The sequence below is a fragment of the Nannobrachium achirus genome, assembly GCF_963921795.1.
Source record: "Nannobrachium achirus genome assembly, chromosome: 2".
NCBI lineage: Eukaryota > Metazoa > Chordata > Actinopteri > Myctophiformes > Myctophidae > Nannobrachium > Nannobrachium achirus.
The window spans coordinates 11,132,971-11,205,059 of record NC_137811.1 but is presented as its reverse complement, the minus strand read 5'-3'; the positions used below and the strand labels follow the sequence as shown (position 1 = coordinate 11,205,059).

The following is a 72,089-nucleotide window of genomic DNA, read 5'->3' as shown; positions in this document are numbered from 1 at the left end:
CATATCACGCGAGATGAGTAAAAGCCTGGCTACGCGAGGCTACATATCACGTGACGTTGATCGCCGTTGCGATTTGCTCATACTAGGACATGACGTTTTTGTATGCGGAAGTATTCCAACGTTCTGTAGTTCTGAAGCGCTCTGTATGCGGAAACATTCCGACGAGGAAACGCGAGTCTCAGAGAAGTTTTAGTAAACATTAATTTATTAGAAACATATGGACTAACACATGCCAACGAGTGGGCTCATCGGTAGATATAAAGCTGTTTCGACGATGAGGTGAGCAACTTCATGATTTAAACATGTTTTGAGGCGATTAGGGACATGGAGGCTCAACCAGCGAGAGCTATTTTACTCTGCGTTATAACTCCAGGAGAGACGTAACCTCCGCATATTAGCACCCTCTACTGGAAGTTATAATTTATGGCTATATTATTGTAATGGATCAGTAGGTAGTAGGTACTTTGCACTTGAGCGAGCAGCACTAACGTTCATGGGCACATTCATACTTAAGATTATCGAGAGGAGGCGGGTCTTAAGTCAATCCTGGTGGGTTTAGGAATCACGCGTGCAGTACTACTCCTAAACAACAGGAGGCGTCGGCATGCCCCGAGGCAATAAAAAGCAGAGAAGAAGATTTAAAATCCCTTGAAGAGAAGACGACAACTCGCACACAACACACACACACAGATACACACCAACCATCCAAAAGTGAGTGTCACTCACTCACTGCATACCTGATTCCCTGCTCTCAGTTGGGGCATAATTTACCTAAAGCGAGTGGGTGGGTTTATGAGCAACAACAGGAAGTTAACTGGGACCACTGCAGACTGCAACATGTTTGTGTGTTGTTAAGAGAGAGGGGCTTTTCATCAATCTTTTTCCAAAAACTGGGACAAATGGATAAACAGGATAAAATATGCTACTCTGCTGTTGATTGTTGTCAACTAGTTTTGGAATCTAATTCTTCTGGATGGTGAGGACACTTGACTGCTGCTGCAGCTTGCCTATGCCTAACTCTTTTCTTGATGTCAAAAGTTGTCCGCTGAGACAAATGTTACTTAAATCATCAGTTGTTTTGCTTAACCTAAGGGGTGGGTGGGGACTGGGAGACTGCTGGTGAATAGGGCAAAATGACTGCAAAACTTAAAAAATAAATTAATAAAACTGCGGTCGCGCGCGCAAATTTCGTGCACGCGCGGCCGCGAAGCTCCCCCTGCTGCTCAGGGCAAGATCCACGCATGGTTTAGGCATAGTTTTACTGAGGTTAGGGTTACCAATCTAGTGCCTTTTTGTTCAAGTCTTGTGAACAGCTGTTCCAATAATTGTAAACAAATTACTTTTTCCACAGTTAATTCAACACCTATGTATATAGTATCATTTTAATTACCCTGCATTACAATAAATAAATACAATAAAATAAAAAATAAAGACAGGTAATAAAGCTTCATCACCATCGCTCATTTCTCTGTTGTCTACTTGTCCTTTTATAGTCTGTGGTTGAAAGTATAACACATTTTTATTGATTGTGATTATTTCCCTCAATTTCCCATTGACTGCCATTAAACATGAAAATGTAGGCCTGTTTTCTTGTCTAAAGTCCACACAACATGTTCAGTGCTGTCCACAATCAACCAGAAATTGTTGGATGCAGAGCCACACTAACCATCTACGCAGTGATGGGCAGTAGCTAGCTACAAGTAGCTTAGCTACATAGCTTAACTACATTTCTAAGTAGCGTAACGGAAACTAGCTACATTTCTCTGGGGATAGCTTGTAGTGTAGTTGAGCTATTTTTAATCAAGAGTAACTAGTAATGTAGCTTAGCTTACTACATTTTCCAAGTAGCTGGACCATCACGGTCGGGATGAATACATAAATTAATAGAACAGTCATTACAGTCAAGCCAGACAGAAGGTTTCCAGTTTCAGTCTGTTTTATAATAATAACAATAAAAAAATTGCCAGCATTCTTTGCCTGCGTGCCCATTTGTTTGGTGGAAAAAAGAAGAAAGAAAAAGTAGTGTTGATGTAGCTAGCTATTTTTGTCCCGTAGCTTGTAGTGTAACTTGCTACATTTCTCTGGGGATAGCTTGTAGTGTAGTTGAGCTATATTTAATCAAGAGTAACTTGTAGTGTAGCTCACTATATTTTCCAAGTAGCTTGCCCATCACTGCATCTAGGCAGGGACATGCTGGCCATTGGGAAAAAAAATAAAATAAAATGTCGGCCTTCGTTCCATTTTGGGGGCTGGGCGGCCAACAAAGTAAATCGTCTCTGTCGGGCAGAAACCTTGTATCTCCAAGTTTCAAATTGATACATTTTTTCGCAAAGCAAAGCCCTGCTTCATCATACAAGGCCATTGCAAAAAAGTAGTGAAAACAGCAGATCTACAAGCACACAACGCCTCGCACCGCGAGGCGTTGTGTGCTTGTAGATTGGCTGTTTTCACTAGTTTAAATCATTTTTAAAATGATAAATACAAAACAAACGGTTTTGGACATACAAGGTTTTCACCCGACAACGACGAAATATAACTCATGTACAGTAATTGGCCTGTCACTTCTCGTGATCTGAAATGGCAAATCTTTGAGTTTGAGTAGTAGCAGCAGCGCTATAGAGAGAGCTCTCTCTTGACCAAGCATAGGCCTACAGTATAACAAAACTTAGGATCATACATGAGAAGAGAGGAATTGAGCTTTTTTCCCCAGCGCAATGAGTTTTAAAATAACCCGATTGGGTAAAACAATAAAATAATAATAATAATAATCTCGCAACGCTGTTTTGGCCACGCAGCGTGAGGTGTCGCTTATTTTAATTTCTTGGGGAGTTGGCAACATTGCGCATGCACGCACGCACGCGCGCGCGCACACACACACACACACACACACACACACACACACACACACACACACACACACACACACACACACACACACACACACACACACACAGAGAGAGAGAGAGAAAATGAACCCTAAGCAATATAGTCACATAAATACAGCACAAAGGAAAGAAAACTAGCAAACTGAAACCATAGAGAGAGAGAGACAGACAGACAGACAGACAGACAGACAGACAGACAGACAGACAGACAGACAGACAGACAGACAACTATTTTATCTAGCAACATCAAGTTATTTATTTGCTTAGGAACGAATGTGACAAAAAATACCCATGAATTCAAGGCTTTGTGGGGTGTGTATAGAAAATACATAATTTTGGGTGAACTACTCCTATATGCCACACGTTTTATTCAACATAATCTAAAAGGTAAGTGGTCTCTGATAGTATCTTACCTGCTTCTGTATTGAAATCCTGATGTAGGTCTGGAGAGACAGAGAAAGTAGCCTATATTTTCCACCACTGGGACTTTCAGCAAACTGTGTGGGAAACTGTCCCCTCTGCCTGTAGCTGGCTAAGCCAGCTTGGTCAGATCCCCCCACAGTAAGGATTTACAAGAAATGGTCTGACTTCTTGTAATATCATCCGACTCCCCCTAGTAACTCTCCGACTCCCCCTAGTGGAGGAACTGCAGAGAGCAGACTGTAACCTACTATATTCAATTCAATTGCCAAAGCAAGTGTCACAAGTAAAATAAAAAATCACACCCGTGTGAACTGAGCGGTGGTCGTGGAGGCTGCGCAACAGCAAAACAAATATATATATATTGTGTGTGTGTGTGTGTGTGTGTGTGTGTGTGTGTGTGTGTGGGTGGGTGGGTGGGTGGGTGTCTGGCCTGGCCTGGCCTGAACAACAGCACCCCTCCCTTAACATGTGTGGTCACAAAAGGTAATCTGCAAATTTCACGATTTTTGGATTTCACTTGAAATGATGACAACAGGCTATGCTGCACATGGTCAGTCTGCAAGATCGTTCTGTCCCTCATTTTGCAAAAAGTGTCATGTGACTAGAAATAGTAGATAGGTTTTAATGTTGAACACACATTTACTTTTTCATTTTCCCAACAAAGTGATTTTTTCAGATAGGAGGTTTTGCGTTTTGGCCATCGATATACAGTTGGAGGGGGTACAGCATTGTGTAAACAGAGCTATGTCACATTTTATAGGCTTGATAAAGCTTTTGGAACAAAGCAGCATTATTTTTTCTCAAAATGCAATTAAAGGTAGCAGCTCTGTTTCACACTGTATAAAAGGACAAGTAGACAGACAAAATAGCTAAGAAGCACACCACGGTTTGTGAAGCGACACATTGTGAGCTTGCAGTTCTATTTTCAAACTTTTTTTAATACATTTTGGAAATATGATTGGAAATGGGGTGGGGGGAACCAGGTCCCAAGTCACCAGATGTAGGACAAAGACGTATGTTTGTGGGGGACAACAAATGGCCAAAATTTGGGGCGGCTTTTGGGGGGTCAAACCCCTTGAAACGCATCTACACATGCATGGAAAATCCATTTTGGCACAGCTTGCTATCTGGTTAATTCAGTAACACCTAGGCCCATCTTAATAGTCACAGTCATGTAGGCTATACTCTCTCTAGGACCATCTTATAGGCTCAAGGCTACATGTAGACCAAAGCAGCATTCTCCTAACAAAGCCAACAGCAAATTGTAATCTAAACTAATCAGGACTGGAAGTAACAACAGCTTAATAATAATACCAGTAAGACTCCCTAATCGGGAGATAAGCGACCGTCAGGTCGCAGCGTGATTTTAGGCCAAAATGTGTTGGAGCAGTGTCCAAAAATGTGTTTGAAAAAAATCGGCTGATGGTGACGCTATATGGGACAGATCCATGTTGATGAGATGAGTGTAGACATACTGTGTACCGATTTGCGTGATTTTAGGGCAAGAATTGTAGGAACAGTGTCCAAAAATTTGTTTTGCAAGAATCGGCCTCATGGTGGCGCTAGAAGAGGGCCATGTGAGAATTGATGGTGGAGGTTGTGGTTTGACAGGCAAGGAGTGTGTGTGCAACATTCGGCATGGATCGGGGTAACGGTTGCGGAGATATGAGCAGGGCGTTGACGTCAGGGGCGCAAATGGGGGGGTGACAAGGTGTTTTGGTCACCTTCCAGGTTCAATTTCGTCCCCTCCATTCACTTCCAGAAGTCCCCCCCGTCCCCCCCAGTCAGGGACCCCCAAGCCAAACTTTTAGGGGTCTGAATTCTGAAAATCACGCACTAAACGCGAGCGATTATTTTTAAGCCCCCCCCATCTAAAATCCCCAAATGGTTTGGTCCAGACCGTCCTGTGCGGCAGTGCCTTTCTAGCCATAGAAGAATAGCTTTCAGTTGACTCAGTGATGACGTCATAATATGGCGACTTGTTATGGCTGTGTGTCCTTATTATAACTCTCTGGGTGTCTGTGACTAGAGTCTAGAGAAGAGCACTGACTGGTGCACTGGTTTCAATTAAATTACTTTCTGGATCTGGACAATGACATTTGACGCTTGTACGTTTATTGGAATTAAATGGATACCAACCTCACGACCTGGCTGTCCCAAGTTGCTACAGAACTAGAAGTTAGAACTATGTACATTTCGGAAGGACCAAGTTGACCACAACAAGCAACAATGGTAAGTTTCTGATGAAGTGTGTGTTTTCGTGTAAGCTTTTGTTGTGTTGGTTATTGCAGTACTAGTGATAACTTCATAAGTAAATAAATAATACATCATAAAACCGTTAATGCCCGTATCTGAATGAAAATGAGGGGGGAAAACCGCCCGAAAAGCGATCTTTGCACGCAAAAAAAACCAAATCGGTCGCGCGCGCGCGCGCGCACGCAGGTCCCCCGCGCGCAGGTCCCCTCCTATGCATTTACTGGATCTGCGCGCCTGGTTGACGTGTGACAGACTGACGGACTGACTGACGGACTGACTGACGGACTGACAGACGGACAGCTGGTCGAGGTTTTGACAGTAACTGCGACCTGACGGTCGCAACTAATAGAACAGTGAAGTCATGACGTGACTCGCTCATCCCCCGGTTCCACGGAAGTAATTCTCTATGGAGAATAACATTGGGTCATCTTAAATCGTCTCATATAAGCAATGTGGTCCAAAAATAAACAAACGGTCTTTGAGATAATGTCGGCGAGGTGGCTCTGTATGGTTTATGATAGTCAGTCACTCATAAGTGATAAAGCCTGTTTCTAGCGAAAATGTAACTAATTCGGCGACAGTAACATTAGCGTTTTTTCACCATCAGTTGATTATCCGTATGAGTCAAACCGCTGAGATCATTTGTTTATAATTGGAACACAGTTCTTATATGACGCGATATGAAAAAGGTCTATGGGAATTCAGAATGGGAGAAGAAAACCGTAAACCAGGTAGGATGTGTAAATTACGTCACACTTCACTTCTCTATAATTCATTAAAATAAACTTGTCCACCAGCACTTCCAGTACCAAGGAAAGCACCTGTCCTATGATTTTAGTTTTTGTCCATCTCAACATTAAGTCTTTCAGTTCTCTTCTCTCCGTCACAACAACTGGTCTGGCCCACACAGGCAATGCACAGTCATTCATCAACACCATAGCATCCAGCAGTGAGTGAAACACAAGAATAGCAGCACATGATTAAAATCTAGGACCATACTGGCCAGACCCACCCAGAGTCCACAATAAACTATTCTATTTAAACAATGTTTATCTTACCTTCTATGTTCGTCTCGGGCAAATTATTTTAAGCAAAACTTAAATGTAAAACTATAACTTCGCTTGTAACTTGAGCCAAGGACATGCTGGCCATTGGGAAAAGCGGGACAACTCCCCAACGGCCGGTTCATTCCCAGACGGTCGAGGCCGGCCATTAGGAAAATAAATAAATAAATGTCTTCGTTCCATTTTGGTGGCTGGGCGGCCAACAAAGTAAATCGTCACTGTCGGGCAGAAACCTCGCATCTCCAAGTTTCAAATGTGTACATTTTTTCGCAAAGCAAAGCCCTGCTTCATCATACAAGGCTGTGGCACAAAAGTAGTGAAAACAGCAGATCTACAAGCACACAACACCTCGCGGTGCAAGGCGTTGTGTGCTTGTAGATCGGCTGTTTTCACAAGTTTAAATCATTTTTAAAATGATAAATACAAAACAAATGTTTTGGACATACAAGGTTTCCACCCGACAACGACGAAATATAACTAACTCATATACAGTAATTGGCCCACTGGCTTGTCACCTGTCATGATCTGAGATGGCAAATCTTTGAGTAGCAGCAGCGCTATAGAGAGATCTCTCTCTGTATAGCGCGCAATGAGGGCCTCTACAACTCTTTTTCCCGGGCTGAATCAGGGGCCCAGCACGTCCATGACTTGAGCCAAAAATGACCCAAAAAGTATCTTAGTTACTTGATGAGTTACAGAAATATGAATGTAACTCAGTTACCAGCAAGTTACAGCAAAATGTAACTTAGTTACTTACGAAACTCAGTAAGTTACAGCAAAATGTAACTTAGTTACGAAACTCAGTTACACTTTAACTTCCCCAACACTGAATATAGGGTGTGCCCATTGTAGTCCTATAGAGCAGCCATATTTTGTGTCAAACACAGGTGTTCTGATTGGAGTAGATCATTAGTTTGACCCAAAATATGTCCACTCTAGTACTACAATTGCGTCACCATTGGCAAACCCTGTGGTACTGCCGGTAACGTTCAGCTGCTGTTACCTCTGTTTTGGGAATCTTGTTTTTGGTTTTAGTAGGAACGTATCCATATCGTGAAGCCACGTTATTGTTTTTTGTGAGTCTCGCATTGTCTGTGTCGTTTCTCATTTCACATTGTCGTAGGCTATTCACCTCTGAGTAAAACTGAACAATGATATTTTCCCATGGGCTCGCTGTGTTTTGTGTTTTTTGTTGATTTTGGTGGGCGTGCCATTAAACTTCAGTGCCACTCCCGTGTGTGCCACACACACACACACACACACACACACACACACACACACACACACACACACACAGGGATGTAGTGGGGGGGAACGCGGTGGTACCCACACTTCTCTCAAGTCAAGTCAGTTGATATTATATTTTCAGGTCGTTCTGACCCAGCAATTGGTTGAAATAGGCTCGCCAGCCGTGCTGAAATGAACAGCAGATGGTAATATAAGATTTGAAGACCGTTTTAAGCCAGCAAAAACGTTGTGTGCACGCGCACGGACGCACGTGCATGTGCGTGTGCACGCGCGGGGAGTGCCCACACTTCCAAATTTAGCACTACAACACTGCACACAGGCCACTGCCCTCGTCACACAGCCATTTGATAACCCAGATTTTAGACGCACATTTGAAAACTGGTGCCTGTTGATCAAAATGTGGGACAGCGAGTCAATTTGCGGGAGACGCATGAAAAGTCATTGAAAAATGGGACATGATATGATATGGTCACCCTAAAATGGGGCCATGTCCCATTTCCAAACACATTTCCAGTTCTACAAGAGTTTCCTATTTGAAAGTATGCCAATGCTTTTGTTGACATAATACACACAGCTAAGTGTTTACATTGTCCAATATCCACCACTCCCTGGCATAACACTGTTCTTATTATAGCAGGCACGCCTAAGGCTTCCTACAAACAGTAACGTCATATATCGTTTGAGAATGAGGGGAGGAGGGTGGGTCCAATTCATTCTCTATGGAAATCACATGGTTTCATGTCTCTTCCAAGCCTCTTGGTCAAGAGACAAGAAGATTCAAGCCAAGAGACCATGGAAGACACACACACACACACACACACACAAAAATACAAAATATAAATACAGGCCAGAGAAATGTATTTGAGATTCTGATACATATTTTGTATTTTGAAAATTCATGAAAATACATTTTATAGAAATGTATGCAATTGATTGATTGATTACCAAGTATTACATTAATTGCCTGCCAGAATTTCTAAGAATAAATTGACCATGGTGTTTGTCTTTTGGAGCAGGCATCCTAAATGTTTACCATGTGTCCAATGTGCCAGTGTGTGAGAGTGCAGACGCTCTGCCAGCCTAATACTAATACAGTAACTAAAACTGCACTCTGTCGAGGTGCCAACCTGCGCCTTGTGCACACAGCAAAAAGTCTGGTGTTGAATTGATTCCCTCAGAGTCAATTTCAATACTTTTCCAGGTTTTAGGTCCACTCTTTCTAGAGTTAATGTAACACTTTGGAAATAGTTCAACATTTAACACTAGTTAAACCAGTAAGACTCCCTAATCGGGAGATAAGCGACCGTTGGTCGCTTATCTCCACAAATAGGCCAAAAGTTTGTTTTACCAATTATCAAGACATACGGGCAGTTGACAGTTTGCCATGGTTACTCATTGAAGTTGAATCTCCATATATGGAGATAACCTACGCATCACACTAAGTCTGACCTCACCAGCCCATATTTGGGCATGAGCAACTTATGTCTCCATATATGGAGATATGATGACATCACACAGTCTTCAGCCGATGATGTGGCGTGATGTCATACAATACACAAACGAGCCCTACAGTATAAAGGGGCAATTCTTGCCAGGAAAGAAGCATTTCTTCGACTCAGACCTTATCGCCAGGGTTGGCTTATAGCAGCTGTCGGTAGGACCATATATGGATTCTGTTAGTGTGGATCTCCTAACAGGGCATCATCTGGGATACAATCCCTTTTATGCCCATATATGGAGATCCCTAACAGAATCCCTTTCATGCCCATATATGGAGATCCCTAACAGAATCCCTTTTATGCCCATATATGGAGATCCCTAACAGCATCCCTTTTATGCCCATATATGGAGATCACTAACAGCTAACAGAATCCCTTTTATGCCCATATATAGAGATCCCTAACAGAATCCCTTTTATGCCCATATATGGAGATCCCTAACAGAATCCCTTTTATGCCCATATATGGAGATCCCTAACAGAATCCCTTTTATGCCCATATATGGAGATCCCTAACAGAATCCCTTGTATGCCCATATATGGAGATCCCTAACAGAATCCCTTTTATGCCCATATATGGAGATCCCTAACAGAATCCCTTTTATGCCCATATATTATGGAGAAATCCCTGCTCTGAGTATCTGACATCAGGGTGGGTGACGTGACGTAACGTTTTCGCTGTCATCGGTGTCAAACATGTATAAATAAAAAATATATTTGTCAAAAACCTTCTGAATATTGTGCAGGACATTAAGCTTTATGTGAACTTACTCAAGATTAAAACATTTCATTCCTCATTTCTTCAGAATTTTCAACCAAACATGGCAAAACTCATATGGTGTGACTGTCCTGACCTTGTTTCTCAAAGTGGGAACTTGAATAAAACTAAAGAAGAAGAAAAAATCATTTGAAAATGAATTTAGGCTAAAAAAATGTCTATTTGTGAGCCTATATCTTTTCAAAGTCAAAGCATAATGTTTTCAGTCATTTCTGATCAAAAACATTTTGTCCCCCAAACCAAAATCATTTGGTGTGACACTAGTTTGGACAAATTAAACAGGCAATTATTTGGACACCTATTGGCTAGAGAGGTCCTTCTTCTGTAAGGCTATTCAGCACTCCCAGCACAACTGCAAGACAGGTGTCTGAGGTGAGTTATGATTTTAACATTTTCATGAAATGCCATCTTGTTGAAACTTTGACAAACTCACCACTTTGGATGTCTGTTGGTGTGACACCTTTTCATTAAAAAAAGCTTAAGTTATTTGAAGTTTTGGTCATATTTCCATGTAGATCTAGGTTGCTTTGTTATAGCTAGCATGCTGTTAGCATACTAATGTGTACATAGTAGCCTCAAGGTAAACCTAAATGCAGAAAACGTAATATGGTGTGACACTTAATCATAATGGTGTGACATGTCTGCTTGTCACGCCATATGACTTGATTGTCACACCATATGATTTATACTGTATTTAACTACAGATATAACAATAAATAACAAAGTTCCATGTTTCTTTTGTACATTTAAACATTTGTTTTAAACATTTTTACATAAAATGTAATTTAGCTTCATTCAGTGATACTTCAAATTCATCAGACAGAGCAGAAACCCCTTCACAGAAACCTTAACATATTGTTTCAATCTAAACAATATTTTCTCTTTGTCTTAAACTATACATTCCATTTTCTTTTGTCAGCTGGAAAATGACAAGTGCTGAGAGAACGAGAAAGTACAGGGAGAAACTAAACAATGACCCAGCAAGGAGAGAGGAGCCAAAGGGGCGAGACTGCATTTTCTACGAAGAGCAGGAGGTTGTCTGTGGCATAGCAGAACCGCAACAAGGCAGCCGGTTTGCTACCCTCACCAAATACGACTGGCTGATGTACAATACAGTCTAAATGTATAATCTAATCTGATCTAATACTTTTGTACTTTCACTCACTGGACTGGACAGTGGACAGTGTTAAGGTAGGACCCGAGACAAAACTAGCGAAAATAGCTGATCTACAAGCTCTCAACACGTTGTGCTGCGAGAGCTTGTAGATCAGCTATTTTCGGAGTTGCGCAACCCAGCACTCTTTAGCTAGTGGAGATGTGGTGTAATGTCATGATTCCTAATTACATTTGTTCAACACAAAATGCTGTGTTCAAGTTCAGGAGACTTCGGAAAAAAGCAATTTACCTGAATGCTGAGTTCTGTTTCCACTAATTGGTGTTAATAAAATGTTGCCTTGGCTCCAAGTGTGGCTATGCGCCTTATTGTCTCTTTAGGATCCTTCTGCCGTGGGCCGGCAGAAGACTTAGGTGTGCGTAGCATTCCTGTGCACATCCTCATCATCCATCTACTACTACAATTCTTTCTTATCCCATGTTAAAGCCCTACAATAATATCCTGTTCAGAAATATTAAGGCCATGTTATCCTGGGTAATTGTTTAATCAATCAGTAAAGTTCAGTACTCACTAATAGGTAGGTTAAAACACAGTTTGCTTTGACACATGAAGATATGATCATACGGTGTGACACTAAATCATTTGGTGTGACATTCCAAATAGTGAAAAATCATACCTTTATTAATGATTAAACCAAAAAAATGTTTATGGATTACATAGAGAATATTATCAGGAAGAGTCACAAATATTTGTGTAATTTTAGAGAAAGTTTTGACAGAATACATTTAAAATATGTTGTAAGATCATGAACATGGGCCTCACACAGAGTGTCGATTATGAAAAAAATATACAGATATAATTAATTTTCAAAAAACTATGGTGGATCACTGGTTAGTTATGATAAAGGACTTTGATAAAGTGAGTAACTTAAGAAAGATGTACTCCATTTTCATTTTATGAACAATTATTTTCATGTCACACCATATGACGATTTTAGGCACAAGTAAAACAAACTGCTGAATAAAGTCTGATTCCAATAAAATATCTAAAAACAAAATGTATTTCCATAAGGTTGAGAGTGAGTAGAACAAAAGTAAATAACTTTTATGCCTGCAATTTAAAGTTTTTTTAAAAACACATTTTTTGGGGCGTCACGTCACTGACCCATCAGCGTGATGTCACCTGTTTATGCCCATATATGGAGATCCCTGCTCTGCGTATCTGGTTGCTATGGTATACAGTTGGTTGCTAGGGTAAAAAAACATGGTTGCTATGGTAAACAGTTGGTTGCTAGGGTAAACAGTTGGTTGCTAGGGTAAAACCATGGTTGCTAAGGTGGTTGCTAACGTACACTAACAGACCAGCAACAACAGACTGTTGCCACAGCAACGTACACAAAGGTTTGTGTACACATGTGGTGTGATGTCATACTGATGCTGGGATATGAGCAGGGCAAAGGTGTGACGTGTGACCAACGGACGGACGGACGGACGGACGGACGGACGGACGGACGGACGGCCGGTGGAGGTTTTCATAGTAAACTGCTCCCTGACGGTCGCAATAAATCCATGTTTTACTCTTTACCAGAGTTATATAAATACATGTAGGCGGGTGCATATATGAAAAAATAGCACCTTACCCAAAACAAATTGCAATAAAACATGTTTTGTGTAGTATTAGGTGCGAGACTTTATAAGCACTTTGTGAAATCTGAATGTTGGTGTAGTTGTAGGGGGCTAATTAAGTCGCTCTGCCCGAACCCATGGAAACACGGGAACATGACGGTCGGGGCTTGGTCTCTAAGACCATGTGTGAGCTACGATGGGCTAAAATCGCTTTGGGAAACTTGGGCCATTATTGAGAGTTGATAGATAGTATACTGGTCCCAAGTGGCCCTTGTGGGGGTCATGATAGCTCCTACTGTATGCCCAAGATAGACCCTTGCGGGTATAGATAATGAGAAAGGCCGGTTCCCAGTGCTGGTGAATTGTGAAAAAAAAAAACATCATGTGTTGCATGTCTGTGTGTCAGGCAGATGGGAGTGTCCTTATCAGCACTTGCAAAGAAGCTGTCCAATCTGCCTTCTACATCATACATGGGCAACTGGCGGCCCGGGGGCCACATGCGGCCTCCACCTTCACTTAATGCGGCCCGCAGGTTAATACTGGAATACTGATATATTATTGATTTCAGCTGTTACAATTCCAAACATGACCTGCTTTAATTCCGTCAGTCTATATTAGTAGCTTAATGACTATTATAGTAGTATAGTATAGTAGGGGTGGGCAATTTCTTTTTCTTCAAATGTATGTACATGATCTTATGTTACTTCTTACTTTATGAACTTAAATATATATGCATTGGATGTTAAAAAAGAGGCTAGTAGTAGGCTACTAGTCATTAAGCTACTAATATACAATAGACTGAAATAATTAAAGCTGGTCATGTTAGCACGTTTGGAATTATAACAGCTGAAACCAATAATATATCAGTATTCCTGTGTGCTGCACTAAGTGAAGATGGCATGTATGTCCTAGTATAATAATAATACCTGATGATCATGTTTAGGGGGGAAACATCATGGCACCCCATCTTTAACTGCATTAAACCATTGAATTGTAGTGTACAAACATCATCTCAATGAATACAGTCAGTTATTCGGTAATCCTATAACATAATGCCTTATACTGAAATATGGGGAGAGAAAGAAAGCACATAACACACTGTATATGCACAAAACATGTTAATGCTTATGTCTGATGTTTACAAGTAATCATAAAATGTAATTGTACTGGAGTTGCCATAATTGTGGAAGTAGCTCGAAGCTGACAGACACTTGTCACCCAGGCATGGGCACATATCAACTACAAATTCAAAATAATGCAACCCTAATCCATCTTCCATCTCGCTAGATGACTGAGCTGCAAATGTGCAGTGACATACCTACAGGGAAACGGCAAATGTTTTAAGACTTATTTATTTATTTTCTGCTACAAAAGGAACCAAAATATACATTTGAACGAAAAAGTATTGTTTATTTGCAAACATAACAAAGTAACTGATTACTTGAACTGAAAATCCAAAACTTTGTTCATGTAAAAGTAACTTTAACAAAGTAACGCTTTACCACCAACACTGGTAGTAAAATACAGGAGTAACATTTATCCATAGGCTAGAGATGTGAAGTACTTACATGAGAATAATGTTGACAAATCAATACAAATACAAATAACCCATTTGTCATAGCTACCAGGCTTCTAATACATCTTGATTATCTCATTACTTGAATAATTCACAATAAACCGTAACATATATGAAACATTTACCATAATGTCCCTGAACCAGAATTCATAATCAGAGTCGTAAGGCAAGTATAATTTGGTTTAAAGACCCAGTGAAATGGCTATTTTGGGTATTTTATTTTTAAGTTTCAGTCTGAAAAGGAAGTCTGTGTGTTTCTGAACCAATCAGAAGGGACCAGCCCTTCAGGCAATGGGACGTAAAATCTGAGTCTTGTGATGCGTAAAGGCCCAGTTCACCTCTGGGACAACTGATCTTATTTTATTGTTGTTTGGGACGAGATCAACACAATCCTGAGTTATCTTTTGTGTTCAATCTGTGTTTTGAGATATTTTGGTATTTCAGCATGAATGATGATGCATTTTGCATCATATGATGCAGCATGATGCATCATATAAAATCCACTAAAATATCTTTCTGAAACCTGCAGTGTTGCAGTTCAGTATTGACATCACTTGAACCAACTGAATGGTTACCACCATTTAAAAGTGAAAAACTTTGTGACAGCATCCACAGCGCTTTCAAACCATGTTTTATTATTCTCTTTCTCAAACTGCCTCTGTGTATTCACAGCACGCTGCTGGTCTTCCAACCGCTGTTGCTCCTGTTTATCGGCTCTTTCCTTTTGCTCCTGAATCTCCTAAAAGAACACATTAGCAGACACATTACATTATAAGGCACGCACTATTCATTTCGGATCAATTTATATAATGTGTCGGACCCGACATGCAGAGCACAGTATTACACACACACACACACACACACACACACACACACACACACACACACACACACACACACACACACACACACACACACACACACACACACACACACACACACACACACACAACAATTCAGAGTTTTGGTATTTAGCAAGAGCGGCTTATAATGTCTTATATAACGCAAGGTAAATAATCTTATACATACATAGAATGTATGTGACTGCTCTGTACTGTTTGTTTAATGACTTATCGGTCCTTGATCCTTTGTCTTCAGGTTTAAAACATGAAATGGAACCTGAAGAAGATCCAAAAGAATCTAAACCTTTTCTAAGCTTTTTGTGGTGCCATAGTTTAGTGCTTTTTCTGGTTTTCATGTGTCTAGGAGTTGACAGTACTTCATTAGACCCCCTGGTGTGGTTGTTATGAGCAATTATGTATTCCCTTTGTATTTTGTAATTCTTCCTTGTGGGTCAAAAGTGCCAATCCAAAAACACAGATAGAGTGACATCATAGAATCATCCTTTTACCATTCACCCAACACTGTGGGCGTGGCTAACGTCAGCCGGATCACCACCCACTTGACCAACCAGGCATACTTAATGAACTGGTGGGTGTGGCCACATAAAAAAAATAATTTTAACTCTTTCTGTACACTCTTTTGAAAAAGATCCTCCTCCTAGTATAATCATAATACCTGATAATCATGTTTTAGGGTGAAAAAAATCATGGCACTGCATCTTTAACAACAGGCCTGTGATTCATATAATCACTTACAGCCATCAGCTTATCGTGCTCTGCTTTGGCTTGCATCTGCTCTTGCTCCATCTTCTCCTGGAGCTGTCTCATATTCTCCTCTTGGGTTCTCTGTCGATCAGCCATCTGCCTCTCCAGTACCCTCTGTTGCTCCTCCATGGCCCGTCTCTCCCTCTCGGACTTCTCCCATTTCGCTTTATCCTCTGCAGGAAACCAACAGTGAACAATTCAAAAGAAAAACACTGTTACTGTCCTACAAAGTCGGGATTGTACCTATGTCCCACATCGGCCATATGTTCCCTCAACCATAACCCTAGCCACACTCCTGACCGCAACCACAAAACTAACTCCAACACCCCGTGCTGGGCAACAAATTGAATTTCTTAGATCTTGATTTAGATTGTTTACATTATATAAAAAAATATGTTCGCCTGCCAGTCCCGACCACTTGTGTTTACACCTGGTCACACTGCCGACTGAATGACTCTTTAATACATTGTACCTTCTTGTCTCCGCTGTGCCTCGGAGAGGTTTTGATCTGCTGCTCGTAAGGCCTTGCCGACTATCGCCTTCTCATCCAGGTATGCCTTCAGCACCTCCTCAGCCTGGTATCACACACGCACGCGCACACACACACACACACACACACACACACACACACACACACACACACACACACACACACACACACACACACACACACACACACACACACACACACAGTATAAGCCTACAGTATATGGCGACCCATTACCCCTCATCAGTATGGTTTAACTTAACATTCTCAGATCTCAGATCTGAAGTTGCCAGAAATCGGACTCACCTTGACTCCTTTGCCTTCTGCATGGTTGTATTTATCAGTCATCGCCTTGAGGTCGTTGCAGAAGGTCTTGTATCCTCCAGGGACAGTGTAGAGACCAGCTCCCACGTTGTTCTCCAGAGGTGCAAAGACTCGTTTGATGATTTGCTCACACGCCTTCCTGGACTCGGTGAAGTTCTTCTCGCGGATCTTACTGTATTCCCCTTGAAGTACACCCTGAAAACATAGGTTGACGCGAGTCAAAATGAATCGCGAATGGATTCGTTTGTAGTGTGTTGTAGTTTACTAGAGGGTCGCGGCCCTTCGGGCCGCTCACATCTAATAAAAAAAAAAGTAAAAAAAAAAAAAAAAAAAAACGTAAAAAAAAAAAAAAAAAAAACGTTAAAAAAAAAAATTGGGGGGGGGAAACTATTGTGGCGGAACTATTGTGCCGCAGCGCACGTTTCCGGTCGGACATATTTGACCGGCGGACTATTTTATACAGAGGCAAAATATGAGGGTAATAACGAATACAACTGTATACAGAGGTTTGGAAACGACATCTTGCAAAGGTGACATGGGTGTTTGAATTTTTAAGCTATATTTAGTACATATGTAGTACATCTTGGCCAAGTGGTTTGGTATTTAAGTTAGCGATACATGACCCGGAAGTAGATCACTTACTCTTTTGTAATATAAAGATTGCACAGTCCATAAGTTCTTGTGATTTACTTTTTTTCCTCGCAGGATCACTGGGTGGCACGCAATTTTAGTAGTTATTCCAATTAATTCCTCCCCACACAAATGTCTGTGTTGTCAATGCTGTTGTATCCGAATAACTCACCTGCCAGTTAGGAGCCCAAACCAGGAGGACGCAGAACCTTCGTCCTACGAGCCCAACACTCCCTTGCTGACATGTGCCACCCAGCTAGGAGTATGTGCAGTGACCGATATCCCCCTCCCTGCCCGGCTTCTCCCCCGAACACGGACCAATTGTATTCGCAGACGTCCGACCAAACCGGATGCACCACGATGGATTCAAACTCACAACCACCATGGTGGTGGGCAGGGACTTTACCACTGCACCAGCCGAGTGCCTATTTTCTCCTCTTTGGTGCCTGTATGTTCATGGAATTACACCTGAACATAGACAGGTATAGCGACGCCGACAACATTTCCTTTATTATATCGAGGCGCCTACTCTTCAGTATTAAGAAATTGCCAGTACTCCAAAGTCCTTTAGGTATACTTTTACTTTCACAGCATACAAGGACGTGTTGCGGCATCAAGCCTTCCTCAGCGTGTATGTAGATGCACTTTGAGGAAGGCTTGACACAGACTACGGAGTGCTGGCTTTATTTGCTTCATTAATTTCTCTTCCTGTGAATCTTTGTGAGCTGGGCACCCGTCAAACTGTATTATATTCATTCATTGTTTTACACTCCCTAAAGTGTCATTTCCACCAGGCACTACATCATCCCTTATTGATTATGATTTGGAGAGGAGTGTGCCAAATACAAGTGGGAGGGGTTCCTACAGTGAAAAGACAGCAGACAGAAACTATGCAAATCGAGATACAAGGTAAAGCAGCTGTATTAAGCAAGGCACTCAAAAGGACACTCATTTGACTAAGCTTTAGATGATTTTAAAAAGTGTTGCATTAGGTGATAACAGACACAATATAGAGAAACCAAATAATGATGATTTCCAACATACCACAAGCTTCTTCTGGTTCTCACAATTGTCATCTCTGAATGAAAGTTTCATGAAAAGTGCCAGGGCCTCTCTCTCACTGGATGCATGGATTCTGGACAGCTCCTCCAGGGTGTTGGTGGGGAAGCGTACAGCCTTCATCCTCTGTACATAGAGGGCCTGGGCCTGCTCAACAGCTTTGGCATTCTCAATCTCAGCCAGTGCCTTCACTGCATTTTCCAGGCAGGGAACCTCTCCACTACGGATGGCTTTCAAGTATGCATCTGCCAGTTGACCAAGCACTGTGGAAGGAAGACCCGTTTAGCAAGTGTGTTCAACTAGTCATGATAGTTCAGAGATTGATGTTCATGCTGGAGCAGACAAAAGTCAGATGTTTCTAATTCCAATGTCACTACAACAACAAAAAAGGGGGAGGCTGGGAGGTATCTAGAATATTGTATTATACTGTTATGAAAGGTGCTTTTTTAAATAGGAAATGAAATATATGATATCATATTTATCACATAACATTCTTGACAATAAACACTTGACGTGTCAGAGTGCAAAAGTGAGCACAGGCAGCAGGCATTGATTTCAATCCCTCAAATGCTGTTGGCTGATATAAATGCCAGAAGCCCAGTGACTGCAGTGTACTTTGATTTAAATCCTACACTTACATCTGCCAGTGATCTTTATGCCATCACCAATAGTCTTGCTCTCAGACTTAGTGTAGATGTGTTCAGTGAACATTTTGGCCTGTTCAACAAAGTCTGGATCCAGGTCAGCATCTGTCAGTTCCTCCATCCGTTTCATTTCCTTAGGCTTGGCCGGTCTCTCAAACACAAAACATGAGCGGGGCAAGAAGAATGTGCGAATGCAGAGACGGGGTTCGTTGTACTGCTGATTCTCTTTACCTTTGACAAAATGAAACACATACAGAACACAATACCTTTTAGTGTAAAGAGTTTCTAATGCCTACTTTAAATTATTGAAATCTCAATTATATTCCAATCATTTTCAGAAGTTCATGAAACCTGGTTTGTCCTTGAGTCCGTTTTCCAGGTACTCGTCTGCTGTTATGGGTTTCCCATCTAGCTCCAGATCGAGTGAGAAATCTCGCACAGCCCACACAAAGGAGGGAAGGAAACGTACGTACGTACGATCATCATTCTCATTCTTGTTGGACTTCATTTTGATATGCTTGGTCAGTTCCGTCACATAGCTGTAATGGGTCTTGTTGAGGATAACAAAAGAAACTCACACAACACTGGGTTTGTAAACCTTTTTACAGGAGGTAAATTGTAGTTTTAGGACTGAAATGTGGACATACTAAAAGACAGAAATGCCAACATGAGATACATTTATTTAGTATTAAAAGAGGAAAACCGTCCCTGAAACATTGTTTTTAGCCCGAAAGCAACTTACGTATGGCTGTACCACTCCCACCCTCTCATTACATTCACAATATCAATAAACATGCTCTAAGCAAGCATAAGGGTTGTTCATTTTATTTCAAAAGATTCATTTGAGAGAAGATTTAAGCATAAATTTGCCAGGCCTTTCCCCAAACAATATACCGTATTTTCCGGACTATAAGGCGCACCAGACTATAAGGCGCACTGTCAATGAATGGTCTGTTTTCATATATGTGACCGCTCGTGGTGTTTTGAGACACAACGGGGCCATGGTCATTTTTCTACTTTTTACATTTTACGAAACTACAGAATGTAAGCTTTCATATGATGTATCATTAATTGAAATTGGATAATATTTGAAGAAGATACGGTCATTTGAATCTTGTTGATCCAGAAACAGCAAAGGAGAGAAAATGCCCTTCAAAGGTTTCTCATTTTAACACCTTTTCCAGGCCCCAGACAATGGGAGTGACATAGTAGTTAACCCCACCTCTAACCACTCCCCCAACCACTCCCCCACTAGCTGTCAACTGTCTGTCAATACTTGAAATTTCACAAGACAGGCCTTCAAGCCAGTAGATCAAATAATACTCATGAATGGTATAAAGTAATTAAGTAAATGTACTTAAGAAATCTACTTAAGTATAATTTTGAGGTTAGGTATTTGTTCTTACTTGAGTATTTCCAGTTTCCAATACGTAGACTCTACTACACTGTGAGCTTGTAGATCTGCTATTTTCAAATTAGTATTTTCTACTTTTTGAAAACAATTTGAAATGAAAGATGGCTACTTCATGATGTATTAATAGGCTACTAATACTTTTATACTTTTACTCAAGTAAATTCTGAATAACAGACTTTTACTAGTAACAAATATTTCGGCATTATAGTATTGATACTTTTACTTGAGTAAAGATCTGAGTACTTTCCCACCACTACTCTCTTATTTCTTTGCCCAAAAATGCGCTTCTCTCTCTCTCTCTCTCTCTCTCTCTCTCTCTCTCTCTCTCTCTCTCTCTCTCTCTCTCTCTCTCTCTCTCTCTCTCTCTCTACAAAGTGATGCTCACTTTACCAGTCGCTCTAATTCACCCGTCATCTCTCTCTCTCTCTCTCTCTCACGGGGAAGTTCGAGTAACAACGCAACATGTTTTGTAACATGATGGAGGAGACGGAGGGAGGGACAGAGTTACAGCGTGTGGCCGTATAAAATGCATGCAATAATAAGAATAAAGTTAATCTGGCGTTGATTTTAAACCAATTGAACCCCGGATCCTTTGAGCTAAACCCACCCAGCCATGACAAAGAAAGAGAGAGGGGGGGGGGGGGGGGGGGGAGAGAAAGATAAAGAGAAAGAAATGTTCATCGCAAGCGACTCCTCTACAACTCAGTGAAGCTGGACTTTAACTTCGCCGTACGACATGTTGCATTCTGAAACTAGTTGATCTATACAACACGTCGCATTCGCGACGCGTTGTGAGCTTGTAGATCAGCTCTTTTCACCTCGCTAAAACTTGCAGGAGGACTCGGAGATAGAGTCACCGCCGCTGTGATTTAGGCAAGGCGTCCTGTTGTATTCCTGGTACATTCACAGCATTGTAACCCACCACTGATTCTCCCCTGTGTCACTGTTTTATTTTGCGTCGGGGAGCGCTGTAATCAGCGCATCGCCTGATTTTCGCCTCCATTTACTGGCTGTCCTGTACATTAAAAGCTTTAAGCAAGCGTGCTGATACAAAGTGAGTTGCAAACTAGCCATTATAAGAAGATACATTGATACTGTTGTGTTTACTGTTTAGAAACACGTGTGCTTATGGGCGGTGCTCGGCCAGTGGGGAGAACCACCGGAGAACAATAGGCGAGGCCAATCGCAAGCACTCTATGTAAATATGCGGAGAAATGTTCCACCCCCAAATAACTACGGAAAATGTCTTAAAACAGAGCCATGTTTAAGACTATAAAACGATGACTGTATGAATGTAAAACGCCCATCTCTTGTAATTAAAACCTTCATCAACATTCAAACTGTTTTATTATGCCTAGAAACGAAAAAGACAAAAAAATAAAATCGAATGCATTTAGTGCTATTGTAGAAATCCATTACCGCCGAGTTGTGTCTCAAAACACCATGAGGGGACACATATAAGGCGCACCGGACTATAAGGCGCACATAATAGACGCTACCGTTGCGTTATGCATCCAACAGATGGAGCTGTGCTAAAGGGAATGTCAATATCAATGAATGATCCATATATAAGGCGCACTGGACTATAAGGTGCCTTATAGTCCGGAAAATACGGTACTTGAGCTTGTCCAAGTACTTGCACTGGAAAAGACTATAATAAAGTTATACATAAACTCAATAATCCCAGATATGAAATGACATGAGCAAAAGAGGGAAGAGTGAATAATGTGAAGGATACTGAAGGTTCTCCAGAGATTTATTATCAATGGTGCCCATGCTGTTGTAGACCAGGGTGCTGCTGAGCAGAACTGCCATGGCAAAGATCCAGTTGTCATTCGTCGTATCACCCTGAAACCAGAAGACACTGTTTGGATGCGGTAGTTACATTACTCTGATCACATGTAGTTCACCGATCGTGTCTCACCTTCTCTATATCTCCCAGTCCCTCTGTATCCAGCAGCACCAGAGTGTGGTCAGTCTTTCTGGGGTGAGGTACACACCACATCCAGATGCCCTTTGTCTTGGACTGGATGGTGGATCCCAGAGGGAATCCTTGACGACAGAATATGGGACAAGAACAAAACAAATTGCATTAAACATTTCAACTAGACCATCCATATACACATTTGATTTTGAAGTCATTCTAGCTTTGATCCGTGCACATTAATTGTCATTGACTGCATTACATCGATCATCATCATCATAATCAGCATCATCATAATAACTAATTATATTTATTTGCTCAGCCTAAATAAACAAAGCATTCATAAGTGATGCGTCTTCAACATGTGTGCCCTGCTCAGAGTTGAAGTGTGGATCCGGTTGGATTGCTGGTGTGCTGTGAGGTCTGGCACAAAGCCCTCACAATGCTGACTGCCATGGGTTCTATTATTAGAAGGATGATGAATTAAAATCATATTTTTTATGGTACTGATTATCCAGACGAGAAAAAGAAAGAGATTAAAATATATAGATTAGATAGACACCCCTGGGCAAGAAAACAAATAAAATCTGCAATTAATTTAGATGGTTTTGGTGCCCAGTTGTCCCCAGTGCCCAGATGGTTTTAGTGCCCAGTGCCCACCTGACCTGTATATACAGTGGTTACCAACATTCCAGACATGGTTGAGCTTTTTCTAAAATAGCTTTGTAAATACATAAAAACAAATGCTGTTCTCTACTTACTTCTACACGACTGTCTTTAGTTTAGTTTAGTATGAAATCATACTCCACACAAATTGACTCCTAAGTAGGCATTGTTTATGTGTTTATGTGTTTATTCTGCGACATCCAGGACTCAAACTCCATAAAGGAAAAGTCATGAGGTCCTTCAGCTACAGTACTTGCTGCTTTTTGTAAGTGAAAACCCGCAGATGGCTTAAAGCTGAATGTGTTTCAGTGTTCTTATTGGCAACTAGCTTTTACCACCGTAGAGAAACGGTTAAGTTGATTTGTTTAAAATGAGCACATGCATTGGTAATAACCTGAACCACGATGTTCTATTTTGTGGACTTTGGAACACATACCGTAACATGAGTGTGTCATCTTATAATGAAAATGCTCACCTTTGTTGGTTCCAGCCAGCTTGTTCATGAGGTAGGACTTTCCGGTTCGGTACAGGCCCACTACTGACACCACAACCACATGTTGCTCAATCTGCTCTAACATCTTCTGGGCACTGGGAACCACACGCAGTCTCCCATCACTGTCACTCTCTATCAGACACACTGGCTCCTTCATTGCCATGATGGTCACTGGGAGTGGAGAAAATACAAAAATCACAGAGGGACATTGTCACTATGTGGTTTAGGAGGTGTGGGACTCAAATGCAGAATGACTCAGGCGTAGCTCTGGTCCATCGCGTCTCCTCCCGGAGGCGCTCTGACAGACCCGTCGGGAAACGCCTGGACTCGAGATTGTCGGCCCCTCCGAGCGCTCAACATCAGTCAAAATAAACTAAACTACTTCACTACTCACCAAACCAAAGGTAGTTTTGCGTTGTTGAAAGTCTATTCTCCGCGGTGGTAAACCTCTCAGCACCCCACCTACTCTGTAAAATACATTATTTTTGTCATGAAATAAAACGCACACACCTCAGGCCACCTAGCGGCCACCGCAGATACAATGGTTCACAACCCGGAAATAAGCGGCGGTCGAGTTGGATGCACTTTATTTCATGACAAAAATAATGTATTTTACAGAGTAGGTGGGGTGCTGAGGGGTTCACCACCGCGGAGAATAGACTTTCAACAGCGCAAAACGACCTTTGGTTTGGTGAGTAGTGAAACGGTTTTGTTTATTTTGACTGATGTTGAGCGCTCGGAGGGGTTTATTGAGTTTACGTATATTCCCGACGGGTCTGTCAGAGCGTCTCCGGGAGGAGACGCGATGGACCAGAGCTAACTCAGGCGCAGGCAGAGCAGTGTATATGCAAGAGGGTTTTATTAACAAATACCCAGACAAGGGAAACGTGATCGAGGAACACTAGGAAATGCCACAAGGAATCTCAAACTGAGACAATGGAATAACTTGGGAGTTGCATTACACAATGAACTATAGGACTAACCACCTCACTAACGATGACGAACTAACAAAGAACTGTACACACAGGGGAATATAATATAGACATGGACTAACTAGATACAGGAGAACTCAACTGATACTCTTTCTGGGATAGGCTGGGGGACTGAAAGGACATGGATGTAAACTGCTACCTATACACAAGTCATGTGTTGTGGCTATCAGGACCCAAGGAATAAATAGCCATGAAACACAAAAAAATAGAGAACACCAGGGACGTGCAGAGAATGTTAGAGAGGCAGGGCTGAAATTTCTAAAAGGGCCTTTTGGTGAAAATATCGAAAATAGCAGACCTCCAAGCTCACAACGTGTCGCGGTTGGCTATTTTCTGTGCTTGATACGACACTGAACTAAGCATACTCAGTCAATACTGAAGATGTAGCATATGGCATGGATTTCTACACAGAGAGGGCAATTCTTTCAACATAAGATGCTGCATTCAAGTTCAGGAGAGTTTGGACAAGGCAATTCTCTCGAATGCTGCCTTCAAGTAGTTATGGAAAGAGGGCATTTGCATTTCTTTCACCATAGTAAAAACTGCATTCATGGTCTGGGGAGGGCACTTTTTACAGACGGATAAAAGGGCAGGGGCTCAAGCCCCCTTTGATGTCTGTGTGCACGTACACTTTAGTAAAAGCAGGGAGCGTTTTCTTGTTTTCCATAAATCTGGGTATTTACTGCTCAGTGCTCAGATCCAGTCTAGAGCCCACCTAGATCTGCAACCTGCAACGCCCCTTTTAACACCTCTTGTTTAATTCTCATTTGTCGCTGAACTGTCAATCTGGCAAAGTGTATTGATCTCATTGGCTGTGAGAAGGGCGGGTCTGTGTGACTGCAGCCTTTGGTCTGGGAAGAGCGAGCCGAGGAGATCATTTAATTCATTTGGATGACACATGACAGACAGGAAGAAATAAAATAATAAAATCACCCACTTTACATCAGATTAATTGAAGCGTTACCCATGTCTAATTCCGGCCAAGGCAGTCTATGACTAATTGGTGGTCTAATAAAGGCACATCAAGGTGAATATAAAACACAAGCCGTGTCAAAGCAGCAGCATTATTTAGCAATATTATAGTTATGAAGTTCATCTTAGCCACTTACTAAAGCCCTATGTCATAGTTGCTCTCTATCTGTCTGTAACTGAACCCATATGACTATTTGACAGTTGGCACATGACAAACATAACTTTTTTATGAATTTTGGGAACTGCAGTTCCCAAAATTCAGTTGAACAGTAGTGCAGTGCCACTTCCAAGCGGACAATGTCGGTAGCAACAAGGTTATTTTGAGCATGCAGCTCGAAACATCACTCTACAGTATCTATTTAGTTTGTTGAACAAATGGCTGTCTGCTGTTACACTGAGCAGATGCTCTGTTCCAGAGCAACCTGAAGAGTACTGAGAGTAAATGGCATGAGCCTTATAATCAACAGGGTAAATAGTCACATAAATACAGCACAAAGGAAAACAATGTAGTGTTTCAAAGAAACTAGGAAAGCAGATACGTGTACATCACATGCTATCTGAGCATCTGTGTACTAAAGAGTACGTCTGTAACATAACATGAGAACAAGAAACCAACATGAAGCGAGACAAAGAAGCCGCCGTACAGACTTGGCCTCGCAGAATATAGAGAAATCATCTCATTGTAGGGTGATTTAAGAAATGGAGGGAGAGAGAGAGAGAGAGAGAGAGAGAGAGAGAGAGAGAGAGAGAGAGAGAGAGACACACACACACACACACACACACACACACACACACACACACACACACACACACACACACACACACACACACACACACACACACACACACACACACACACTATAACAATATATGTGCATATGAAGACAGATGATGTCCTAAACACTATTATAGAGAGAGACAGAGATAGAGACAGAGACAGAGAGGGGATGATATCATTATATGATGACAAATGATGTTCTAAACACTATTCGGCAGCAGCAAAGACCGGCAATGACAACACTCTCCATTGACCAAAACACACTAGAAGTCTGTGACACTGTAAAGGTTCTGGGGGTCACCATTCAAGCTGACTTGAAATGGGTCAGGTGGACTATAATGTTGACCTCAGCCAATAGAAAGCTGTTTGTCCAATGTCGCCTGGAGAAATTTGGGGTCGGGCCCTGTATTGGTTTGGATCTACGCAAGCTGTGTGTGGAGAGACCTGTCCCTTGCTGGAGTATGTAGCCTAGTCCCAGTCTGGCACAGTTAACTTGACTGTCAGCCAGATTAAAAGACTACAAGACTGGAAGCGGAAAGAGTCCATAAACGGGCTTGCAAAAGTCATACTTGCCCGGAGGTACTCAGGATACACAGAGGCTCTCAGCAACCACACAGACCCAGTCACCCTAGCAGAGAACAAAACATTTGAGAATGCACTGCCCTATAGAGCATAGCCGTGGGAGTGTTTTACTGGTGGCACAAAAACATCTCCAATTAATTTTCCCCATAGACCAATTATTTTAAGCCTAGAACCAAGCCAGAGAATCATGAACACAAAACCATTGATGCATACAGTCTGTATGATGTATATAGCCTATACATATTTAATTATTTGATATACTACATTTAATAAATACCCTTTGCTTTGCGATTTTCATTTTTTCTTTTTGCAGAATCAAAGGTTTCATGGTCATGATTCACTGACATCCTGCATTCTAGGCTTAAAACAATTGTTAAAAATATGTTTGTGAAAGTCTATGGTGAAACTGAATGGGAGATTTTTTTTGTGGCACCAGTAAACCATGCCCACTGCAATGCTCTGCATGGGAGTATCTCTAGTGCTATAAGAGTGGGACTTCCTAAACTTTTAAATGATCAACACATTCTCAAAGCACCATATGAAAGACATGACCGATTCACAAGATAGTTGATAACACATGATTACAAAATGATCAGATCATTCCAAGGTAATTTGCAAACTGAGCTCTTAATATTGTCTACATGTAACTAAAAGACAAGTGGTCTCAGACTCTCAGTGTCTTACCTGCTTCAGTTATTGAAGTCCCGGTGTAGTTCTGGAGAGGCAGAGGTATAAAGACAGGCTATTGGACAGGCACAGACCACAGCTCACTGACTTCTCTGCTGTCTACTGGTGTCCTTTATACAGTAGGTTAGTCTGCAGGTCCTCCAATAGGGGGAGTCAGTGAGCTACCTGTGATATTTACAAGAAGTCAGACCATTTCTTGTAAATACTTACTGTGGGGGGGTTTGACCAAGCTGGAGCCAGCTAGGCAGAGGGGACAGTTTCCCACCCAGTTTGCTGAAAGGCCCAGTGGTGGACAGTAACTAAGTACATTTACTCAGGAACTGTACTTAAGTACAACTTTGAGCTACTTGCACTTGACTTGGGTATTTCCATTCTTCAGCACTTTATACTTTTACTCCACTACAACTCAGAGGCAAATATTATACTCCACAATCATTTGAAAACTTTATGTCCAAGTTACTTTTTTGATTTTGATTGTTATTACAAAACAACTTCAGCCCAATATACTTTGGCTATTTGAAAATAGCTGATCTACATGATCACCACGGGTTGAGCTCACCATATTGTGAGCTTGTCGATCTGCTATTTTCAAAAGATTTGTATACATTTAGAAAACTTGTGAAATGGCTGGAAATGGGACATTCTGCTAAATGAGCAGACTACTTTAAGTATATATACAATATAGATAGTGTTTAGGACAAAGAGAGAGATGTGATACATTGTGAGCTTGTAGATCTTCTATTTTCAAAAAGATAATTTAGGTTGGCCTACTTTAAGTACATTTTGATACCAACTTTTTCAAGTACATTTTGAATTTCTGACTTTTACGCATAAGAGAACATTTCTATATTGCAGAATTGATACCAATCTGACCAATGATGGTTGCATACTTTCAGTTTCAGTTGTTTGCCAGGGGGAAATAGCCTGATCCCATCTGCTGTATCATGTTCATGACAGGGTGATTTACAGAGTGAGTGAGAGAGAGAGAGAGAGAGAGAGAGAGAGAGAGAGAGAGAGAGAGAGAGAGAGAGAGAGAGAGAGAGAGAGAGAGAGAGAGTGTGAGTGAGTGAGTGAGTGAGTGAGAGAGAGAGAGAGAGAGAGAGAGAGTGTGAGTGAGTGAGTGAGTGAGTGAGTGAGTGAGAGAGAGAGATGGAGAGAGAGAAGGGGGGGATATGCACGTACACACACGCACGCACGCACACACGCACGCACACACACACACACACACACACACACACACACACACACACACACACACACACACACACACACACACACACACACACACACACACACACACACACACAGAGAGAGAGAGAGAGAGAGAGAGAGAGAGAGATGGGTGGGAGAGAGAGAGAGAGAGAGAGAGTGAGAGAGAGAGACAGCAACAGTTATCACATGATCTGCAATAGCTCTGTGTGTTAGTGTCTGGTTTGGTGCAGATCGGAGCTGTGTCAATCCCCATCTCTCTCTCTCCCAATTTCCTGTCAGACTACTGTTCACGTTCAATAAAGGCTGAAAAAGCTCAAATGATATATGTAGCCTATATGTATAAATCTTAAAAAGAAAAAGAAAAAAAAAACATGCCCCCTGGTGTGGCAGTGTTTTGTGCCAACTCTTGTGTGCATGGGAGCAACGGTGCACCTTGCAGGTCCAAGTGTTACAACCTTAACAGTTAATATAAGATTTCAACAGGCAATTCATCAAGCAAAGGAAACGCAATCATAAAATGACATGAGGATGCATGAAACAAAATAAATAAAAATAACTAATACAATTACAGTACAGAAGAAAACGTAGAAAGAACAAAGAGGTCAGGCCCCGAGGGCCTCCATGCACAGGGCAATGAGTTCATAATAAACAGAAGCAAGTAGGGGGGTTGACATAAAGCACACAGTGTTCACTGTGTCCACCCCTCCCTGACATAGCATGGCTCTCATAGCTACAGTAGGCAGACAGTTGCATACTTTCACTTTCACTTGTGTCAGGGGGGCTTTTCCTGGAAATGGCCTGATATGCTGAAACACACGTACGGATGCAGGCGTGCACACACGCAGGCAGGCACGCACGCACACAGGAAAAACTCTGTAACTGCTTTGTTGGTGACTCTTGTTTGGCTGCTTGGATCCTCTCCAACACAATTACCAGAGGGTGAGGTTGAACTGGAGTGCATGTCAGCCTCATGGGTGTTTCCTCTCACCACTCAATTATGTTATGTATGCATGCAGATGAAACGATAATAGAACAGTAAAATGAGTAAATTACACTAATCCAGACCAGCACAATTAAATAATTATTAATTATATTTATTCATGGGTCCACTTCACAGATCACCTACTGTGTATGTGTGGTGCGGGTGATGATACGGCCAACATTATAAAAAGGCCAACCATAGACTGATGGCTTATATCAGTGGTTCTCAACCCCCCAAATGATTTTGGGGGGTCCCCAGATGATTAACGTAATGTGAAACATTGTTTTCTCACTCAACAGTAAACAAACCAGCAAGGTTTAAGTGTATAGAGGGTATCTGCACATTTCTGAAGTGACAATTTAAGGACTTTTTAATAGCTCTAAAATGACAAATTAAACATTGGCCAAATTGTCAAGACATTGTGAAAATAGCAGATCTACATGCTCACAACGCCTCGCAACTATGTTATACAAAATGTAATGCCTCAAATCTTAGCGCTTGGGTGGGGGGTCCCCAGTTCAAACATGATTATTTTGGGGGTCGCGGCCTGAAAAGGTTGAGGACCAAAGATGAGACCCAATACTATTAGATATTACAAGAAACCAATTAACCAATATAGACATTATACAGTATGAACCAGTACTATAAACATTGTATATGAACTAGAGCTATTAATAAACATACATGGGCCTTTGAATGTCCCGCCCAGAATTTCAATGGTTCCATATGGCTATGCAGTAAATTATATTTTTTATGTACCATATTTTGTTGTATACCGGTATGTATACTGTATATTCAATGTGTTTTGATCTATATACTTTGAAAAGCCCTTTGCAAATTATTTGTGCAAGTTGGTATTGTCCAGAGGGATCATAACCTACTGTACGTATTTATAGTGTGTATTGACTCAAGGCCTATAGTCTACAACGCTTAACTTTTACATCTGAAGGCTAATAAATGGAATGATATTTGCAAGCATCTCCTTTAAATCTATCAACAATCATGTTTGATTACTTAAAGTCAAGAGTGTTGTGAAAGCAGCTCCTGGAAGCTGACAGTCACTTGCCATCCTGGCATGGGCACAATTTGCATTTCACTGTGATGTTCGGACGCGTCAACCACTAAATACTAGTAATACGCCTCAGGGCAACATGCAACCTTGGCGAGGTTGCGTCATGTCTTGGCCGTCTGTCCAGTGATGTATATCGGACCAGTTACCCATACAGTATATGGAGATCCATGCTGTATATGGAGATATGCTGTGAGACCCCAAACATGCCAACTCAGTTATTCGTTATGTGAAAATCCTATGACGTCTATGACATCTGACATCATGCATACAATCCACAGTGTCAGGCGTGACATACAGAGATACGTGGACAAGATGTGCCGGTTTCCATAGTTAACTGCGACCTACTGTCGCAATTCTGCCATCTCGCTGTTTGACTGAGCTGCAAATACGCACAGATGCACCGTTTCCACAGGGAAGCAGTGCATCTTTAATTGTTGCAACAAAAGGAGAAGGGAAATACCGTAGACGTTTTAAGTAACTGATTGTTTATTTGAAAACAGAAATAAGTAACCGATTACTTGCAAAACCAAAAATGTATGTTACTTGTTACCCAAAAAGGCTACTGAATAATAAAGTAACACGTACCCCCAACACAGGCAGAAACAAATATTCAAATCAAAACTAAAATGATGAATTTCAGTTAAGTATTGACGTCACTTAAACCAACTGCTTAGAACCATTTCCCAAGGAAAAAACCTGTGACAGCCTCCAATGCGTGTTCGTACCACGCTTTCTGTTGCCGTCGAGCTTTAAACGGCTCTTTGAGCTCCTCAGTATAGCTGTGGGAAGTCAATCTTCATCTCCGGACCGTTGCCCACTATGCCCCACGGAAACGTTTGTTTTAGCAGATTAATGGCATTGCATTATTGGCTTCAGTTCTGGCCCTGTTACAGATGTTGTCCAAAAATCATGCAGATCGGTACACAGTATCTCTGTAGCTGTTAAATGGAACGGGTATTTCTTACATTGATGCTCCTACATATTAGCATGCAAGCACCAGTTAAAGTTACTTTCCATCCCTCATATACTGTATGCACAGTGCACATCCCATAACCCACACACTGCACATCATTTCGGAGCTCATATCTTTGAACGGGTAAGGGCTAGTAGATATAATTGATTAAAAAGGTAGAAAATAGTTTATTTTTATGTTTCATATAATGGGGATGAGTTAAGATCAACTGTGGTGCCTGTACTAATCTTAACCCTAAATTCACAAAAACAATGCCTAATCTGAACCTCACGAAAATGTAACACTCAAACCCACAACCTCCAGCACAGTAGCCAAGAACAGAGAGCTATCAGGGCGGCTGATGGAGACAGGTTTTTCGGATGACATTTGAATTTGTATCTAGGGCAGTGGTTCGCCCCCCCCCCCCCCCCCCCCCCCCCCAAAAAAAAAATATTTGAACTGGAGACCCCCTACTACTCTTATAAGCACTTGGAATTGTAGGAGTTGAGGCATTCGATTTGGTTTGACTCGGTTCCACAGATACATAGTGAAAATATCAGAGTTGCAAGGCATTGTGAGCTTGTAGATTGGCTATTTCCAATCATATTTTGCAATAATTTTTAGGTATTAAAGGTCTTAAAAGTCCTTAAATTGTCACCTCACTGTCATCATGGGACCTCCCAAAAATCATGGGGGGGATTGTGAATGGACAGCCCCACCCCCACCTATGCATTTCAATGAAAGTTGCTCAGAGGCGTATAGTTTTGTGTGGTCAGACTGTTGCCTCCCACAATTTTCAAATGCTTTCAGTCATACAGTCTGGAGAACGGAAGCTCTGATCATGAGTAAGGCGACATTCACACAGGCACGTTTTATGACGATTAAAACGAATCCTATAACGTATTGTTGGAAAATACACAACGGTTGGGCATGTGTGAAGACGCATCCGTATCCTTTTTCGAATAAAAGAAACGAATGCAAATCCACAAAAAAACGGTGGTTTCGATGCGCTACCGCAAACGCTTCCCTGTTGGTGTGAATCCATCCGTCTCAAATACATGCAATGGAACATTGTGGTAGGCTATATAGAGCCATGTGCGGGTTAAATCCATAGCTATTTATAAAAGGTTAAATCCCCCCGTCTGTTCTCATTAGATTTCTGACGATTCTGGCCGCCTCCTCCCCTCAGTTGATTTCTGATCACCGCTCCCTCGATCGCACATGGTGTATTATTTGTGAGGAGTTGTTGCTCACAGTTAGATAAAAGGAAAGTGCCACAGGAGTCACTTGTATAGCTGTATATCATATAATATAGGCCGATGTGTGGGTCTTGCTCGCGCGCGCGGCTCTCTGTGCCAAATCGTGTCCAGATGGAGACGGCGAGACGCTTCATGCGCGGAGCGCAAAGAGGGAGCCAGCGGAGGGAAAGACGAGGGTCAGAGAGAGAGAGAGAGAGAGACTGAGAGAGAGACTGAGAGAGAGAGAGAGAGAGAGAGAGACTTTGACGCTCTACTCTTCATATCTTGCTAAAGTATTTTCTGTCTGGTTTATTGCTGGTAGATTTTGCGAGTCCCTCCCGCCGCCGCTGGTTTTATTTTGTGATCGCCCGTTTACGACCGTCGACCGCAGATAAATAGGCTAATGCGGCGCTTGCGGGGGTCCTGCGGTTACATTGTGAGTTGAACTTGAAGAATTAATAAACACAGGGAGATGGAGGAGGCATTATTATGCAGCTTGGATACATACATGTCCCTGGACAGACGTGGACGATTCCTTGTTTCGGATGACAAAGTGCTGTGCGAGCGCAAACGTATCAATTAAATATGCAAGAATGTGGCAACTTCACCCCTCCCATTCGCACGACTAAACCGAATTATATTATGAGAATGTGGCCTAACATATAAAGTGGATGTGAAGCCACTTCCTCACATTTCCGTTTTGTCTTTACAGTCATTTACACATTTATCCTAATATAAATCAAAATCATCCAAGTATATACAGTGGCTTGCTGCTTAGCAGAAATGGATGAAAATTCAGTGTAAAGATATTTAAAAATATATTTTCGTGAACGCAAAGGCCAGCTTCTTCCCTCGGATTTTGTGATGTGTAGTTCCAGACTCTATGTAGCATTCGGAGAATGGGGAAGCCAATAGAGCAGAGCACACTAGCGTTTCAGACGATAGAAGCATGCACAGGAGCGTTCTAAATTCCTGCAATGCCAGATCTGGCCACCAGGCTTTGGTGGCTCCAACAATCCTCCACGGTTCTGGGAGCTTGTTTCTGAGTGAGGACTTTGTGGCCCTTCTTTCAAATAAAAAGATAAAGACCAAGATGATGTTGCAGACAGAGATACAGCAGGTGCAGTTCAGTAAGTGTACTAATCTAAATCAGGTGCGAGAGAACAGCGGGACTGAGCTGGTATAAATCTACACAGGAGCTGAGCTAACAATGGGCAGGTGATATCCTGATTTCAAAAGAAGCAGTCCGCTCAGAGAGTGGGCGGGTCTATGGGCTGGAGCCAGGCTGGGCAGGTGTATAATTATGTGTGTGTGGGTGGCTGGATCTGAGTGATTGAGGTGACATGAGGTGACTGGAACGTAGATGCAGGGTTTGATATGCCAGCCAGCCTATATATCTATCCTGTTCTGCAGGTTGTTCAAGTATGCCAACAATGCCAAGGCATTGGAGCCAGGCAGGCAGACAGATACAGAGATATTCATATGGGCATGAAACAGGGCATCAGTGGCTCATGGGTAGAGTTGCCGTCTTAGAACATGGACGGTTCCCGAACGGGTTCCCAGTTCGATCCCGGGCTCCCCCAGAGTTGGTGTCGAAGAGTCCTTGAGCAAGACTCTGAACCCCTAGTTGCTCCCGGTGAGCTTGCATGGTTTCCTCCGCCATCGGTGTATGAATGTGTGTGTGAATGGGTGAACGTAATGCACAATCTTTGTAAAGTGCCTTGGATATATAAATGCACCTTTTACTATTTAAAACAATGTATGTTCACACTTCACAGACCTCTCCAGTGTACATAGACAGCATGTGGGAAGATTTTCTTTAAACAACATGAACATATACTCTGTAAAAGAACTGGAATTCAAAATGTACTTGAGTAAAAGTATGAAAGTGTTGGCATTAAAAATGTACTTATAGTACCAAAAGTGAAAGTACAAAATGTTTGCGAAAAGCAGATCTACAAGCTCACAACACGTCACGATGCGCCATGAGCTTGTAGATTGGGTATTTTAAAATAGCCAAGGTATAGGGCTAAAGTGGTTCATGCATGTTTTATAATATTATAATTTATATCTGCAAAGTAACTAGTAACTCACGTTTTCAAATAATTGTGGTGGAGTAAACGTACAATATTTAGATCTGAGATGTAGCGGAGTAGAAGTAAAAGTATTGGTAATCGGAAATACTCAAGTAAAGAGTACAAATTCCTCAAAATTGTACTTGAGAACAGTACTTAAGTAAATGTACTTTGTTACTTTACACCACTGTGTGCATCGAAACATCTCCTTGCCAAGCCACAAACACGCACACATTGTTCAGTCACTCCACACCCCAAACAGACAATGACAATGATGTCAGCCCAGAGCTGACATCATTCAGTAGTCTTGATACACGGGCCAGGAATGAATGATCGAGGCAGGAACTGAAAAATGCAAAGCTCATAATGTGCAAACCTGTTCACACAGCCAGTAGGACAAGGAAGAACCTCTGCTCCACATTTTTCAAATTGTCCTGTTATAGCACAACCATGAGACAGATCTTTGCAAAACACAAATTTGTGCTATAACTCCAACATAATATTTTAAAAATTCACAGGAGGGGCCACAAATAATGAACAGTGTCCAATTGGTGTGAAACTTTGCACGCAAACTCCTAGAAGGAGATGGAAGACAACTGCCATCTCAAACGTTTCAAATCGGCCTTAGGCAATACGGCCTAGCCATGATCTGCACTCCGAGCACTTTTCTAGTCGAGTTGTGTACCATTACAGAGACCTCTATATAGTCCATGTAATGGGCCATACAAGATTTCGCTCTCGGAAAGGTGGCAAAGGTTACTTAGCATTTTTGAGAAGCTCTACATCTGTAAATAATATTTTAACCCTTCCTGAGACACAGCTAAATCAGCCACTAGAGTTGGTGGTGTCCCATTAACTTTACTATACAGGAAAAATATCTGCTTTAAGTAGCATATGAGGGGTCAAACTAGGGGTTTTCATGATTCTGAATCCATTGCAAGTGTTTTGCACGAAATACATTTGGGCTAAAAACAACCCACACAACTATGGTTTAGTGATGAAAAGTGATGTTTTGTGGGGGGCATTTTTAGCCCAAGGAATGTTTTTCGTGCAAAATACAATGGATTCAGAATCATGAAAAACCTAGTTTGACCTCTCATATGCCGAAAGCAGATTATTCTTTTGCATTTTCCCTGTATAGTAAAGTGAATGGGACACCAACATAGCAGCTGAGAACACCAATTTAGCTGTGACTCAGCAAGGGTTATCATACCAAAATATAATCTACAGATATGGAGCTTCTCAAAAATGCTAAGTAACCTTTGCCACCTTTCCGAGAGCGACATCTTGTATGGCCCATGGACTAATATATTTCTGCCTGCATCCCTTTTATGCCCATATATGAAGACCTCTGTATCTTTTGTGCATTTATTGTAATATGTTGTAGGCTAAATCAGTCATAAATGTATGTTTTCTTTTAATGGCTTGGTATTGTAGGAGTCTAAACATCATTAAGAACATTGTGTGTGTCTATGACTGGACATTTTTTGATTGATTGAATACTTTATTAGCAGTTTGTATAGGAAAAGCACAGGACAGTACAGTTCAGATACAAGGTCTACTAATAGGACTTAAACCCAAGAAAGCACTATGGCTTGTTTACATTGGGGTCCTTTGTGCTCAATTCAATGAGACCGAATTGACACTGATATAACGAAAAAAATGGAACCACAGAAGTAATAAACAATAATGGTGAATTCAGTGAACACTGTCCAGAAGCTTAAATACAAGGGGATACAAATTGTTCTCAGGACTGGAGTTTTTTAACTGCTGAATCACATTTGTGAAAGCAATGCATACTGATTTATTGACACAATGACACACAATGTGTAATTACAATGAACCATTACAGAATACAGTCATATCAATTGATGAATAGTAAATCAATGATAATTGATAAATAAGTGCATTTCCATTACAATAGCCTCCACTAAGCTGTTCACGCCCATATTTTGAACGGCAATCCAGCATTTTCTAAATTCCTGCTGTACGTTATGTGCCTGATTCATCAATCTGTTTCTGTTGGTGAATATTTCAGGGGAGACTCTTTATCACGTCTGCTCGGCAGCATGACTTATGGGACGAAAGCTTTGTATAAATGTCATTAGAATGCCTTATCCATTCATAAATAATCATAATCATCAAACTCAAATTAAATATTTATGTGCCCAACATGTATCAACATAAAAAGAAAGAAAACATATGTCAAACGATCTTCTGTATGCACATAGACATAATGCAAAATTGCTAATTCTAATTCAATCGCTATTGGTCTTCCATGCCAATTCCATAGTTTCACCCCGCGATATGTACACAAATAGGTCTGTACGCAGCGGTTGGTGAATCTTGTGCGTGATTGTGCGAAAATACTCAACCGTTTAGTCGGTTTATTTACACAAAACGAGCTTAGTGAACTGGACCCATGGTCTCCGGCCTTCCCCAGCAAGCAGGGTCTGGACCAATCAGTGACTAGGGCTGTCACAATTATTACATAATTTTCTAATCACAATTATTTGACACAATCGCGATTATTTTTCATAATCGTCATAATCGTTTCCATGTTCCATTTTTATATATTTAAAACAAAAAGTCAAAAATTAGTGGAAATTAGCCGATCTACAAGCTCACAACGCATCGTGAAGCGTTGTGAGCTTTTGTTGTGAGCTTGTAGATTGGCTATTTCCACTATCAATGTCCTTTTTTATGTATAAAGTTGTCAAATATGTCAGTAATTTCTTTGTATATTTAGGTTATGTGTCATATCTACCATGTCAAACTTCATAACCTACAAGCCAAACAGAAATGTAATTGTCAACGACAAAAAAACTATTAAATCTTTAATCGCAATTATTTGAGTGACAATTAATCGTCATGTAAAATGTCATAATCTTGACAGCTCTAATCATGACGTCATTTGGCTCGCTGGGTCACCTTCTGGCCTGGCGGAGACAATGAATAAATATTGTCCAAGTAAACACAGTCAAAGTCACCATTTCAGTACACAAATGAGTGCAAACTGAGCCGACGCTGACATTTTAACATTACGATACGAAACCGGACACTGCGGTTTGTGTGTTCATCTTCATCATCTTCAACTTCCTCCCCATCTTCATCTGGTGGCTCATTTCAGTCCCATTCCTATTCTGAGCCAGGTCAGGTCAGGCTTTCATCCCGTTTCTCTACCTCTTCTCCGCGAGCCGTTTCATTTTCTGCTGGTGGGTTTTCTGCAGGTGAGCCACCTGCCATTCATGGGCTCTCTCCCGGCGGGCCGCCTCCCACTCCACACCCTGGAGCTGCTTCGCCGCAAGCCGCCTTTGTCTCTCCGCCTCCTGCCTTCTCGCTTTCCCCTCTACAGGAAACCACAAAGGAACCGTTGAAAAGACAAGGAAAAAAAACACTGTTACTATTCCTGTCATACCGGCCATAATTACTGACAGGCAGCTAACAGCTAACAGCCAATGCCGCAACCAGGGCAGGAATTTCAGGGGGGCCATGAAGGCCATGGCCACCGTTGCCCCTAAAAAAATTGCATGCCCTGAGGCCACAGTGGCCACGCCCCAGATCACTTTCTCCTGTGTCTGGTCATATAGCCACCAGTGTCTTTTGTTGAGATTCTGAATTCATAACTCCCCAGAGTCCCATCTTTAAAGCAATCCAGTGACTTTGATTGGTGCAGGGCTTGAAATTAGCATGGATCAGATTGTAACTATTATTCATTTCACTACAGATAGTCTACACATTAAATCATCCTTAACCCTTAACTCCAATCCATTCTTCCAATCTTGTCTTATCTGATGGCCTTCCTGCCCTGGCATTTGGCCTTGTGCCCCTAAGAAAAACCATTTGAAATAACACATTTTTGCATTGCAATTCCACAGTATATGAAACTACGGTACATAAAGCTTGATTGGTGGACTGACTGAACTATGGTTTACCTTCTTCTCTCTGCTGTGCCGTGGAGAGCTTTGCATCTAGATCTCTTATGGTCTCACCAATTCGAAACTTCTCCCTCAGGTATGCATTCGGGACACGCAGAGGCTGGTATCACACACACACGCGCACGCACGCACGCACACACGCACGCACGCACGCACGCACGCACACACACACAAACACACACGCACACACACACACGCACACACACACACACACACACACACACGCACAACAAAAATCATATAGATGGAAACCTGTTACTCATCAATACTGATGGTCTGGATGTATTCTGTATACTGTCACAATTATTACATAATCGCCATAATCACAATTATATATATTATATTGCATAATAGTCGCAATCTTTTCCATGTTGAAAACGTTTTTTATATTTTCAAACATCTTCAAAAGTAGTGGAAATGGCAGATCTACAAGCTCATAACGATGAACGAACAATTTCATGAAATGGATTATGAAAATATTGCAGCCCTTGGAAAGTATAGTTATTAACTATGTCAGTAATAGCTTTCTATATTTAGGTTATTTGTCATACATCTACCCTGTCAACTTCAAAGACTAATAGCCAAACAGAAATGTCATTTTTATTCATAATGTTTACAGTGTTCAACGACAAAAATACAATTAAATCGTTAATCACAATCAGTTGCAGTTCTCCATTCCTAAACCTGCCATTCCTTCCCACTGAGGTTAAGGTTAGGGTTTGGTTTAGGTGGTCACTGCCTCCGTAGGAATGGCAGTGTGTAGGAATCATCACGTAAAGTGTGATAATCGTGGCGGCCCTACTTACCAGGCCTCTTTTTGCTGCTTCTTGCCTGTATTCCTCTTTAACCAGGTTGAGGTCCTTGCAGTACTTTTTGAACCCTCCAGTGACTGCGTAGTAACTCTTCTCCAGCTTGTCCTCCAGAGGGGTAAAGATGTCTTTGATCAGTGCATCCTTGGCCTCCATGAAGTTATAGTCACAGATCTGATCGTATTCCCCCTTAAGTGCGGTCTAAAAACATAATGGTCGAAATGAACATGTACAGTATATTCCAATATGGCTTCATCTCTGGTGTGCTTGAGGTTACTGAAGCAATAAGCCACAAGAGGCATGTGGTTACCTGGTATTTTATAACGGCTGAGAGGCGTGGTGAGACACGAGGCGAAGCCAGGTGTCTCCAACCCTCTCAGCCGTTATAAAATACAGGTAACCACATGCCTCGTGTGGCTTATTGCTTTTCTAAAACGGTTACAATAAGGCAACATAAAAAATCATAGACACCAATTAAAACTGTTCTATTTCACTAATAATTCACTACAAGGTCTGCAAGAAAGTAGTTCCCAGCTGCAAGAAAGTAGTTCCCAGCTTTTTTGCCAACAACACAGGTGCAGATAATTGGTGCACGGTGGAACACTGTGGAAAGAAATAACACACCTGGGTTTGATATAAACTGATTCAAGGTGTGGGTTATAGTCTCATATACCACAGCAATTAAAGGGAAACCAGCCAATCATAATCAAGGAATGGAACTAGCCGTTTAACAACAGCCAAAAGCATTATAGATTAACAACTCTACAAAGCAGTTGAACCAATTAACGACTCTGATTCGGCACAAGCAACAAATACATGACGAAGAAAACAGATTATTCATATCAAAATAAATTAAAACATAAGGAAAGCAGCCAGCAGTTAATCAACTGAACTAAAGAGGAAATGATATTGAACTCAAGACGTTGGGACACATGGGATGCCTAACACGTCTGTGAACGTGATAACGATTCCCCCCCGTGGAGTGCCGCGGCCCCGTTATCACGTTCAGGGACGTGATACTGTTAACTGGTTATCATGGTAACCGATAGCCAGAAGTCCAACACATACCTCAAGCTTATCCTGGTATTCACGGTTGTCATCTCTGAAGGAACGTTTCATGAAAAGTGCCAGGGCCTCGCTCTCACTGGATGCATGGATTGCAGACAGCTCCTCCTGACTGATGGGGAAGCGTATTAGTGTCATGCCCTGAACATAGAGGGCATGGGCCTGCTCAACAGCTTTGGCGTTCTCAATCTCAGCCAATGCCTTCACTGCATTGTCCAGACTGGGAACCTCTCCACTACGGATGGCTTTCACGTACATCTCTGCCAGCTGACCAAGCACTGTGGAGGGAAGACCCATTTAGCAAGTGTGTTCACCTAGTCGTGATAGTTCAGAGATTCCAATGTCAGCTACAACAATACCCAGAGGCTCGGAGGCATCCCGGATATTAAGTTATGCTGTCGGTGCAAATGTACAAAGCTATGATTTTAGGATACTTTCAGCTAATCTCAGCTGACCCCATGGACACATCAACGTGGGACACTCCCAGTAGGTCATGGAAGAATCTCTACCGCAAAATGTGCACCCTTTGCTATGCCATCGTCAGTGATACAAATAATACAATTCTAGTATTCTATTATATCGTCAATGTCTGGCCAAAATCTCAATTTTTGAGGTTTTAGATTTGTTGGCATAAATCAGGGCTATTGAACACCCTTTATATCTGAATGTTGCTTAAAATAATATTGAACCAATGGAAAGTAGTAAAAAGTGCTTGGGGCAAAACCTCCTAACTCAACACTTTCTGCCAATCCAGCTAACTCCACCCAATCGGCCCTCTCTTTTTTTCATAAATATGTGCTATTGAACACCCTTTATGTCTGTGTGTTGGTAAAACTAATATTGAACCAATGAAAAGTATTAAAAAAGCCCTTTGGTCAAAACCTCCTAACTCCACTTGAGCTCATTTTCCCGAAAATGAAAATTTTGGAGTTAGGAGGTTTCGGCCCGACAGCAGAGATATTCTATTGTAGAGTAAATGTTTTGGGATAAAATAAACAGTTGCATTTTCAACAAAAAAATCACCATGACAATTTAAAAAAAGAAAACATAGTATGGCGTTTTTTTATATCCCACTTACATTTGCCAGTGACCTTTACACCACCTTTGAGAGTCTTGGTCTCAGACCTGGTGTAGATGTGTTCAGCAAACTCTTTGGACTGTTCAACAAAGTCTGGGTCCAGGTCTTTATCTGTCAGTTCCTCCATTCGTTTCATTGTCTTAGCGTTGGCCGGTCTCTCAAACACGAAACAGGAGCGACGTGGGAAGAATTCACGAAGGCAGGTACGGGGTTCGTTGTACCGCTGGTTCTCGTCAACTTTATAACAATGAAACGCATAAAGAACACAATACCCCATTACCTTTTTAGTGTAAATGTGCAAGACCATTATTGGCTAGTTTAAATGATAAAAATCTCAACTATATTCAAATAATAGGAACCTGGTTTCTCCTTGAGTCCGTTTTCCAGGTACTCGTCTGCTGTTATGGGTTTCCCATCTAGCTCCAGATCGAGTGAAAAATCTCGCACAGCCCACACAAAGGAGGGAAGGAAACGTACATACGTACGGTCATCATCCTTATTGGACTTCATTTGGATGTGCTTTGACAGTTCTGTCACATAGCTGTAAGGAGTGGTGTTGAGGATAACAAAAGAGACACACTGCATACAGAGGTGAGGCTTCTACAGGAGCATAATAGCAACGTTTTACGTCTACATTAGAGCTGATAATACGATTCTCTATGGAGAAAACAAATGCCCCTGACACCACACTGTTCAGGATAATGAGTGAATAACATGAAGGATACTGAAGCTTCTCCAGGGCTTTATTATCAATGGTGCCCATGCTGTTGTAGACCAGGGTGCTGCTGAGCAGAACTGCCATGGCAAAGATCCAGTTGTCATTCGTCTCATCTCCCTGAAACCAGAAAAGACACAGTATTATGTGGATGTGTTATTTTCTTTGTCAGGCCGATAGGCCAGGAGTTTCCCAGTGTTTCTCTACCTTTTCAGGCCGTGACCCCCCAAAAATAGTCATATTTGAACTGGGGACCCCCCAACCCTGACAAGCACTTTGAATTGTTGGAGTTGAGGCATTATGTTTCGTTTGACTCGGTTCCACAACTAAATATTGTGAAAATAGCTCACACAAGCTCACAACGCATTGAGTTGCGAGGCGTTGTGAGCTTATAGATTGGCCATTTTTACAATGTTTGCCCGTTTCTTATATTATTAGACAATTTGGCCAATGTTATTATTGTATAGTATGTTGATGACTTTTGATGATGGTGTTTTTATTTTCTTTATTTCTGTTTTTAGGTATTAAACCGGTCTCAAAAGTCCTAAAATTGCCACTTGTCATCTGAGGAACATCTAGATTGAGATGGGCCTGCTTTACATTTTGGTCTCTTAAACCATGCACTCAATTCATTTTAGTAACCACCCCTAGGCTAATTATTAAATGCAAAGGTGACTTGAACATGAAACAACATGGTGTCTCACCTTCTCTACATCTCCCAGTCCCTCTGTATCCAGCAGCACCAGAGTGTGGTCAGTCTTTCTGGGGTGAGGTACACACCACATCCAGATGCCCTTTGTCTTGGACTGGATGGTGGATCCCAGAGGGAAGCCTTGAGGATGGAATATGGAACAAAACAAAATTATAATTCAATGTAATCTTTAATTCATTTCATGTAATTATTATTTTATTTAAACTATACTGTCCATATTGATTCTGATTTTTGCGACCGTCAGGTCGCAGTTACTATCAAAACCTCCACCGGCTGTCTGTCAGTCAGTCTGTCAGTCAGTCACGTCACACTTTTCCCCTACGCATATCTCCGCCACCGTTGCCCTGATCCATGCCAGACTTTGCACATACACTCCTTGGCTGCCAAACCACAACCCCTCCTTTCTCACATGGCCCTCTTCTAGCGCCACAATGAGGCCGATTCTTGCAAAACACATTTTTGGACACTGCTACTACAGATTTTGCCCTAAACTCACGCAAAGCGGTACACAGTATCTCTACAGTCATGTCATCAACATGCATCTGTCCCATCTAGCACCACCATCAGGCCGATTTTTACAAAACACATTTTTGGACACTGCTCCTACAGATTTTGCCCTAAAATCACGCAAAGCGGTACACAGTATCTCTAAAGTCATGTCATCAACATGGATCTGTCCCATTTCCCATATTCCCTCCTGATTTCCCATTGCCTTCTAAAGTTTGTGTATGCGACCTGACGTTCGCTTATCTCCCGATTAGGGAGTCTTACTGGTTTAAAGGGGAATGTACTCTGCAAGTTATTTTTTCTTATTTCCACACAACAACTCTAAAAGGCATATTAATGGCATAGTTCAATGTTGAAAATGAGTTGTATTCCCCTATAAAAAGGGCAATACTATTTCCTATTACTTTTTATGAAAAGCACCTGTATGACCAGCAATGTCTCATCCATCCATCCATCTAGATCTGTATAAGTAAGCCTTGCCGAGCCCTGAGGCCCATAGGGCAGGAGCCTATCTCCTGTTTCCTTAACATGAGGCAGCTTGATGTACAAGCACAACCCCTGGACATGATCCCCAATCCAACCCTTGATGCAGAGTGCCAAGCAGAAAAATCACAATGGCCAAAACAATCTAGGCAGAAATGTCCGTGGCATATATGAGGAGTTGTATTTCCTATTAGTTCAAGAGTTATAGACCAAAAATTCAGTAGCCAGAGGCAGCACAGAAGTTAAGATACAGTTAGAGGGTCAGGGATGTAGGCTACTGTATATTCTGCAGATCACGCAGATCACCACCATGAGGATGGAAAACATTGAGTGTCTTCTCTGGCCTGGGAGTGTATGCAATAACTATTCATGCTCACCTTTGTTGGTTCCAGCCAGCTTGTTCATGAGGTAGGACTTTCCGGTTCGGTACAGGCCCACTACTGACACCACAACCACATGCTGCTCAACCTGCTCTAACATCTTCTGGGCTCTGGGAACCATACGCAGTCTCCCATCACTGTCACTCTCTATCAGACACACTGGCTCCTTCATGTCTCCTTCTGTCACTGACGCCGTGCAGCCTCCAGTGATGGGCACGGCTAGTGGAGAACATGCAAGAAACACAGAGGGACAGAAGGGAGGATGATATGTATAGCTACAGTAGGCTACGGTATTGGGGTATATTTTTTTAGTCAATCAACTTGTGTCAGATAAATACAAACTTCAACCATTTTACCCTGTGTTACCCTCAGAGGAACACGTCTTGTGCAAAGTTTGCCGCTCTTGTAAAATCTATTCTGTTGATTTATGCTCACCTGGCGGATCCACACACTCCCTGGAGCTGTTGTCTCTATCTGTAAGTAGCTGTAAGGACACACACACACACACACACACACACACACACACACACACACACACACACACACACACACACACACACACACACACACACACACACACACACACACACGCACAGACACACACACACATTTATGGACTTTATATGACTAAAGCCCAGCTGAATTGAAACTCTCAAAGAACAGCAAACCTTGACTCAGAAACAATGTTATAATAGAAACCATTTATTTACAGCGCTGTAACAGTCATATTGATTGATTGAAGACTGTATTAGAAGTTTGCATAGGAAAAGGTACAGTTTCATGACCGTACAGTTCACCGGTACAAGGTCAACTAAAAGGAGATCCTAGTAAGCACTTGGCTTATTTGCACAGGAAACCATTAAAGTATCTCATATAACATTGACAGACGGATAGAATACAGTGCAGTGCAGTAGATATAGTCAGAAAAAGGGATCTACGCTCTTTTAAGGCCTTCGGTAAGGCGTTCCACATTTTGGTGGTAGGCCTATAGCAGGACAAGTTTGACTCTTTGTTTGAGTTGACTCTGGGTTGAACGTGATCTGTGGCGCTGCTTCTGGTGTTATAATTGTGGACATCCTTAACGTTTTTTTGTCAGGTAATGGGCATCTTAGTGGTGTAGTGTATATGGTACCACCATTGCAAGATGCTGTACTCTGTCATCTACTCTGAGCCACCCCACTCTTAAAGGGCCAGTTCACCTCTGGGACAACCAGATCTTATTTTATTGTTGTTTAACGATTTAAATGTGTCTGTCGTTGACAATTACATTTCTTTTTGGCTTGTAGGCTTTGAAGTTGCACATGGCAGATATGACACATAACCTAAATATACAAAGAAATTACTGACATATTTGACAACTTTATACTGAAAAAATAACATTCATAGTGGAAATAGCAGATCTACAAGTTCAACACAATCCTGAGTTATTTTTTGTGTTCAATCTGTGTTTTGAGATATTTTAGTATTTCCTTCAGCATGAATGATGGTGCATTTTGCATCATATGATGCAGCATGATGACTCATATGATGCAAAATGCATCATCATTCACGCTGAAATACTAAAATATCTCAAAACACAGATTGAACACAAAAAATAACTCAGCTGTGTTGATCATGTCCCAAACAACAATAAAATAAGATCTGGTTGTCCCAGAGGTGAACTGGCGCTTTAACTGGTGAGTAGAGTGTATGTACGCAAATACATACATCCTACACCAAAGACAGACAAGACAGACTGACTCCCTCTTCTCTCCTATAATTGGCTAAAACATTTGATATCCTCTACTAAGCTGTGTGAATCATAAAACAAAGGCCCACTCTTCTGCTAGCAGCTGTGTGGCCTTCAACCTGTAGCTACTCCCTACATTCTAACCTTATAACTGCTGTTTATGTCCACGTTCTCAGCATTCAAACTCTATCTAGCAACACAAGGTATTCACTACTACATGTAAGCAATACAAAAAATAATATAATTGCACCTCATCAGCACACACACACACACACACACACACACACACACACACACACACACACACACACACACACACACACACACACACACACACACACACACTGTTCGTAGGGCTGTCACAATTATTACATAATCGTCGAATTGCTATTATTTGGCATAATCGTGATTATTTTTCATAATCGTCATAATCGTTTCCATGTTGAAAAATGTTCCGATATTAAAATAAAGTAAAAAATAGTGGGAATAGCAGATCTATAATATCACAACATGTCGCATCGCGACGTGTTGTGAGCTTGTAGATCTGCTATTTCCACTATGAATGTTCTTTTTTCAGTATAAAGTTGTCAAATATGTCAGTAATTTCTTTGTATATTTAGGTTATGTGTCATATCTGCCATGTGCAACTTCAAAGCCTACAAGCCAAAAAGAAATGTAATTGTCAACGACAGACACATTTAAATCGTTAATCGCAATTATTTGAGTGACAATTAATCGTCATGTAAAATGTCATAATCGTGACAGCCCTAACTGTGCGAACCTGCTTTAACAGCGGAGGCAGACAAGCCTGGATCTGATGAACAAACTCCTGTCTCTTCTCCTGGAGCAAGTATTCACACCTGCAACAAACCAACCAGAGGAATATCAATTAACAAACTTAAACGATGGCGAATTGGTAACCAAATGGACCCATATTGATCTTTAACTCTTGAGAGTGGAAAATGCACTCAAGAGTACAATTATTATTAAACACCTGCATTAGCCCTACTTAATTTACAAGAACTGTAGGTTTCATTTGTTCAAGGGACCCTGTAACAAGTTGTTGCTGTCGGGTGGAAACCTCGGTTCTCCATATTTCAACCTTTTATGTTGTTTTGTTTTTGGTATTTACCTGGGAAAGCTTTTAGCGTGTTCCACCCAGGGATCGTCTCCGGGCTGCCAGCGTTGCAGGACTCCGTCACAGCAGAAACACTGCACGTAATCATCGTGGCCTGAAACGCCACACAGGACAGCTCAATTGATGCTCACCTGATTTGTAATAACTGTGTGAATGGAGAGAGAGAGAAGGATGAGGCTGGCAGGGCACTGCGTCAGGTACCTGGAACTACTGGCAGACAGGCAAACTGACACTGTGTCAGCCAACCCAGAGCAAAGCCAGGAATGTCAAGAAAGGCCACCACCTACGTACTGTAGATGCACTGCGGGTGCGATAGTGTGGCATTTTTTATGCCAATTAACTCCTACCCACACACATTTGTGTGTTGTCACTGCTGTTGTATCCTACTGATTCACCTGCCAGCTTAGCTAACAACATTGTAGAGCTCAAAACCCTGATGCTAGATAGGAGAGTGGGGAGGGCAGCGATCCAGAAGGCCCGAGTTGATGTTGGCTATAGACTGCAAAGTGAATACTTTACTCCCCAGGCAGGGACTAGCCTCGTACCCGCCCTCTTCCGGAAACCATTTCATGGAATCCTCCTGGATAACGGAAGTTGGTCGTTTACTAGGCTAGGGAGAAGTAGGCAGGGACAGGGGAATATTATGTTTCTACGCAGTCGCACTGCAGTTTCAATCACGGTACAATTTGTGTTTACTTTAAAACTAAAGTTGGAGAATTGTCACCGTCTGAAAAAAGTCTTGAAGACGGTTCGAATTCACAGCGGTGCATCCGGCTTTGTCGAGCGTCTATACGAACACAATTGTCCGTCCCGCGTTTCGGGCGTGTAATCCTACGGGCTGGGGCGGCACCGGTCAGCAGGGAGTGTTGGGCAGGAGGAGTAGGACGGAGGTTCTGCGTCCTCCTGGTGGGGGCTCCTCACTTGCAGGTGACGACACACAATTGTGTGCGGGGAGGAGTTCATTTGCATAAGAAAATGCCACACTGTATTTAATTCAGTGTGAAGCTAAAGTAATTTATATTAAACATACATAAACAGTCGTTACCAAGTGCAGATGGTGCAGAATTCTCGATGCGCTGCTAACCTCCTCTTTAAGAGGGCGGTGGTGAGGTCCAGCCAAAACAATTACACTGGACCAGTTTTACAACCAATATCTTATAACCATATCAATAGGCTATATGCACAGCAGCCATATTGGAGATAAGTTGGGTCTCTTCTTACTTCCTTCAAAAGGTGTTACCAACAATACTAATGAAGGCTCTGTTCCATTTCATGAATCACAGTGGTTCTCAGACCTTTTATTTCAAGGACCCCCATAACTCCCATAACTCTGAGAGTTACGGATCCATTTGGTTACATATACACTCTCACACAGCCCTTTTTGGTCAAAAGTTCCGGTTCGACTACAAAATGACGTCACTCGCGACTTTTGAAAAGCATGAGACCAAATGAGAGTTCGGAAATTTGCACGTTGGAAAGTCCAACTCCCCGAACATTTCGGAGATACAATGGACAGGCCTTAAGGGGTCATTTGGAACCCCCAAGTTTGGACCACACTTTGAGACCCACTGGTATAGCAGAGTGTTTCCAGCGAGCCGGCATGCACAATATCAGCACCCTGTAGTGAGAAAAGACCCAACTTCTCTCCAAAATGGCTGCTGTAGCCTATTGTTGACAACTCTGCTTTGAAACAGAGCCCTTACCTACATAGCAGAAGCCGGCTTGGGCCAGCTGGTCGGGGCAGACATGGACGCGAGAAGGCCAGTTTAAGAAGGTGAGCAGTCTGTCTTCACACTGCTGCATGGCTGCATTGGACACCTTACTGAGAGCCAGGGACACGTTGTCTGCTGCGTCACCTCAGACGGTGGGGCAGCTTGGGAAATGCCTCTGGTGCTGTTGCCTAATAAGTGGTTTATTTCCTGACACATTTACCTAAAATAGAGAATATACAGATGCATAGTAGAAAGGCCTACATAATTCATAAACAGACCCATGCACTGTTGAGTAATTCTCCAGTCTTGTCAGTTTTGTAAATAACAGTTTTATAAAATCATACCCCGCAGAAGGCCGCAATGTTGGTTTCCTTATAGGCCTACTCTGTGTCCTAGAATAAATATTGGCACTTTAGTTTCGTAGAGGATGAAATTCTTTCGGGCATTAGGAAGAACCTCAGTCACATTTTATGTATTTATTTCATTTATTTTATTCATTTTGAAATCGGCCTCATTGTGGTGCTATAACAGACCATTTTACGTTTTGGCTTAGGTTGAACAATCAAAATGTTTTCTTGTATCCTTGTACTATTTGTACATTATATTTAAAGTGTTCAATAAGTTCAATATATATTTTTTAAGTATAGTTTGAAGTGCAATTCATAAATAGTATGCATTCCGTGTGGGAAAAAATGGGGTGAACCTGGGACAAAATGCAAGGGGAAATCTCGCTCTTTCGACTCACCCACGGAGGTTAGGGTTAGGGTTAGGGTAAGGGTTAGGTTTGGGTGTCGAAAAGATGACATAGAAACAGTGAAACGCTCTCAAAATGCAAGAGGGTCTAGGAGGAAAACAGCCCTATACTGTAAGCAGAGCCCTATACTGTAAGAGTGGGACGTATTAAAACTGTTAATTTCAATGCACCAAATAAAATGAACTAACAGTTACAGTTGTCCTACAGATATGACTGGGATTAGATAAATAATCTCATTTTACAAATGATCAAATATTCCAAGGTATACTAGTCCTTTGCAAACAGGGTTCTTACGCCACACAAAGACAAGTGGTCTTTTATACCAACCCCATGGCCCTTGTTCACAAAACATGATCCCCATCTCCGTGAGATATTATTAATAGTCTTACCTGCTTCCGTATTGAAATCCCAGTGTAGGTCTGAGAGACAGAGGAAGAATAAAGACAGGCTGTGAAGCTACTGACTTTTTATACAGTAGGTTACAGTTTGCAATTCCTTCAAAGGGGGGAGCCAGAGATCAATCTGTTATTTCCAAGAAGTCAGGAAAGTATTTCCCCCAATTTCCCAGAGACCCATTAAACATGGAGATGTAGGCCTGTTTTCTTGTCTAAAGTCCACACAACATGTTCAGTACTGTCCTGTCCACAATCAACCAGAAATTGTGTTGGATGCAGGACAGAGCCACAACCAACACTAACCATCTAGGACTGCATATGGAATATGCTACAGTATCTCTACCAAATTGACAACACAAGGATCGTAAACTGTAAGTTGTCTGTCTGTCTGTCTGTCTGTCTGTCTGTCTGTCTGTCTGTCTGTCTGTCTGTTTACTTTATTTACAAATTGTAAAGAGTACAGAGGTGAAACAGACCCATATGTTCAGTTATGGTGGTCATAGGAAAAAAATATTCCCATCCAACTTGTGGTCTAATGTTTGTGAAGAGTTTCTACTGTAACGTTCAGATAGTACAGAATACAACCTTTATGTTCATCCACATAACTTTTCCTGACAACAAAGCATAATGCCTGTACATTAATACAATCATTGCTCCATAATATTCTGTCATAGTAAATAGTTTGATTTCAAATGAAAGTTGAAAAGAGACTTACCAGACCAAACTATGATGATGTTTGAGACAGTTTTTACTGTCTGAGGACTAGGCTATTAGCTCAGTGAACGTTCATCTCTAAATAAGTAGACTGTAGTACTGATCTTGCTATAAATAGAAGGTATGTCACGCCATGGCATGTCAGGGAGGAGAATCCAAATGCAGATGACTGAAGTAGATCAGGTGCATTTCAGTAAATGTATAATCAAAGACAACAGGGCAGAAGGAGCAGACAATGGTCCAAAATCCAATGATCAGTCAAAAAAAGGGTAGTCAGAAACAGGGTTGCAGTTCTGAAGACAACACAAAAAAAGCCAGACCAGGCATGCAGTAACAGAAATTGGTATTGGACATGAGCTGGTGGTGGCTGTACACAGCATACAGAAGAGTTGATGAGAAAACAGGAAGGGGCAGGGTTTGGCCATATATATATTTATTTATATACTTATGGGTTTTGGAATTGGGTAAAGGTCTGGGGGCATCTAGTGGGCGAAAGGAGAATTGCGAGTCAGGGGGCTGAAGGAAGAAGTAGCTGGTGAGGTGCAGTGTTGATTTTGTCGACTAAAACTATGACGAAAAATGTTTGTCGAATGTGTTTTTTTCACTGACGAAAATTAAATAAAAACTAAGCTGTGATGACTAAAACTAAGACTAAATATATTGACAATTTCGTCAACAAAATAAAAACGAGAGAAGAGAGTCATTTTATGTTTGGTTGCTCTCCGGTGTTGCATGCTGAAAATAGCAGATCTACAAGCTCACAACGTGTCACAGCGCGACGCTATTTTCAGCACGCAACCAAGTGTCATCAGTCATTACGATACCATCAAGGCCTGCCAAAATACATTTTGACTAAATCAACTGTTTATTTAGTCACCTAAAATCTTATGATATTTATAGTCAGCTAAAACTAGACTAAAACAAAAACCTTTCAGGTGATTAAATTATAACTATAACTAAATATTCAAAAGACTATGACTAAAACTACATCAAAATTTGCAGAGACCGAGAAATGCATTTCAAAACTTTGCAGTAGATTTCCAGTCGATTGGCAGAATTGTAGATCAGCTATTTTTGCCTTGTTTATGACCTTCTTTGACTTCTCTGAAGTTTAAATCTACCTGGTGGATTCTGCTTTTCAATGGGAATGGAGTGGTTTCTTGTCCTTTACGGGTTTCTGCAAAAATACGCTACATTCTTCATAAAATAATTTAAAGGCAAAACCCGTGGGGGGGAAATGCACTTGCAGGAAATGTTTAGGAAAGAGCAGTAAAGCCTGAAGACTTGAAACGGGGAGAGACAGAGATATCGACATAAATTATAACTTATTTGATACATAACTAAGCAACTGATTAGGCCTACTTGAATTGCAAAACCAAAACTTTGTAACACAAAAAAGTAATCAGAGTAGGCTATCCTCTAACAAAAACGTTTTAACCCCAACAATGGTAGAAACAAATATCAGTACATACAAACACGAGAATAATGTTGACAGTCCATAGAAATAATTTCATATACAGATTTTATTGTAGGACGTGTATCATAGCGGTTGAATATCCAATGAATATATCACATTATGACAACATTAAAAAACATGAATAAGTAAATAAATGCATGCAGACAGACATTGTATTACGATCTCCTTTCAGCTGACACTGTCTCTATAATATCGTTTTGAGGGATTGCAGCCAATATCTTCGATGGATGGTGTTGCATCCTGATGAGGAGTCCACTTAATTCTCTATTTCCTACGCAGCAATAAGGGCAAAACAATAGGCAGAGCCGCCAAAACTCCACCTAGAACGTTCTTAAACATTTCCAAAACCACAGATTTGTTCTGTTGTTCCTCCTCCAACTCTCTCTGTCTCTTGAGAGCCTGCTCCTGTTCTTCTAACCGAAGTGCCTCCACCTCGTCCGCCCTGTCCTTTTGAGCTTGAATCTCCTGAAAGAACAACACATTATCAGACATATTATGAATAGCACAGCCTACACATCACAGAGTCCATATGATATAAAAAAAAAACACATTCTACACTTGACAGTAGTCTCTCGATTACAGACTTCCTCATTGCTGCAAAAAGTGAAAAGAGCGACAAACTTTTCCTCGACGATGGCTAGCCAGATTGACTTGACAGTGACACACATTATTCATTTCTGCTCATTTCTGGTGCTCGAACCTGAACTACAAACTACTACTTTTTTTTAGATGCGTTTTAGGCTTTTTTATGCCTTTATTCGATAGGACAGCGATGGGAGAGATGGGGAGTGACACGTGGCAAAGGCCGTCCGGATACCGAACCGGCGCAGCCGCCAGGCCCAGGCATCCATGCCTATGAGGCAATGCCTAAGTGGTATGCGCCTGGACCAGTAGGCCAGCGGGCGCCCCATAATTCGGTTTTTAAAAAGCCTGTGACTATTATTTAATGTTCTGAACAAATAAAGCTTTTTGAATGACTTTTGTGAAATGAAACCTGAAGAAGATCCACAAGATTCGATAACAACAGTCATATACCATCATATCATATAATCACTTACAGCCATCAGCTTCTCGTGCGTTTCTTTGGCTTGCATCTGCTCTCTCTCCATCTTCTCATTGAGCTGCTTCATATTTTCCTCTTCGGTTCTCTCCCGATCGGCCATCTGCCTCTCCAGTACCATCTGATTCTCCTCCATGGCCCGTCTCGCTCTCTCCAACTCCTCCAATTTCGCTTTGTCCTCTGTAGGAAACCAATAAGATGGAATCATCATTAAATGCAATACTGTTACCATCCTACAAAGTCTCAATTACTGAAAGCTAACGGGAGTGTATTATGTCCCATTCAGCCCTATACTCAACCATAACCCTAACCACACCCCTAACTCCAAACACAAACCAAACACCTGAGTTGAGCTGGGCGAGTAATTGAATTCAGATTCTGGTTTCCATCTAGGCACTTCATAATCTGTGAAATATAAAAACCAATAACTCCTATTTAACTCCCCAACACTAGAGAGAGCACCGTCAGAATCCATATGCCAATCCATATCCATATTTCCCTTACTCACTCACCAACCACCATAATAATAATAATATAGGCCCCACGCCTTGGGGAGTTGTTTGTCACAGTACATTTGCACATACGTGAAATGTATTCGCTGCATTTTACCCATCCTATAATGACTAGGAGCAGTGAGCAGCCATATGTGGCGCCTTGGGGAGCAATTAGTGTTAAGGAGTGGTCCTGAACCTGGTCAGCAATGGTGTGGAACCACTTTAATGTCCTGGTGAAATGGGGGTTTCTGTCATTTTATTTTGATGTTTCAGTACAAAACGGTAGACTGAAACATACAGTCTACCGATTCCATCCCCATTTTGGGCTATGGGAAGGCATTAGCCAGAGAACTTTATGGGCCCTATCTTGCGTGCCTTATCTCTTGGCACTAACAGCTACCCATGAATAGGCACAAGGCAGCTGGTGCTGTCTCTAAACGCTATCTTGCGACCACGCTACATGCTATTCATTAGGTCGTCTCCGTTATTTGCGCCTGGAGGTGTGGCCATGGGCGTGTTGTTGCACTATCCCCAAGACTGCTATATTTCCCACGTTTGGGAAAGCACATTTTAAAACCACCCGCTATGCCAAATTTCTTTTGTACGTTTGCGCCTGCAGTAAAGCACAATTGACTGGGAAATGTTCTATACAGTAAATAAAGCTTGATTGATTTAGTGTATGACTGACTCTTTAATATACTTTACCTTCTTCTCTCCGCTGTGCCTCGGATAGGTGTTTATCTGCTGCCAGTAATGCGTTGCCAGTTGTCGCCTTCTCGTCCAGGTATGCCTTAAGCACCTCCTCAGCCTGTTGTCACACACACACACACACACACACACACACACACACACACACACACACACACACACACACACACACACACACACACACACACGATAGTTGAAAGCAGCATGGCAGCGACTAAAACTATGTCTGCATGCCACTTAAATTAAAAGTTCCTCATCAAATTGTTGTTGACTCTAGTTTGGCTGGTTGGATCCTCAACAAAGGACTGAGGTTGAATGAGTGCATGTCAGCTGTCTTCAGCTACACATTCACCTCATGGGTGTGTTGTCTCACCACTCACTTACAGATAGCACATCCCACATTCTCTGACTTAGATCTGAAGTTGGCAGAAATCTGACTCGGGTTTCTTTTTTCATTTATCTTTTTTATCCCACAATTTTCTAATCTAATCCTGGGCACTACACTCCCTCTGCCAACCTGGGCAGAGCAACGGACTGACCTCATGCTTCCTTCTATGCATGAGGAGTCCAAGCCACTTCTTTTCACCTGACAGGGGGGAGATTCCTCCTTTGGATGTGGCGTGTGGAAAGAACACATTAATTCCAACCAGAAATCTGACTCACCTTGACTCCTCTGCCTTCTGCCCGGCTGTATTCATCAGTCATCGTCTGGAGGTCCTGGCAGAAGGTCTTGTATCCTCCAGGGACAGCATAGAGACCAGCTCCCAGGTTGTTCTCCAGAGGTTTGAAGACTCGTTTGATGATTTGTTCACACGCCTTCCTGGACTCGTTGACGTTTTTCTCACAGATCTGATTGTATTCCCCCAGAAGCACACTCTAAAAATGAAAAGGGAAACAGTATATTCCCAAATGGGTTCATCTGTAGTGTATTGCTCATTCTATCTAAGTTGTTATTTATTGCTCATCCTATCTTTACTCATGCAGCAGATGATTATTGTGGGGCTATTACTGAATTGTAAAAAAAAAAAAAGAAGGAAAAAAAAGACATGTAAATAATGTGAAATTGTGAAATGTGATGTGTTTTTGTCTGGAATGTCGCTGTTTGATGGCATTACACATTCTCATCTTTAATGCAGTAAATGATTATGGTTTGGCCAGGAGTATAACAAATAATGTCACAATGTCACAAACAATGGATGTTGATTTACAAGACATACCACAAGCTTCTTCTGATATTCTTGGCTGTCATCTTTGAATGAACGTCTCATGAAAAGTGCCAGGGCCTCTCTCTCACTGGATGCATGGACTGCAGACAGCTCCTCCAGGGTGTTGGTGGGGAAGCGTACAGCCTTCATCCTCTCTACATAGAGGAGCTGGGCCTGCTCAACAGCTTTGGCATTCTCAATCTCAGCCAGTGCCTTCACAGCATTTTCCACACAGGGAACCTCTCCACTACGGATGGCTTTCACGTATGTCTCTGTCAGCTGACCAAGCACTGTGGAATGAAGGAAGTGTGTTCAACTACGGTATATTCACCTACAACAACAACAGAAATGGGAGGCTGGCTCATGGCTGTATGACAAAATATTCAAAAGTTATGGCAAAAGATAGAAAATATGAAATATCGGCCAATAACTCCAGTGACACGACTCACACGTCTGTACGGAAAATACATAAATACTAGTATTACAATTTTGACCATGACAACAAACACTTGCATTTGCTAAATGAGCATAGATAGTATTCACTGATTTCAATCCCTCAGATACTGTTGGCTGACAGAAATGCAAGAAGCCCAGTGACTACAGTGTACCTTTATTTAAATCCCACTTACATCTGCCAGTGACCTTTATGCCGTCTCTGAGAGTCTTGGTCTCAGACTTAGAGTAGATGTGTTCAGTGAACTTTCTAGCCTGTTCAACAAATTCTTCATACAGGTCAGCATCGGTCAGTTCCTCCAATCGTTTTGTTGTCCTAGCCGGTCTATCAAACACAAAGCATGCGCGTGGCACGAAGAATTTACGCAGGCAGGTACGGGGTTCGTTGTACTGCTGATTCTCTTTACCTTTGACAAAATGAAACACATGCAGAAGACAATACGTTTTAGTGTAAAGAATGTCTAATGGCTACTTTAAATGATTGAAATCTCAATTGTATTCAAATAATTTGTCAGAATTCAGAATGTTCATGAAACCTGGTTTGTCCTTGAGTCCGTTTTCCAGGTACTCGTCTGCTGTTATGGGTTTCCCATCTAGCTCCAGATCGAGTGAGAAATCTCGCACAGCCCACACAAAGGAGGGAAGGAAACGTACGTACATACGATCATCATTCTCATTCTTGTTGGACTTCATTTTGATATGCTTGGTCAGTTCAGTCACATAGCTGTAATGTGTCTTGTTGAGGATGACAAAAGAAACTCACACACCACTAGTTTGTAAACTTTTTTACTGGAGGTAAAATGTAGTTTTAGGTCAGAAATGTGAACATCTGAAAAGACGCAAATCCCTAAATGAGTTTGTTAATTGTTAAATACTGAATTAATGTTTTATTAAAACTGGCCCTGAAACACTGTTTTAGATAGAAAGCATCCTCTTATTACATTCACAATACCAGAGACATGCTCTTAGCATAAGGCTGGTTCATTGGATAATGGATAATGGAGTGAAGTTGTAAGTATTGCATGGGTGTTCTCAAAACAACATGCTTGAACAAAGTTCAAGTACTTGGAGAAGGAGGATTCTAAAGTTAACTAGAAAAGAAAATTTCTACGAAATTTTAAGTGTGCCTGCAGCTCGCTAAGTCTGTGCAACCTTGTGTAGCGGTTGGTGTTAGCATTAGCGTTACATTTTTTAACATTAGCATTTTTTGCATAAGCTTTAACATTATGGTTCTTCATATGACACCACCCACATGTCTGTACGACAAACAGATCACGAGATAAAGGGTCACTTCCTGTTTGGTGAGGGGCACTTCCTGTTTGTCAAAATAGGCCCCAATTAAGGTTAATGACTCTTAATCAAGTCATTTGATGACACCCACGCGTCTGTACGACAAACAATTCATGAGATATAGGGTGACTTCCTGTTTGGTGAGGGGCACTTCCTGTTTGGCAAAATAGGCCCCAATTAAGGTTAAGGACTCTTAATGAAGTCATTTCACACCACCCGCGCGTCTGCACGACAAACGGTTCACGAGATAAAGGGTCACTTCCTGTTTGGTAAGGGGCACTTCCTGTTTGGCGAAATAGGCCCTAATTAAGGTTAAGGACTCTTATTCTTGTCATTTGACGCAACCCGCGCATCTGTACGACAAATGGTTCACGAGATCAAGGGTCACTTCCTGTTTGGTGAGGGGCACTTCCTGTTTGGCGAAATAGGCCCCAATTAAGGTTAAGGACTCTTAATCAAGTCATTTGATGCCATCTACGCGTCTGTACGACAAACGGTTCACGAGGTAAAGGGTCACTTCCTGTTTGGTGAGGGGCACTTCCTGTTTGGCGAAATAGAGATTTTTGAGAGAAAAAAAAAGATTTTGAGAAAAAAAAGATTTTGAGAAAAAAAAAATTGAGAAAACATTTTTTTTGAGAAAAAAACATTTTTTGAGAAAAAAAAATGTTGAGAAAAAAAAATTGAGAAAAAAAATTTTTTGAGAAAAAAAAATTTTTTTGAGAAAAAAAATTTTTTTGAGAAAAAAAAATTGAGAGAAAAAAAGTTTTTTGAGAAAAAAAAAATTGAGAAAAAAAAATTTGAGAAAAAAAAATGTTGAGAAAAAAAAATTTAGAAAAAAAAATTTGAGAAAAAAAAGATTTTGAGAAAAAAAAAATTGAGAAAAAAAAATGTATGACACCAGCCACAAATCTACGATAAACGGTTCATGAGATGTAGAGGCACTTCCTGTTTGGCAAAGGGCACTTCCTGTTATAGAGGGGGCAGGGCTTAATCAATTACAGCTCATCCCTATTGGCTGGAAAAAGACCAAAGTTGTGTGTGCATTTTAAAGTTTAAACTAGAAAAGAAAATTTCTAAGAAATGTTAAGTGTGCCTGCAGCTCGTTACCATGGCGATTTTTTTTTGAGAAAAAAAAATTGAGAAAAAAAATATTTTGAGAAAAAAATATTTTTGAGAAAACATTTTTTTTGAGAAAAAAAATTTGAGAACAAAAAAATTGGAGAAAAAAAATGTTGAGAAAAAAAATTTTGAGAAAAAAAAAAAATTGAGAAAAAAAAATTTGAGAAAAAAAAAATTGAGAAAAAAAAAAAAAAAAAAAAAAAAGATTTTTGAGAAAAAAAAAAATTTTGAGAAAAAAAAACACCAGCCGCGATCTGTACGACAAACGGTTCATGAGTTATAGAGGCACTTCCTGTTTGGCAAAGGGCACTTCCTGTTACAGAGGGGGCGGGGCTTAATCAATTACAGCTCATCCCTATTGGCCGGAAAAAGACCAAAGTTGTGTGTGCATTTTAAAGTTTAAATCACGTTGCTAGGCAAAAGTATGGCAGAGTTATGTGGCGCCAAAGTTTCTGGGTTTTTTTTCGGAGTCCCCCATTCAAAGTCAATGGGGGTTTTTGAGCGTAGTTTTTTGCGAATTACGTTGCCATGGTTACGCGGATCGGAAAGAAAAGTAATAGCACACCATTCCCGGCCGAGCCGCACATTTTGATGTATATATTGCGGGGGTGGCGTAAATCGTGCGGCAGTCATTACGTGCCGAAGTTTCCCCCATTCTAAGTCAATGGGGTTTTTTGGCGTCGTTTTTTGCGAATTACGTCGCAATGGTAACGCGGATCGGAAAGAAAAGTAATAGCACCCCATTCCCGGCCGAGCCGCACGTTTTGATGTATATATTGCGGCGGTGGCGTAAATCGTGCGGCACTTATTACGTGCCGAAATTTTGTGAAGTGATTATTACCCTTATTATATAAGTATGGTGGATTACAATAAGTGTTTTGCCATTGCTTTGCATGGCAGGCACACTTAATAAATCAACATAGTCTAGTAGCCAGAATGTGAACCCGGACATTTTGAGTCCCCTAAAGTTTTATGTTAGAAATGTTGAGTATGGGTCCCCAGCATGTAAAAACCACCGGATGCTAACTTGTATATGTTGAGCAATTTTCATAATCAGCCGCTAGAGTTGGTGTCATATGAGACCCCTCATATGCTACTTAAAGCAGATTAATTTTTTGCTTATTTTTCCTGTAATGTAAAGTTAATGGGACACCAACTCTAGCGGCTGATTATGAAAATTGCTCAACATATACAAGTTAGCATCCGGTGGTTTTTACATGCTGGGGACCCATACTCAACATTTCTAACATAAAACTTTAGGGGACTCAAAATGTCCAGGTCTACAATGGGGCTCTATGGGCTGGCTACTAGACTAACAAGTGGTACAAGAGGGTAAAAAAGGGAATAATGAGTGAATGAGTTGAAGGATACTGAAGGTTCTCCAGGGCTTTATTATCAATGGTGCCCATGCTGTTGTAGACCAGGGTGCTGCTGAGCAGAACTGCCATGGCAAAGATCCAGTCGTCATTCTTTGTATCTCCCTGAAACCAGAAGACATTGTTAGGATGCGTTAGTTACATTACTCTGATCACTCGTAGTTCGCCACCATTTCATTGTCTTTTTGTTTGTTACGTTTAAATGTGTGACACCAGGGGCGTCATTTGGGCCTCCAGGGTGTTGCCATGACAACACCCTAGCGCTTTCATAAAAAATACTAGAAAAGAAAATTTCTAAGAAATTTTAAGTGTGCCTGCAGCTCGCTAAGTCTGTGCAACCTTGTGTAGCGGTTGGTGTTAGCATTAGCGTTACATTTTTTAATATTACCATTTTTTGCATAAGCTTTAAGATTATGGTTCTTCATATGACACCACCCACATGTCTGTACGACAAACGGTTCACAAGATAAAGGGTCACTTCCTGTTTGGTGAGAGGCACTTCCTGTTTGGAGAAATAGGCCCCAATTAAGGTTAAGGACTCTTAATCAAGTCATTTGACGCAACCCGCGCGTCTGTACGACAAACGGTTCACGAGATCACGGGTCACTTCCTGTTTGGTGAGGGGCACTTCCTGTTTGGTGAAATAGGCCCCAATTAAGGTTAAGGACTCTTAATCAAGTCATTTGATGCCATCCACACGTCTGTACGACAAACGGTTCACGAGGTAAAGGGTCACTTCCTGTTTGGTGAGGGGCACTTCCTGTTTGGCGAAATAGGCCCCAATTAAGGTTAAGGACTCTTAATCAAGTCATTTGATGCCATCCACGCGTCTGTACGACAAACGGTTCACGAGGTAAAGGGTCACTTCCTGTTTGGTGAGGGGCACTTCCTGTTTGGCGAAATAGGCCCCAATTAAGGTCAAGGACTCTTAATCAAGTCATATGACGCAATCCGCGCGTCTGTACGACAAATGGTTCATGAGATGTAGAGGCACTTCCTGTTTGGCGAAGGGCACTTCCTGTTACAGAGGGGGCGGGGCTTAATCAATTACAGCTCATCCCTATTGGCCATCTAAGTACACACAGCAAGTTTCGAGACGGTACCATGCTGCAAACTGGAGATATAGCCGTTTAAAGCTCAGCCAATAGGAAGATAGGGGTGGGGCTTAATAGGGGCGGGGCTTAAGTAATACGTCCCTATTGGCCGTTTAAGTCCAGACACCAAGTTTCAAGACAGTACCATGCTGTGAACTGGAGTATTGGCTGTTTAAGCCCAGCCAATAGGAATACAGAGGGGGCGGGGCTTAATCAATTGCAGCTCATCCCTATTGGTCGGAAAAAGACCAAAGTTGTGTTAGCATTTTACATTTTAAATGACGTTGCTAGGCAAAAGTATGGCAGAGTTATGTGGCGCCAAAGGTTCTGTTTTTTTTTCAGAGTCCCCCATTCTAAGTCAATGGGGTTTTTGGGCGTCATTTTTTGCGAATTACGTCACCATGGTAACACGGATCGGAAAGAAAAGTAATAGCACACCATTCCCGGCCGAGCCGCAGATTTTGATGTATATATTGCGGGGGTGGCGTAAATTGTGCGGCAGTTATTACGTGCCGAAATTTCCCCCATTCTAAGTCAATGGGGTTTTTGGGCGTCGTTTTTTGCGAATTACGTCGCAATGGTACCGCGGATCGGAAAGAAAAGTAATAGCACCCCATTCCCGGCCGAGCCGCACGTTTTGATGTATATATTGCGGCGGTGGCGTAAATCGTGCGGCACTTATTACGTGCCGAAATTTTGTGGCGAAACTATGGACTTAATGACTTAATTAAGTATGGCGGATTACAATAAGTGTTTTGCCATTGCGTTGCATGGCAGGCACACTTAATAATGTCGTCAATTATGCATTTTCTCTCCACCACGAACGTTTGCTGGACAGTAGATGAATTAGGCCTACCCTCTGTGTAGAAGTCCATGAAGCACTTAGGGGTGTAACAATATAGTAACTGAATCGAAAAATCGATTTTAATTTGCAATGATCTGCTATATCGTTTGCAAAAGCAAAATATCGTACCGTTTTGGCTTTGTATTGTATCGTTTTAAAATGCGGTAATCGGTATCAAATCGTTTTGCAGTGCAAATAATTGATTGTAAAACTAATAATTGATTGAGTGAAACTAAGTATTTGTGCCTTGTATTTGGCAATTTTAAGAGGGAAAATGAAAAATAGGCGTCTAATTACCTTTCCACTCCATATAGCTACTCTTGGTCTATCGATAATGTGTTTAATCTCTGTGTTCATGTCAAGGTGGGTTTGTCCATGTGTTGAAATATAATGTCCATGTATTTGCTAGAGAATCACAGTGTTTACTTCAATAATAATAGATTTATTACACGTTTTACACAGATTTAATTTCTTTGCTAAATAGTTAGGCCTACTATATCGATTTTAAATTATTAAATCGAATCGTATCGTATCTATCACCATGAATTAACCAATATCGTCCATGTATCGTGATGCATATTGTATCGCTGTTAAAATGTATCGTTACACCCTGCATCTCTAGCTTGATTATCCTAAATTGAGCGCAAGTTTGTACAGTAGATTGTCTATTTTTGCTGCGCAACATCCGAGCACGCACATTTCCATTCAACGAGCGTAATCGCATAGACGCGCGCTCTCTCTCTCTCTTACTCGTTTTGACAGTGTTTAGTCTTTCAGTTAATTATTTCACTCTTTCAGTTAAGTTCACTCTCTTATTCATATTGGCACATCATTACCTACCTGTGGGTGAGTGTGTGTTTCGCTGCATGCTACATATTAACTCTATACTATATATAAATAACTACAGCTCCTTGTTAGACTGTTGTGTGGGGAATAAACACCTGAAACTGTAATAAAAACCACACAAAACCGGATAAAACCGGAGAATGTTCGCACACACCCTGTGGGCGCGTCCTTGCAACACCCTAGATATTTGGTCAAATTACGCCTCAGTGACAGCCAAAAGTGTGCTCCTCTGAGTGCAAATCTCAGCCAGGCTTGTTTTCTTTCCCAGAAGTGCAGCCGTCAGGAAAAACACATCTTCCGCCACGACAAGAGAAAGCTGCGGGGATGCTCTGGTTCATGGTTCCTCCTTTTCAATCTCAAAATATTACATCCGTAATAGACAAGGCAGGATTTCAGAAAAGGTGCTTATTTGAAGTGCTGAAGGCAAATCATGTTAATTTATTATGGCGTGAAATATCCCTAAGGGCTTGACCTATGGCCAATTTTCACAATATAAATGATATAAAAGTGGTTCTTTCACAATTGATCTTAATTGTAACTTTGGAAATGTGCATATACCCTCTATACAATTACACTTTATGTTGGTTTGCTTACTGTTGAGTGAGTAAACAATGTTGCACATTAATTAATCATCTGGGGGGCCCCCAAAATAATTTGGTGACCCCCCTGGGGGTCCCGACCCACAGGTTGAGAACCACTGCCCTAGGGGAACACAGGGAACAACATGCAAACCACACAGAAATGTCACTTCTTGACCTGGCCACCACTCACTTCACCTCTTGATCATGCCACCACTCACTTCACTTCTTGAGTACTGTAGTGTCTACACCTCGTGACTTCACCAAAACATAATGACCTCCAACTATATACCCATGTACTCCCACACTCCGTAACATACCAAAATGATTATGTAAAAACACACATATTACCCTGCAATTAAGCATGTGTGACACCCCCTCGCAAAGGGTGTCTCTTCTTCAAAAGGCCATAATGCCTCTACTGTAATTATTCCGTCCCCTATTAACATGCACACTTTCTCTCCTTGACACTTGCACGTCCTCTAATATAAATACATGCACGAGCAAAAGAGGATTCTGCTACTTCTGGGTGCTTCAAAACACCACTGAGCAACTTGCTTTGAAATGAATAGCTGGGGGCGGGGCTGTCCGTTCTCTATCTATTATTATATATAATAACTGAACACTCAACTCCACTAACCTCCAGCTTCTGATGTCACATCCCCAATCCCTACCTGTAATAACTTTATGATTTATACATGCAACGTGATTTGAACATGAGACAAAATAGTGTCTCACCTTCTCTATATCTCCCAGTCCCTCTGTATCCAGCAGCACCAGAGTGTGGTCAGTCTTTCTGGGGTGAGGTACACACCACATCCAGATGCCCTTTGTCTTGGACTGGATGGTGGATCCCAGAGGAAATCCTTGATGATGGTATATGGGACCGTGACAAAGCAAATTCCATGCATAAAAAAAAAAAACATATTTCAACTACAACTAGACTATTCATATTGAGTCTTAAAGGGAAATGCTGAATTGATTCCCAAGTCATTCTAGCTTTGATTCAATCATAGTTGATAAAAAAGTATAGAGACCAGGATTACTGCATGTTTTTTGTAAGCTGCCTAGGACTTGAGACATAAAAAAAGGATTGACCTGGATCAGATTAATGTGGTAAAATGGCTAGTCCGGAATTCTCCCTAATATTTGTTTAAATTGACCACATCCATTAATAATAGCTGGAATTTATATAGCGCTTTTCTGAGTACTCAAAGTCGCTTTACAAGACTACGTGTTTGTGTGTGCGTGTGTGTGCGGCAGGTAAAAACAACAACTTGATTAGGGAAAAAAAACTAGGATAAGAAGGAAGATACATTAGAAAAACAATAAAACAATAAAACAATAGTAGGTCCGAGGTCCATTAGTAAGGATCTGGACCGGGGTGTTCTATTTCTGTGCACTTTGGAACACATACTGTATCTTATCTTAAAATGAAAACGCTCACCTTTGTTGGCCCCAGCCAGCTTGTTCATGAGGTAGGACTTTCCGGTTCGGTACAGGCCCACCACTGACACCACAACCACATGCTGCTCAATCTGCTCTAACATCTTCTGGGCTCTGGGAACCACACGCAGTCTCCCATCACTGTCACTCTCTATCAGACACACTGGCTCCTTCATTGCCATGATGATCACTGCTAGTGGAGATCTGCTAGCGGATCCAAGGAATTACAGAATACAAAAACAGCCATTAAACACAAAAAAAATAGAGAACACACTAGCAACAGCATACAGCGTTTTCTTGTTTTTCACATTTTTAATTTGGACGGATCCTGAGGCAATACGTCCATGGCATGCATCCTGCTAACGAACAACAAAATATGTGTCAAACAAACCATACAAACAAAGAAATGCTGTAAAATAAAAACATTCCTGCCCGTCGATCGAGCCCATTAAAACCTGTAACCTATAGAAAGGGGGAGCCGTTTCACAGGAACCCCATAGACTGAGGAGTCCATGCAGAATATAGCCCAATTCATATTTCATTCACATATTGCATCTGACAGAGAAATGGTGAAGAGATGAATAGTCCAAAACAATTTCTTCGTTATAACAGTTCAGGCTTTATTCTCAGCTAGTGTTCACAATCCAATGTTAAAGTCTCTTCAAAAAACAGATGTGAACTCTCTCATGGCTTTGTCGAGAGAGACGATGTTACAATGTTGGCACACTGTCTTAAGGATAATTCAGAACAGGGCGTACACAGGTTTTTCAGGAGGCAGATGCTTGTATGCTCGCATCACTTAATTAACTTGAGAGAATAGATGGCTTAACCCCCCTTTTTGGTATGCATCTGCACGCACCTCAGAGCTGGCTCTGTGACATATTCAAGACATATTACCCGCGCTTTTGTGCCCAACAGACATAATCCTTTGATGGATGTGCCACATCGGATGACCACATCCTATTCGAACCAATTTGAGCTATCTACGTAATCTGGTTAAAAACAAGTTGTCTAATTTATTGGGTTGTAATCTCAGCGTTGGTAAGAGAGCAATCAATAGCCACCTCTACCAAGAGCACACAGAGTGAAGGACACAGAGAACAATGCCTGTATGCTATAAGGCCTGTATGTTAAACGTTAAGCGGAGCCTGCGGTATAGTTATTTTATTTGTGGAAGGCAGGATGCGTTGTTGCCAGGGCAGGAATGTCACGGCGGCCACGACGGCCATGGCCGTCGTTGCCCCTCTCTTTGGCCGTGTGCCCCTCGAAAAATGACATGCCCAAACTGCCACAGTGGCCGTGGTGCCCCAGCGCCCACAGCAGTCCATTAACTGCCGATTACCGTTTTTTCCTCTGCGCGGTTTTCCAGTCATTACGGTAACAGCATGCGTGGTTGGTTGAGCTGCTCACATGACCAGTAGTAGATTCGATTTACTCTCGTAGCAGCCGCCGCATAGGGAGTCCGCGAGCCGCGACAGTGTTTATACAACACAAAACCATCACCGGGCTAAACGGGAGTTAAATCTAACGCAGCTTGTTGAATAAATCCCGATGTGCGAACAAATGCCTTCAAACTGAGCTCTGCTGAGCTCAGGACAACCACCGAAAATGCAGCGCTAAGGGAACCAAAAGCTATTCTTTCAGAAACTTCATTATTCCAAGTAGGCTATTCCAAGTTGAGAAAGGATCACTCCGCAAACGGGAGGGAGGAGCTTGTGTGCGTGTGTGTGTGCACATGACCAGTGATGGAAAAAGTACTCAAATGTTTTACTTAAGTAAAAGTATATACTGCAATGTAGAAATACTACCATTGCAAGTAAAAGTCCTCAAATTCAAAATGTACTTGAGTAAAAGTACAAAAGTATTGGTATCAACATTTACTTAAAGTACCAAAAGTACCACAAGCTCACGAGTCACAAGGCGTTATGCGACACATTTTGAGCTTGTAGATCTGCTATTTATTCTACAAGCTTGGCTATTTTCAAACAGCCTAAATAGGGCTAAAGTGGTTCATGTATGTTTTATATTATGATTTATATATGCAAATTAACTAGTAACTAAAGGTTTCAAATAATTGTAGTGGAGTAAAAGTACAATATTTGGATCTGAGATGTAGTGGAGTAGAAGTAAAAGCAAATTGGAAATACTCAAAAAATTACAATAAACAATTAAGTACAATACTCAAGTAAATGTACTTAGTTACTTTACACCACTGCACATGGCAAAACCAGAAATAAACAGCTTCGTGATATTTATTTAATTGAAAGGCATTACATTAAACCTTAACGTTTAAGCTAAATTAATTATGAATGTGGCGTGGACTTAAAATCATCATCGTGACTACTAATTGAAGCCGAGGCCGAATTGGTCCGAATCGCATGGATGAGCCCTGACAGCACATGGTTGGTGCTACAGACTCCAAATTTCGCACACAGATAGCTCAGACCTTTGCCTACGTTCTTAGCTAGGCCTCGACCCGACCCGATACACAGTTTTTTGGATCCGGCACGAAAGATTTGGAATCTCCGTATGAGGAGATGACTGACATCGGGCTGTTCCGGAGCAAGCGCTGACTCATTGTGACTGATCACTTCATAAAAGGCTCTGACATCACATACGCTAGATGAGTCAACTAAAAACTTCTCTGAGTGTGGCATAAACTAAAGTCTTTCTTCCTCTCACTTCGAGGTGAGCAAAGTTCAGGGTGCTCTTCAGAGCGGTTGGGTTCAGGGGAATTAGCGGGCTGTGCCTTTAAGAGAACCAGGTGAATAATGTGGATAAGCCCGGGCAGTTCCCTCTCACGCTAAACTTAAATAATAAAGGGGAATAAGGAGCCCAGGGGCTAGGGAACTCCGGGGCGCTCTGTAAGTAAAGTAAGGGGTGCTGTGTCTGCAGAGATCTCCATATATGGGCATAAGTGGACAAAGGCAAACTGATGGTCAAAACGGGTCCTATGACAACAGGTATAATGGGGTTTGCATTAAAGGGTAGGGCCGGAACCGGTACTGTGTCTGCAGAGATCTCCATATATGGGTATAAGTGGACAAAGGCAAACAGATGGTCAAAACGGGTCCTATGACAACAGGTATAATGGGGTTTGCATTAAAGGGTGGGGCATTCATTCCCTATTTTAAATTCGGCACGCGTGTTTCCCGCCGCAGCAGGTAGTCGGGGGCACTAACAGATGCAGAGATCTCCATAATGGGCATAAACGGACACAGACATCAGATACAGAGATCTCCATATATGGGCATAAAATGGATGCAGACAGACAGATACAGATATCTCCATATATGAGCATAAATGGACACAGGCAAACAGATGGTTTTAATTGATGGCCTTCTTGCCCTGGCACTTGGCCTTTGTGCCCCTAAAATGAAGAAATTCCAGGCCTGGTTGTGACATCACATTGTGACATCACATTCCTTCCTTGTCCCTTGTATGCCCAATTGACCATATGGAGATCCCTGATGTCATCAATATTAAGCCCATAGCTTGGAATGCCCAAATGGACATATTGTGTGAGTCTCATCTGGTCTAAAACACATCTATGATGTCAGGCACACACATCTATTTGTCCAACTTAAACAACCAACCGCAACTCGAATCACACTTGCAAATGAAGTTCGTCCTGTGCGAATTCCTTCCTGCGCTTTTCGCCCTTGTACTGGTTTTAAATGTAGTTTAACAGATGCTCTTATCCAGAGTGACTTACTGTACAAGTTAGAGATCAGAATAATCAGAGACAATGAAGACAATTTTCAGACTCCACCTAAACCCATAGCACTACTGAAACTCATTGACCATACATGAAGCTAGTTAGCACTTGTTTTTAGTTTTTTTTTAGAACCTTTTCTTTTTTTCCTTTACTGATTATATAGGTTTTTTTTGTTTAGTTTTTTTTAGATTGATATTCATATGCATTTGGTTATATTGTTGCTGATGTTCTGACATATTAACTTGTTTATTATAGTGATGTGTTATCTGCTTATTGCAAATCGCTTTGGATTAAAAGTGTCTGCTAAATGCCTAAACTGTAAACTGCAACAATGAACAATATTATGTGTAGAGTGCAGAGAGAACGGTGTTTAGTGCCTCAAACTAGGAATTCATCTCTTTTTAAACAACCAACAATCGAGTAGTTTCCATGGGATTCCAAGGAATTGAAACATTGAATCCTGAACTCCTAAAACTCAGTGACGATCATCCTTCCAGTGGGATGATCAGAGGAGAATGAGGGATCGTTTGAGAGTTCACCTGACATGGAAGTCCTTTTGACCACAGCTCAGCTGCACCTCAGATCACAATAGAGGAGAGAAGTGTAAAACCAAACACATGCAGAAATACTTCCCTTTAACAACAATAAAGGAGAGAATTGCAAAACCAAACACTGTACCAATGCAGAAGTACTTCAGTTCAATAACAATAGTGGAGGGAAGTGCAAGACCAAGCACCGTGCAAATGCAGAAATACTTCACTTCTGTGCAGAGAATAGGATGATAATGACTTGGTATAAACCACTCCCTGCTTTCTCCTCCTCTGTGAGGACAGACTGGATGTGCTACATTCCAGTATACATACTGTATGAATTATTGTGTACACACTACACAGTATCATCAACACCTTAACCTTTTATAGGACATAATCACTGTATAAACACCCTGCCTTCTCCTCCCCTGTTGGATGCATGTGCTGCATTCCAGATGTTGAAGGAAATGAATCCGCTGTGAATGTATTTGTCATGTTACCTCTCTGTCTCTGGTTTAAGACCTCCACTCAGCACTGCTATTACTACCGGCGTGTAATGTATGAAAGGAAGAAGCTTGGTATTGGTTGTGTGTTTTATTTTAATTGAGTGGTTCTCAAAGTGGGTCTACAGGGGTGTTTGAGGGTGTTCCAACTTCCAGGGGTTCCCTAGCATTATCTTCTGACAGTTAGGACCAGGGCAGGAATTTCAGGGAGGCCATGAAGCCATGGCCGTCGTTGTCCCTCCAAAAAATGTCATGACCTGAGGCCACAGTGGCCTTAAAGGAGTAGTTCACCCCCAAAATGATCAATGGCGGTACATTTATTGTGATCAAATTACTGTCTTAGGAATGCAACAAAAAACTGAACATATTATTGAACTTAAGTCTCAGTAATCAATAGAAAATATGTCATTTTGGAGGTGAACTACTCCTTTAATTCCCCAGCAGCTGACTGTACCACTTTCTCCTGTCTCAGTCTTGTCAATATGTAGACACCAGTGTCTTTCTTGTCATGTAGACACCAGTGTATTTCTTGTCATGTAGACACCAGTCTCTTTCTTGTCATGTAGACACCAGTGTCTTTTGTTGAGATTTTTAAACCAATCCGGTATCTTTGATTTGCGCAGGGCCGAGCATGGATCACATTGTAAATACCAATGTAATTATTTCACAGCAGATAGTCTACACTCTACATATTACATTTAAAATCATCCCTTAAAGGAGTAGTTCACCCCCAAAATGACTTTTTTTCCTATTGATTACTCATGCCATGGAGAGTAGAGTTCAATAATATTTTTTGGTTTTTGTCGCATTCCTAAGACAAAAATGTGATAACAATAAATGTACCCCCATTCATTCCGGATGGTGACCCGTTTCTAAACGGGTCACCATCCGGAATCAATGGGAGTAAATTTACTCAAATACATTTTTTGTCTTAGGAATGTGACAAAAACCAAAAAATATTATTGAACTCTACTCTCCATGGCATGACTAATCAATAGAAAAAAAATCATTTTGGGGTGAACTACTCCTTTAAATTCAATTAATGATTTCAATGTTGTTTTATTTGATGGCCTTCCTGCCCTGGAATTTGGCCTTTTGCCCTCAATAAGTGGTCAACCCCAAAGGCCAAGTGGCCTTGCCCCTAAAATGACAAGATTCCAGGCCTGGTTGTTGCTATCTCCCCGGTCTAGTGTGGGGATTTAAGGGGAGCAAATGCTAATTTCGTGCAATTTTGACTTAAAGCGCGAAATTTTGCACAGATGTAGCCCAGGGCTTGCTCTAATGATTTAGCTAGGGCGCCCGAGTCTGCGACCTTCGGGGTCGCCACAGCGGCCAAATCAAGTTGGGCTCCCATTGACTTTCTATACAGGAGGAAAATACCCAGAATTATATATATTTTTTCTGGGTATTTAAGGAGGATCTGAGGGGTCTAACTAGGGGTTTGTCATGATGCTGAATCCATTGCAGGCATTTGTTTTGCACAAAAAACATTCAGTGGGCTAGAAATGGCCTTAGAAAACAATACACGTATGGGTGAGTATTCATGTTAGTCGGAGGCCTTAGGGTTTCTTTTCTCGTGCTAATCAGTCTAAAAGTGCAACATTTTGCACAGATGTAGCTCAGGGCATGCTCTAAGTATTTAGCTAGGGCGCCCAAGTCGGCGACCTTTGGGGTCACCACAGCACCAACAAAACTCTGAAAAGTGATGACTCATCACTTTTCATCACTAAAGTCGATGGGAGCCCAACTTGATTTGGCCGCTGTGGCGACCCCGAATGTTGCAGACTCGGGCGCCCTAGCTAAATCATTAGAGCATGCCCTGAGCTACATCTGTGCAAAATGTTGAACTTTTAGACTGATTAGCACGAGAAAAAAAAAAACCCTAAGGCCTCCGACTAACATGAATACTCACCCATACGTGTATTGTTTTCTGAGGCCATTTCTAGCCCACTGAATGTTTTT

At 41.6% G+C, this 72,089-nt stretch overlaps 3 protein-coding genes across 3 annotated transcripts; all 3 read right to left on the bottom strand.

Moving 5' to 3' along the window:
• Positions 1–15,038: 15,038 nt before the first annotated feature.
• On the bottom strand, positions 15,039–27,041 carry LOC308296393 (guanylate-binding protein 1-like; the record flags this gene model as incomplete). The annotated part of the gene is made up of 11 exons (XM_080739664.1): positions 27,027–27,041; positions 23,698–23,886; positions 22,557–22,684; positions 22,371–22,480; positions 19,570–19,757; positions 19,213–19,449; positions 18,560–18,837; positions 16,868–17,080; positions 16,547–16,649; positions 16,066–16,247; positions 15,039–15,206 (listed from the first exon to the last, which is right to left on the bottom strand). Coding segments are annotated over exons 1-11 (1,797 nt in total). The 5' UTR covers positions 27,028–27,041.
• Positions 27,042–38,120: 11,079 nt separating this feature from the next.
• On the bottom strand, positions 38,121–49,735 carry LOC308296383 (guanylate-binding protein 1-like). The gene is made up of 13 exons (XM_080739650.1): positions 49,635–49,735; positions 47,806–47,905; positions 47,455–47,533; positions 45,380–45,428; positions 44,942–45,163; positions 43,567–43,694; positions 42,873–42,982; positions 42,507–42,688; positions 42,148–42,384; positions 41,073–41,347; positions 40,002–40,205; positions 39,193–39,295; positions 38,121–38,606 (listed from the first exon to the last, which is right to left on the bottom strand). Exons 5-13 carry the CDS (start codon positions 45,114–45,116, stop codon positions 38,437–38,439), a joined length of 1,584 nt encoding a protein of 527 aa, XP_080595776.1. The 5' UTR covers positions 45,117–45,163; positions 45,380–45,428; positions 47,455–47,533; positions 47,806–47,905; positions 49,635–49,735; the 3' UTR covers positions 38,121–38,436.
• On the bottom strand, positions 45,128–65,558 carry LOC308296375 (guanylate-binding protein 1-like; the record flags this gene model as incomplete). Its single annotated transcript, XM_080739638.1, has 13 exons — positions 45,128–45,163; positions 47,455–47,533; positions 47,806–47,905; positions 49,515–49,658; positions 53,184–53,328; positions 53,922–54,103; positions 55,773–56,001; positions 56,343–56,620; positions 56,960–57,190; positions 57,320–57,507; positions 60,564–60,673; positions 64,669–64,796; positions 65,378–65,558. The coding sequence occupies 13 exons, from the start codon at positions 65,556–65,558 to the stop codon at positions 45,128–45,130; spliced, it is 2,031 nt and encodes a 676-aa protein (XP_080595764.1).
• Positions 65,559–72,089: the final 6,531 nt, after the last annotated feature.

Excerpts from the sequence above, each read along its gene's own strand:
- LOC308296383 (XM_080739650.1), bottom strand. The coding sequence starts at position 45,116 with ATGAAGGAGCCAGTGTGTCTGATAGAGAGTGACAGTGATGGGAGACTG. Across the intron at positions 42,983-43,566 it reads GACTGGGAGATGTAGAGAAG|GGAGATGAGACGAATGACAA; the intron begins GTGAGACACCAT and ends TTCTGGTTTCAG. Across the intron at positions 39,296-40,001 it reads AAGCAGCAAAAAGAGGCCTG|CCTCTGCGTGTCCCGAATGC; the intron begins GTAAGTAGGGCC and ends GTGTGATACCAG.